At 46.8% G+C, this 69,793-nt stretch overlaps 7 protein-coding genes across 15 annotated transcripts; 4 read left to right on the forward strand and 3 right to left on the reverse strand.

Annotated features, from left to right (window-relative positions):
• Positions 1–477: 477 nt before the first annotated feature.
• LOC120659435 (zinc finger A20 and AN1 domain-containing stress-associated protein 9-like) lies at positions 478–2,916 on the reverse strand. 2 transcript variants are annotated; one of them, XM_039937578.1, is made up of 2 exons: positions 2,761–2,916; positions 478–1,236 (listed from the first exon to the last, which is right to left on the reverse strand). In XM_039937578.1, exon 2 carries the CDS (start codon positions 1,221–1,223, stop codon positions 729–731), a length of 495 nt encoding a protein of 164 aa, XP_039793512.1. In that variant the 5' UTR covers positions 1,224–1,236; positions 2,761–2,916; the 3' UTR covers positions 478–728. The 2 variants fall into 2 exon arrangements, with proteins under 2 accessions (XP_039793512.1, XP_039793513.1); XM_039937579.1 differs by lacking the exon at positions 2,761–2,916 and adding an exon at positions 1,901–2,708.
• A 3,545-nt stretch (positions 2,917–6,461) lies between these two features.
• LOC120658689 (gibberellin 20 oxidase 3-like) lies at positions 6,462–7,989 on the forward strand. Its single transcript, XM_039936928.1, has 2 exons — positions 6,462–6,940; positions 7,194–7,989. Exons 1-2 carry the CDS (start codon positions 6,462–6,464, stop codon positions 7,825–7,827), a joined length of 1,113 nt encoding a protein of 370 aa, XP_039792862.1. The 3' UTR covers positions 7,828–7,989.
• Positions 7,990–12,653: 4,664 nt separating this feature from the next.
• On the forward strand, positions 12,654–14,281 carry LOC120659437. Its single transcript, XM_039937589.1, has one exon. It carries the CDS (start codon positions 12,995–12,997, stop codon positions 13,616–13,618), a length of 624 nt encoding a protein of 207 aa, XP_039793523.1. The 5' UTR covers positions 12,654–12,994; the 3' UTR covers positions 13,619–14,281.
• On the reverse strand, positions 12,792–18,976 carry LOC120659436 (2-oxoisovalerate dehydrogenase subunit beta 1, mitochondrial-like). 8 transcript variants are annotated; one of them, XM_039937580.1, is made up of 14 exons: positions 18,566–18,976; positions 18,231–18,342; positions 17,981–18,016; positions 17,383–17,448; positions 16,998–17,055; positions 16,791–16,888; positions 16,412–16,423; positions 16,043–16,132; positions 15,881–15,949; positions 15,712–15,798; positions 15,202–15,297; positions 15,040–15,117; positions 14,846–14,932; positions 12,792–14,041 (listed from the first exon to the last, which is right to left on the reverse strand). In XM_039937580.1, exons 1-14 carry the CDS (start codon positions 18,760–18,762, stop codon positions 13,835–13,837), a joined length of 1,293 nt encoding a protein of 430 aa, XP_039793514.1. In that variant the 5' UTR covers positions 18,763–18,976; the 3' UTR covers positions 12,792–13,834. The 8 variants fall into 8 exon arrangements, with proteins under 8 accessions (XP_039793514.1, XP_039793516.1, XP_039793519.1 ...); XM_039937582.1 differs by lacking the exon at positions 17,383–17,448 and adding an exon at positions 17,490–17,549 and having other exon boundaries at positions 18,566–18,967; XM_039937586.1 differs by lacking the exon at positions 12,792–14,041 and adding an exon at positions 14,503–14,770 and having other exon boundaries at positions 18,566–18,966.
• A 14,641-nt stretch (positions 18,977–33,617) lies between these two features.
• Positions 33,618–36,025, forward strand: LOC120659440. The gene is made up of 7 exons (XM_039937591.1): positions 33,618–34,108; positions 34,537–34,591; positions 34,737–34,811; positions 34,898–34,989; positions 35,285–35,366; positions 35,486–35,569; positions 35,690–36,025. Exons 1-7 carry the CDS (start codon positions 33,783–33,785, stop codon positions 35,807–35,809), a joined length of 834 nt encoding a protein of 277 aa, XP_039793525.1. The 5' UTR covers positions 33,618–33,782; the 3' UTR covers positions 35,810–36,025.
• A 248-nt stretch (positions 36,026–36,273) lies between these two features.
• Positions 36,274–40,419, reverse strand: LOC120659438 (YTH domain-containing protein ECT1-like). Its single transcript, XM_039937590.1, is given in 10 exon segments — positions 36,274–36,776; positions 36,778–36,902; positions 37,166–37,312; positions 37,571–37,783; positions 37,882–38,418; positions 38,740–39,204; positions 39,418–39,482; positions 39,582–39,705; positions 39,804–39,880; positions 40,328–40,419. Coding segments are annotated over 10 exon segments (1,872 nt in total). The 5' UTR covers positions 40,359–40,419; the 3' UTR covers positions 36,274–36,688.
• Positions 40,420–63,871: 23,452 nt separating this feature from the next.
• Positions 63,872–64,234, forward strand: LOC120662292 (maintenance of mitochondrial morphology protein 1-like). Its single transcript, XM_039941472.1, has one exon. The coding sequence runs from the start codon at positions 63,872–63,874 to the stop codon at positions 64,232–64,234; it is 363 nt and encodes a 120-aa protein (XP_039797406.1).
• Positions 64,235–69,793: the final 5,559 nt, after the last annotated feature.

The raw sequence follows: 69,793 nt of genomic DNA on the forward strand, positions 1-69,793 counted from the left end.
AAAATTTGGGGTTTAACTTGTCATTTCATATTAATTGCATGTTTAAAACAGTGCTAAACACCGGAGGTGTTACACAAATAAACAGACTTGACATATATATGCTTATCTATTACTTCATCTGATGATGTTAGTGGATCAGATAAGCTTCATACTTGCAGCGACTTCCAGCACAAGTGATAATCTGCAATGATACAAAAAAAACCACTGACATGTCGATACACCACCTGCCTCCAGATCCAGAATAAGTTGTTCCTGCTACGCAATCTTATCTTCTCAACTTAAACAACTTCCAGAGGAAGCGACAACGCAAAACCAATGCATCTTTCCAGCAGAACCTTTTGGATTAAAGTGATAGCACAATCTGCCATGCTTTCAATACTCCTAACAAAGCACATGCTGTTATTCAGGATCCTTAACTCCTCCAATTTAACTTCTTGATATGCCCAGAACTCAGATAACCACAAGACACGACACCACTTGAAAGCCATGATCAGCGATAAACCCAGCAATCGTCGTAGGAAGCAATATGATTAAATTACAGTTTGAATATATTTACATTATTACACAATCGAGAGAATGAAACCATGATAAAGGAGAAGGATAGACACAATTGAGACCCCCTACCACGCTAACCCAGACCACCACCTGAAGGAACCTATCGTTTGGAGTGAACTTGAGGACTCAGGAACTCAGGCATGAATTCAGCAATCCCTGCACACGACCATGCATCATATCTTGTTGATCTTCTCTGCCATCACAACTGGATTTTGCTTGGCAATCTGCTCCCGTGCCACCTTCTTGTAGTCAAAGGTGCACTGGTGGGAGTCGGTGTAGCGGTGCATGGAGCAGAAGGTGCCCCCACAGCGGCAGAGAAAGCCGGTCAGCCCAACCTTCTTGCGGCAGGTCAGGCACCGGTTGCTGGGCGGCTTTGGCGGCTCCTGCTCTGCTTGCTTCTCCGCAACAGCTTCAGCGGCAGCAGCTGCAGGCACATCATCTTGATTTGCTGTCTCCATTGGTGCCGCAGAAGAAGATGCCACCGTGATCACCTTCTTCTCAACCACAGGGGCTTCCATCAACTTGATGAAGTCCCTGTAGCACTTCGAGCACATATTGTTCGTCATGCTGCTGCCGAAGAAACCACAGTTGTTTATGCACAGAATTGGGGCCTCAGGCGCATGGACTCCAGTCTCCTCGGACTCCTGTTTCCAGCTCTCCTGTGCCATTGCTACAGATGGGCTGCAAGGACATAGGTTCTAGCTCATTAGCAAGAAATGGGCACGCAGTAAGCGTGAGAACTGGCCAAAAAAATACATGATTCAGATTCAGAGAGACCTAATGCTCAACAATGGAACTTATAAGGTTGTACAGGAAGATACTAAGAGGAAACTAGGAATTCTGGATTGAATCATGAAAAGAAATGTAGCATTTTTCAACCCTTGTTTTCTCTTTACAGGACAAGACCAGTTCTGACCACCAGCTGAAAAACAAATCTGACTTGCAACAATCACAAATGAATAATCCCAAGCTAACGAACTTGTGCCAATTATCCAAGGGTGCCATGATGCAAGGTCTTTGAAACACAAACACGGCACATATTTATTCAAATAAGCAGTAGGCGCAGGCAAAGATTCACATAAGCTGTATAGCTTCTAGTTGATTCAAATATCAGAAGTATTATCAATGATTCTATCCTCAGTCCCTTGTAAGTTGATGCAAACATCAAAAGTTTCTCTTTTATCCATAATCTAAAAACATCAAAAAATTCTATCGATGATTCTTTCTTCCTGACCTGAGACTACTTTCTACTAGCATATTAAGCTGTAATACAGAAAACAGACAGAGACATCAACTTGTCTGTCAGCTTCTCAAGCAGAACAAAGTAAGGGCAAACGCATCAAACCTGCAGCGCAGCAATGGGATTGTTAGCCAACAACCTGAGCCCCAGGTCTTCTGTTTGAGCAGATTTAACTCTATATCATCCTTATTGGCTACTCTACAAACAACTGAAGCTCTGCACCCCTTGGTCACTCAACTGCTTCACGCAATCATAGCATGAAGCCACGGATTTTTTGGTTGCTCCACAAGTAAAGATTGCTCAACTAGCACCAGCACAAGGCAGGCAACCAAGCAGCATACGGGCGAAGCAATCACCCAGGCGCACACCCAATTCACGTAGCCAAACCTCATCAGCACGTCCAAGCAATTGAACTCGCCAAGGTCACCGTGAAACTTCTGGACATAATCAATGGCCCATCACCAAGGCTATCCACGCCAAGCAAGGCAAGGAGGCTCGCTGCTTCATCCACGAGCAAGCAGCCACTCGCGCCACGATGGGGCCAGGATGAACTCAGACCCCCATCCGCCGCCAACCACCAAAGCTCGTTCACCGAACACCCAAAGGCGAACCCAAATCCTCCTCACAAACTGCCCAACGGAGGAGCAGAGAGACGCGCGGGCGCAGACCCCACGCCGGCATGCCGCCAACCACAGCGGTCAACCCAATTCAAGCTCGCGCAGATCCGATCCGAACCCAACCGCCACGCCTCGACCCAGCCACAAGACCACCAGCCTAGAACGAAACAGCACGCGCGAAATTCCCAAAAAGAATTCGACGGACCCGCGGACCCCGTCAACGGCGGGCCTCGGGCGGAGCGGAGGCGGAGCCCGCCCCAGATCGGCCGGCGCGCGCGCTGGCGATCGGATCTGGGGCCGGGGAAGAAGAGGATGAGGGGTAGGAGGAGGGGGAGCGGCGGCACCAACCTGTGGGCGAGACACCACGCGACCTTTCCCCTTCCCCCCGCGGAGAATTTTTTTTTTCCCGGGTCGACCGTCGAGAGGAAGGCGAAGGGAGGAGGCGTCGGCTTATTTGAGGGGGGCCGTTGGCCAACCCTTTCCCGATCCGCCGGTGCACTTACCGTCGGATTAGATTAGATTAATTAACTAATCGGGCGGTTAATTAGCGCCGACGGAGGGAAAGGCAGCCCAGGAAGGGTTTTGGGCCGCACGGCCCATCAATGGAGAGGCAGCCAAGGGTCCGCATATGTTAGGCCGCGTTTAGTTCCAAAAATTCCCAAACTTTTCCGTCACATCGAATTTTTCAACACATGCATGAAGTATTAAATATAATTAAAAAAATAACTAATTACACAGTCTGACTGATTACCACGAAATGAATCTAACGACATTAATTAATCTATGATTGGACATTAATTACCAAATAAAAACGAAACATGCTACGGTATCGTAACCCAAAGTTTTTCGCGATCTAAACGCGGCCTTAGGTTCGGCCTAACTGGGAATGCAGCGATCGCTCGCCAGAGCCGCTGCTGGCGCGCGATGTGCCTGATATGCGGCACTTTTTTAGGTCTAATCTTAATGTTCCACATATCCCTTTTCTTTTCCTTCATTTTCTATTTTATTTTTACTTCTCAACATGTGGTAGGTACGATCATTAGCATGGGTAAATAATTAGTACATAAAATATTTTCTTTCATTTCTTTTTCTTTCCTTTCATTTACCCGTATCTTCTTATTTAACATGTGTTTGAAAAGTTTATCTAGAAAGAGTTAAACGCAAAGTTGTGTATATAGATTTACGATGACGCTGATTACTTGTATAAGTTATTTATAAAAGTTAGGTTAGAAAGATTTTCCCAGAGAAGTTTTCATTATAATTTTATCTGTAAACGTTGTTTGGCACTAGTCTCATATGAACTTGTGATGAAAGATCATGGTTATTAAGGTGTCGCCTAGTCATCGAGGCGCTAAAAAAACCTAGGTGTCGGGGACAGCACGACCAAAAATAAGCCAAATGAGAGAGGAGAGTAGACAGAAGAGAGGGGAAGAACTGGCGGGGACTGGGAGAGTTTTTTGGATTCTGGCCATCGTCGGAAGTGGGCTTCGGAGATATGCCATCCCTCAAAGCGGTTTCGGAGATTTGCCATTATTAAACGAGACGCGCCCGCTGGAATGCCATCTGAGAGTTTTTACCATTTTTTCTTTCTCTATTGCCCCTGCCCCTCTCCTTTTCTATTTGCTGCGGATGGAATGGGGCGGCCGAAACGGATCGAGCACCACCGCTCGTCACTCGTCCACTCCCCAAGGCGACCGCCGGCGCCGAGCGTGTCTCCGACGCCGAGGCCGCCGCTCGCGCGAAGCCCACCTCCCGTCGAGCGCGCGTCTGTCTCCGAGCTTGCTCGCCGGCGAGCCCAACCCCCGCGCCGCCCAACTGATAGCCTCCATGGCCGAACTTGCTGTCCTCCATGTCCGGCCTTGGGGGCGTCGCTGCCGTGCTGGACTCCATGGCCGCCATGGGTGAGAACGGCGGGGAGGTGCCATAGTCGTGTGGCCAAGCCGACCTGGGGCCAGCCATGGCGAGCGGGCCACAGGTAGCCAGCGCAGGCCGTCGGGGCGCAGGCCGCGAGGGTCTGCAGCTTAAGCGCCGTGGGGGGTGAGGGCCGTGTGGGGAGGGGGGCTCACTGTGGGGGGCTCGCCGGTGCGCGCCGCCTGGGATCGAGATGAGCAGGGAAGCGCTCCGAGTAGGGAGGCGGAGCAGAGCATGAGCAGGGAGGCGGAGCCGAGCAGGGAAGCGTGGGGGGCACGGGGGGACTCGCCGTGGGGGGCTCGCCGGAGATGTGTGTGCCGCCGGGAGTGCTCCGTTCCGTCCCAGTGAAGGAGAAAGAAAGGGACAGGGGTAGATGAGGAAGAAAAAAGGGTTAAGACCCTCAGATGACATTCCAGCGGGTGTGACATGTTTCATAATGGCAAATCTCCGAAGTCCATTTGAGGGATGACATTTCTCCGAAGCCCACTTCTGACGATGACGAGAATCCAAAAAGCTCGGACTGGGAAGGCCGAGCACTTGTCTCTGCTCCATCCCAATCGGCTCCAGATGCTATGGCGATCACAAACTTCTGCAGAATCAGACATCTAGGAAGGGCAGTAGAAGTCAGCAGCCCTCGATCTGCGATCTATAGGCGACTGGAGGGGATCTGGAAGGGGCAACATCAGCAGTGAGGATGGGGAGAGGAAGGGAGCAATGGTTGTGTGCGGTAGCAGCACAAATGGAGAACGTGATAGGGGAGGAACGTAAGTGGTGGCGGAGACCTGGAATACTTGTCGATGGGGAGGGCTGAGGGAACTGATAGATCACACACAATATGCCAGGAAGGGATATATGGGCTGGCTAGTGGGCTGGGCCTTTCTTAGTATCTTGTTCTTCTTTTTTTCTTCTTTTCTTTTTCTTTTTTTCTTTCCTCTATGCTGTTGCTTTGAAGTTTCTTACAATCATATAGCGTCGCCTTGCTCGCCTAGGCAATTGGAAGAGGGTGGCTCACCACATCTCGCCTTAGCGTCTTAATAACCATGTGAAAGGTTATCATTAAAAAATTATTCTAAAAAATTGTAAGGAGAAGTTATGCCTAAAAGTTTGTTCAAAACTTCTCTAACAACAATTTCACTGAAAAGATAATCTAAAAAAGTTTGGATATAAAAGTTATACATGAAATTTATATACATAATTTTATAACTTCCCAAAATAGAAAATTACAGAAATTAAAATTTTCCAAAAAAATGGAAAGTTCTACCTAGTCGAAGATAGCTTGTGGGGGGAGCGGCCGCCAGCGAACTTTAGGGTTTCGGATTTCCAGGATTGGGGTCGGCTTCCATAGCTGGCGACTTGGGAGCGCCAACGGCTGGCCGAGGCTTGGCGGTGGCCGGCCGTGAAGGCGAAGAGAAGGCGGCGGCGGCGAGACTAGTTGGCGTTGGCGGGCCGCAGTGAGACTAGTTGGCGTCGGTGGCGGTGGTCGGTGTGGGGTGGCGAGGAGCGGTGCCGGAGGCGAGGGCATGCAAAGCTCTCCTATGCTTACACGACGTTGTTGATTAGCATTCTAAAAAGAAAATACAAAAATTGGAACCCAAGCATGAACACAACGCCTTTTTTTTTCACATCCTGGTCCAATCAGTTCGATCTTGTTTGGGAAATAAGGGAATATACAGCCAACTCTATCCATCTGCGTTGATCTGTTCAATCTAATCCATACCATATACTCTCGATTACTCCCTGCACTGTAATTACATGCTTATCTTCAAGCAACAAGATAGACACGTCCTGCGTCAGGCCTCACACTTCCCTTGCTGTTCCAGCTCCAGCCATGCTTCACAGAATCACAATAGCCGGCATGCGTTACTGGCGTTACCTTGCCACTCACCCAACTCCATCAGTTTCATGGTCTCCCCGGGAGCAAAGCGTTATCGATGAATCCAGACGAGATGCCTTCCAGGAGGAGATCACGGCGATCCGGCGCCCGTTTTAGCTGACGAGGCCCTTTAAACCCTCCCCAAAACGAGCCGTCTCGCTATATATGGCCGGACCGGCCGGCGCCGGCGAGCCGTGCAGCTAGCGCAGGCTTGCAGCGTGCAGGGCCTCCGCCTCCTCCAGCTTACAGCCAAGCCGGTTCCGGCATGGCGGTGGTGTTCGACGCCGAGGTGCTGAGCCGGGCGGAGCGCATCCCGGCGCAGTTCGTGTGGCCGGCCGAGGAGCGGCCGGCGGGCGGCGGCGTGGAGGAGATGGACATCCCCGTGGTCGACCTCGCTGGATTCCTCCGCGGCGGCGGGGAGCTCCCGCGCGGCGTGGCGGAGGCGTGCGAGCGGCACGGGTTCTTCCAGGTGGTGGGCCACGGCGTGGGCGCCGCCCTGATCACCGAGGCGTACCGCTGCTGCGACGCCTTCTACGCGCGCCCGCTCGCCGAGAAGCAGCGCGCGCGCCGCCGCCCCGGGGAGAGCCACGGCTACGCCAGCAGCTTCACGGACCGTTTCGACGCTAGCCTGCCGTGGAAGGAGACGCTGTCGTTCCACTGCCCCGCGCCGCCGGCGCCGGGGAGCGGCCGCCCCGTCGCCGACTACTTCGTCGGCATCCTCGGCGAGGAGTACCGCCACATGGGGTACGTTACGTCCGTGAGTTCCGTTCCGGCGTCAAAACCCCTGCACAGCGTGTTAGGTCCAATCATCAAAATTCTCCTTAAATTTTTGCAAGCAAAACGCAATCAAAATGCAGACGCAAAACTTGTTAATTCTTGCAAAATTCTGTTTTTGATTAGCTTATCCTTGCAAACTGAACGCTGAATCTCCGTAATCTCAGTTGCAAAACGGAGTTTAACACTAACCTTATGCGCATGATGCACGGATGGAATGCAGGGAGGTGTACCAGGAATACTGCGACACGATGACGCGGCTGGCGCTGGACGTCACGGAGGTGCTCGCGGCGGCGCTGGGGCTGCCGGACCGCGGCGCGCTGCGGGGCTTCTTCGCCGGCGGCGACTCCGTCATGCGGCTCAACCACTACCCGCCGTGCCGGCAGCCGCACCTGACGCTGGGGACGGGCCCGCACCGGGACCCGACGTCGCTGACGCTGCTGCACCAGGACGGCCTCGGCGGGCTGCAGGTGCGCGCCGGCGGCGAGTGGCGCGCCGTGCGGCCCAGCGCGGACGCGCTCGTCGTCAACATCGGCGACACCTTCGCCGCGCTCACCGACGGTCGCCACGCCAGCTGCCTCCACCGCGCCGTCGTGAGCAGCGGCGCCGCCCGCAGGTCGCTCACCTTCTTCCTCAACCCGCCGCTGGACCGCGTCGTCCGCCCGCCGGACGCGCTCCTGGACGCCGCCGCCGGCCGCCCGCGCGCGTACCCGGACTTCACCTGGCGCGAGTTCCTCGAGTTCACGCAGAAGCACTACCGGTCGGACGCCAGCACCATGGACGCCTTCGTGGCGTCGATCGCGCGAGGCCGCGGAGACGATGGCGACCATGGCCATGGTGGACAGGAGGAGGAGTGATCGATCTCTCTCTACCTCATAGGCAGCAGTGGCCGGCGACGACGCATCCATGGACGCATGCTAGTTGTGTAGTACTAAATAAGATGCTAGATCTCCATGGATGTAGATGGTGGAATAAGGACTCCCATGGCGACAATTGAGAGTAACCTCGCGGTTTTAGCACATCTTCAATGCTTGATTTTGCTTGCGCTGTGGTGATGAACAATGTTGGTGTAGAATGCATGCATTCATGCAAAATGTTTGGTCATGTGATGGCACAGCGCGACTGTAGGTCATCATGTGCTAATTTCGTGTGGCTTGAGATGAAAAGGTCGTCTAATGACCTTTGATGTCTGCCTAACATAGGTACAATCACAAACTGGATTTGAAAGCTTTTGCTAAGAAGGGGAAGAAAAGCTTTGGTTCAACACAAATTGGTACCAGGTCACACACGAGCTTTTTTGCAGACGGTACCACAATTATTTTCTAGACGTGCTATATTATTTATACCCTTGGTCTATTTTTTTTCTCCTCCACAAATTGGCTCGTATGTTCCATACACCATGTCAACATGCCCATGCCTCATTTTAGCTCATGTTTAAAGGTGGTTCGTTTAAATTTCAAAAAAGGTGGCTCATTTAAATTCTTTTGGGACATGTCATTGTAGATTTATTCTAGGAACATGTTGTGTTCAAATATAATTTGATCTAAATTAGCAAGACTGGATAAAAAAGATGTTAGTTCAAATTCCTGGTGCAATGAGAAGATTTTACCTCCTTCAAAGAGCTGATGGGTTATGTCTCTTGGTGCTCTGTTGACAAGCTGTTACAACCCACAATGTTTAGGCAATGAGGATTTTACCTCCTTCAAAGAGCTGATGGATTATGTCTCTTGGTGCTCTGTTGACAAGCTGTCACAACCCACAATGTTTAGGTTTACAAATTAAAGCCAATTTGCCTTCTACATACCTCTCGAGGTCTCTTGGAGTTGGAAAGTTCAAAATTCCTTTGTAGAGAATCTTTATATCTCTTTACTTCACCGTTGTTCTTTTTACTACCTCCATCCCAATTTATAATTTATTTTATTTTTTCTAGATACATATATTTTGCTATGCACCTATGTCTAGATACATATAAATAACTATTGTAATTTAGAAATGAGGGAGTAGTAAATTGTATATATATACATGGCCTTGTGGAGCGAGGCACATTGCATATTTGCATGCCGTCTTAGAATGAAAGAAAGCCAAGAAAAGCTTCCGATTCTGCACAAAGATTCAATGAAAATGTTTTACAGACCATCCTAAACCCTAACCAAGTTCTACAGGCGGCAGCAGTTAGCACGCCGTGACATCGGTGAGGAAACCGGCGACCCTCGCGAGCTTGTCGTCGTCGTCGAAGTAGCTTTCTCGCAATTTCAGGAAGGTGTGGCAGGTCAGCAGGCTGTCGGAGCCGGCCTGGTGCGCCTCGCCGACGGCCCGCCCCACGTTGAGCTTCACGGCGACGCTCTCCAGCCCGCCGCGGAGGTCCCGCGGGTAGAGCCGCGCCATCTCCTTGACGTCGAACAGCCGCCGCCGGAGCAGCGCCGCCTTGGCGACGCCCTCGAACTCCCCTGCCGACGTGGGCATCCTGTACCCGCCCCCGAACATCACCTTCACCAGGTACGCGAGGTCGTAGCCGCCGCTGAACGTGACGACGCCGGCGCGGCCGAGGCCGGCGCGCACCCACTTGCGCAGCCGCGGGCCGAACTCCGCCGCGCCGACGCCGTGCCGGCGCGTGAGGTCGAAGTCGACGCCCTTGGCCCGCAGCATCGCGATGGACTCGGGCGCGTGGCGGTGGCGCCTCACGTCGAACTCACGGAAGTTGAACTCCCACACGTACCGCGCGCCGCCGCCGAGGCCCGGGAGCCCGCCGCCGGCGTCGAACAGCGTGAGGCCGAGCTGGATCAGTTCCAGCGCGTCCACGTTCCGCCGCAGCAGCTCGTACCGCCGCTCCGGCGTGAGAGTGTACGCCGCCCCCGCGGGGCGGTACACCGTCCCCGGGAACTCCGTGTCCACCGCCGCGTACCGGAACCCGGGCAGGAGCGACTCGATCAGCCTGGCCTCCGCGTCGAAGTTGTGCGCCCACACCCGGCGCACCTCCACGCGCGGCGGCGCCGTCGGGGACGGCAGCGGCATCTGCCGCGCCGCCGAGGCCGGCAGCGGCCCGCGCGGCGAGGGTGTCGTCTCCATCGAGGAGCAGTCGGACGGCGTCGAGGGGGCCGAGGAGCCCGCGTCCATGACGTCCGGCTCCGGCGGCCGCTCGGATACGCAGCGCAGCTTGATCCGAGCAGGGACAGCCGTCGCGGGACGCAGCGGCTGCAGTTTCGCCGGCGGCGGCGCAAACTGCAGCCGCTGCGTCTTCATCTGCCGCCCCCGCGCGGCCTCCGCCATCGTCAACAGCTGCTGCTGCTGCTTCGGCGGCGCCGCCGGGTACGGCGCGGCCGAAATCATCGAGAAGGCGTGCAGCGCGTCGTACTCGTACGGCGGCGGCGGCGGCGGCGGCTCGGAGGCGTAGCGCGTCGCGATCGGAGAGAAGGCAGGAGCGCCGCACATCGCCGGGGAGCCCTGCTGGTCTCTCCTCCGCGCGCGCGCCAAAAGGATCTAATCTGATTTGACCTGCTGGATCGGTCGGGTTGCTACGGGGAGACGAGCGCGATTTATAGCGCGGGCGTACGGGGCGTCTGGCCGCACCCGTGTCGTGTTCGGGTGACGTATCCGACATTCCGACTCGGTGCTGTACGTCACGACCTATACAGGGAAACTTCTGCCGACGCGGCAGGGATACGCGGCACGTATTTATACCCGTCTTCAGGTTCCCCAGGCAAAAAGTACGTTTTTTTTGTAGGAATGTGTACGCGGCCTGTATCTATACGCCCGGAGTCTCACCACCATAAGCCTGCCGTTACCGTATACCTCTGTGAGCACTTAGTAGTCAGGACTAATATTGTGTTAGATTATAGTTCCCTTTTGAAATAATACTCCTTCCGTCCCAAATTATATGTTATTTTGATAAATCTAGATATTTTTTTCTTTGCGAGGAGATAAATCTAGACACATAGTATGTATCTAGACATACCATGTATCTAGATGCGTAAAAATGAAATTATATATCTAAAAGCCCAACACAAACTATAATTTGCAACAAAAGGAGTAACATGTACATTATGAGTCCTTAGGAGGGTTGCATTGAAGTCATTCTCAAAGCAATCAGGACAAGTACTAGGGCAAGTCGTCTTACGGGCTATGATACTCTTCCCATCTTAAACAAAGTTGTTTTAATTTGTTCTAAGTTAAATTTTGTTAGAGTACCTAACATGCGGCGTGGCAAAGCCTAGATGACAAGCTCAACTTCCACTAGTGATTGATTAACACCATCATCTGTTTTTTGTTTTTTTATTTAAAGAAAATCATATTTTTGGGCCCTGAATATCACATATTAAAGAACAGGGAGTATATGCTTGGTCTGCTTGACCCTACAAACAACGTATGCTAGTAATCTGGATCAACCCAAACACGTGTTTGCCTCATGTTCTCTGTCTTTGGTAAAAAAAAAAGGAATATGAGACAAGCACATCACATGGTCAATGAGACATACAAATAAGTAAATAACCAATCGCAATCACCAAAATGTGTGGCTATGTGGGACGTATAAAACTTCGAAAGTTGAGTAGAGCCCCAAATCGTTGGATATCACTATAGTCAATTTGGCTTAATTTTGAGCATAGACCGCTAAGCTTGCAAATTCAACCCAAATCATTCGCGGAAGTTATAATGAACTATTTTCTCCAATTCATTTTTTTATTTTTGCTATATAAAGATGGCATGCACGTGGTACAAGTACAACCGCTCACGCACTCACGCTACGGCTCGCACGACACCTTGCCGACAACTGGGAGTAACGGGTGGCCCACAAGGCAGTGACTTCATCGAAGACACGTACCCGCCGTTGGCCCCGATGACCTGGCTGTTGACCAACTCCACTCGGCGGCGCGGTGCACAGGAACTCGACGACGCCGGCCATGTCCGTGCGGGCTGCGGGCTCCCCGAACCGGCCGGCAGCATCGGCTCCCGTGCGGCGCTGGCGCCGAGCGAGGACAGGTGAGACGCGATGCCGCGCGCCGCGCCGGTCACTACGGTCACCTGGCCGGTCAGCGGCAGGGCGGCCGGGGTGCCGGCGGCGAGGCGGTGGCCGGCCGGCCGCCATTCGGAGCCCATGAGAGTTTTTTTTTTTTGAACTTACTGATGAGGGCTTTTGAGGCTCGCATGTTCGCGAGGCGAGGCGAGGCCTGAAATCTGAATTCTTTTCAGATTGCCCACAACGGGTGCGCGATCACCAAGGTTCATCGATGTGATCTGCAGACCTGCATCTTCCGAACACGATAGCAATGACCATGCATGTATCAGCTCCTGTTCCTTTGGCCCTCGCGACGCGATTCGGTATCTTTGGATTGGGAACAATTTTGTTGGTTAACTTTGTTGTGGACAGGTGTCAGCGGCTACGGGATTCTAAGCTGTACAAAGTCAAATTTATCAAATTTATACCCAACTATTTTGCTCAAAAAAAAATATACCCAACTATAATAGGGGTGTTTGAATCGAGTGCTGGTATCCAAAAATGCTAAACTTTAGCAGTTCACAATAGCCCATCCAAACAGAAGTTAACGGTGTAGAGTAAACTTTAGTCACGAATAAAAATTTTTAGTAAAAATATGAGTGCTAATATGTGCTAAAATTTAGCATTCAACTTTAATTCATCCAAACAGGCTCGATTGATCAAATTTGTATAGAAGAACATTAATATATGTAACATAAAAAACAAATTATATTTCATAACAGATCAGATTTCGTGAAATTGATGTTGTGATGTTGTGACTGCAGGATGCTATGTTTATAAGAGAACAAGAGGCCAAAGACTTAGCGGCGGAGCTATGACAAAGACCTGAAGTCTCACTCAATACATAGTGAAATTCACAATTGCTAAAGAAAATGCTAGGTTTGAAGACAACAAGATGGCAACACAGTGCGGGACAAAGAAGGCATCAAGAACAAGAAAATGGAAATGCAAAGAAGGTTAACAAAGACGCTACTACACAATACGGAAATAATGGAGTATAATCACACATTCACACGTAGCCGCCGTTGGCCCGGATGACCTGGCCGTTGACCCACTCGGCGGCGTCGGTGCAGAGGAACCCGACCACCGGCGCGATGTCGCCGGGCTCCCCGAGCCTCTCCATCGGGTTGTTCTCCACGCTGCGCCGCACCATCTCCTCGCTCTTGCCGGCGAAGAACATGTCCGTGGCCGTGGGCCCCGGGGCCACGCAGTTGGCCGTGATGCGCGTGCCCTTGAGCTCCTTGGCCATCGTCCGCACCAGCGCCTCCACGGCCGCCTTGGACGCCGTGTACGCCCCGTACCCCGGCGGGAGGCTCCCCACCACGGACGACGTCACGGCCACGATCCGCCCGCCGCCGCCGCCGCCGCCGCGGGGGAGGCGGTTCGCCGCCTCCCGGAGACACAGGAACGCGCCGCGCAGGTTCACTGCGAGCACGCGGTCGAAGGACTCGGTGGCGGTGCCCGCAACGGTGGGGTACGCGTCGTCGAGCACGCCGGCGTTGGCCACGAGGATGTGCGCCCCGGCGCCGCCGAACGCGGACCGGGCGGCGTCGAAGAGCGACCGCGCGCCGGCCTCGTCGGAGACGTCCGCCCGCACGGCCACGGCGCGGGGCAGCGACGCGGCGAGCGCGTCGGCCTCGTCGGCGCGCGACGCGTAGCCCAGCACGAGGCTCGCGCCCAGGGAGGAGAGGTGCGCCGCGATGGCGCGCCCGATGCCCCGCGACGCGCCGGTCACGATGGCCACGCGCCCCGCCAGCGGCTGGGCTGGGGCCTCGGTGCCGCCGGCGGCGGCGGCCACGGCGGCGATGTCAGCGTCGGCCATCCTATCTGCTGGCTCTGTGGGTTGCTCGCGACTCGTGCCCGTCCAGCGATATCTAGCGGCGATCGATGTCTGGCGTTCTATGGTGCTGCGCGGCGCGTGCTCGGCGGTTGCGTCCAGAACTCGAGTGCGCGACGTGGTGGCGCTGGGGACCGAGCGCTGGGAACCAAGTCCCTCTCGTGAACTGTGGTCCGTCGCATCGGATGCTGCCCTGTCCGGTGCTCCGGGCCTGTGCCTGACGCCTCTTGCACTGGTGCATTTCCTGCCACTTGCCATTATTTGACAATTAATATTCAACCAAGAACTAGTTAGGTTTAAAAGATTGATCCAGTATGAAACAGCTAAACTGTGTAATTAATTATTTTTTCAACTACATTTAATACTCTATGCATATGTCCGAAGATTCGATGTGACGGGTACCGTATGAATTTTTTGGGAACTAAACATGACCTCCTTTTGTTTTTTCTCATAAGCTCTGGAAAGGACTCTGTAAATTCTGTAAGTCTGTGTTTAGTTAGCGAAAAAGTTTGAGTTTTGATACTGTAGCATATTTCGTTGTTATTTGATAATTAATATCCAATCGTATGAAACAGTTAAATTGTATAATTAATTATTTTTTCAACTATATTTAATGCTCCATGCATATATCCAAAGACTCTAGATGTGATGGGTACTGCCGAAATTTTTTTGGGAACTAATACTACGCGGTGACTGAAGGTCAGCTCTAGAAAGGACTATTCGATGTTATTTCAACTGTATTGCTTAATAAGGAGCCAGGCTTATGGTTGCAGAACAATTATTACATTTGCATCCTGCAACTTTATTGCTAATGTTGCTGAATAAGCTGTTTGAGGTCAAGCATATGGTGACCAGCAATGTAATAAGAGTGCATATGCACATATGAAGAAGAACAGAAGCTTTAAGTCTGCTAATTGCTATCATGGTGACCTGCACTTCAGTAATTTACAGTTGCTTTTATGGCGTCCAGGACCTGCAATACACTTTTGTTAGACCTACAGCTACATACCGAAGGATGGTAAGCTATACTTACTGATCAGGGTCCTACCTTGTTCTTTGTGGGCATGTAAAACGGTTCGTACACGAGAGGAAAAGGAGTGTCGAGGCCGCAGACTCTCGCCACAGGCGCTTCGAGCTGCAACAGAGCAATTCGAAGAATGTGATGGCATGAGCTTCAAGGTGATGCAACCAACCATTTCTTTTATGTGTTCCATTGAATCATGATATTTGAAGATATATTACCCTTTGGAAGCAGCGCTCAGCGATAGATGCAGCAATTTCCGCACCGAATCCCCCGGTGATTGGAGCCTCATGGCTGGCCTGTTACAGTGTTTTTCGAGGGAATATTACTAATTATTTCCCAAATGATAAAAGGTGAATATAAACATGAGCAAAGAGATTTACGAGGAGCTTTCCAGTCTTTTTTACTGAGGCCTCTACCGTTTCCTTGTCCCACGGTATCAGAGTTTTCAGATCAATGAGCTCACAAGATACCCCATCCTGCCACATACTAGTGTTAGCTGTAGTCCAAGGAAAGCTGATGAACATCATGGAGAAGTGGACATCAAAATTTACAGAAACAATAAAGAAACTACAAGGAAAACACAAGTATCATGTGCAGTTTATCGTCACTAAATGCTCTTTTTAAAAAAAACAAACCACGTCACTGCCAGAACTGATGCAGGCAACATCAGTACATCAGAAGTGCCAAGTCACAATTTCAGATTCCATTCTGATCTGAATTAGCACCTATAAGTAAAATATGTCTTTCTAGATGAGCAATGTGCATTTCAACTAAATGTTTCATCCAGTGCTGCTCATTAGCCTTTCTGTCCTTGTTGAGTAAAAACAAAGCAAAGCAGAATATTTGGTTTTGTTGGACTTTACCCAAATTAACAGGTGGAAATAACTGACCTTTGCTGCATCTTCACAAGCTTCTTTAAGCACTGCAAGTTGAGCCCCCCAGCCAATAAGTGTTATATCGCTGCCTTTCCTAATCACCTTAAGTATATAACTTGCATAAGTGCTTTGACTTAATGATGCCCGATAGTCCAGTGCAATAATGAGATAGAAATATACTCACTTCTGCCTGAGATAAGGGCAGCATATAATCCTCCTCTGGTACTTCTTCAACAGCCAAACGATACAGCCACTAGAGAAAGACAGGAAAGGTAGTTTTAGTCTCTGCAAAGCACAGCAGATATTCAGATGCAGCTGTTATAGAACTTGAGTATTTAAACTCTACCTTTGGCTCAAAAAATACAACTGGATTTGGATCTCTAATGCTAGCCAACAGTAACCCCTTAGCCTCGCGTGGACTTCGTGGTATGACAACCTGAAAACTTCATGTTCTTAGTAGGATGGAACATGGTAAAATGTATTCTTGGACATACCCATAGATAGACTATTCTGAGGCTTCGATTTTAAGTTTTTTCAAAAATAAAAACAGTCACTTTTTTTTTGAAAAGAAACAGCAGGGGAAACCCCCCACTGTGGTGGTGGTGGTGGTGGCGCGCGTGTGCGTGCGCGCGTGTGTGTTAAAAGGATAAAACAAAATAAAATAGAAAAAGTACAGAGCCCCAGCAGGGCAACAACAGCACAAGAGTGCCCCCACCGAAGAGAAAACCTGAAAAGGAAAAACTATACATCAACTCTGAAGCAAGTATTTCTGCCATAGTTGAAGACATGTTCAGAAGAAGGTCAAGGAAAATGTTGGTTTTGCATTTTCCTGGAAAGGGATAATAAGCCGATTTACAAGCAAAATGAAAAAAGTACCAAATTTCCCCATGCTGGCTATCAAATTTTCAAAAATGGAGCAGATTTTGGAGCCAAGGGAGAAGCAATTTTCTTGACTTTTGCACATGGTTGGGACAAATGTTTTTAAAAAATGACCCTTGAAAATGCCACTTTCCCTAAGGAATGCAAAATAGTAACTTTTCCTACTAGGTCGGAAATAGTTCATGAAGGGAGTATGCTAGAGTCGCAAACTTAACCTTGAGTCCAGGAACATGACAGAAGAAAGACTCTGGTGACTGTGAATGGTAGTGACCACCATGCCCAACAGCACCATAAGGAGTTCGAATTGTTAAGCCTAGAAAAGACAGATATTCTGATTAAGAATCCAGGTTGAAATTTACAATAGTCCATCTGATTCCTCAAAAGGTGATAGGTCATTCAAAACGTTGAGAGAAAAGAAATACCTCCACAGTTAAATTCATTTCCACTTCGATATCTGAATTTGGCTGCTTCATTGACAATCTGCAACAAAAGTCATATGAATTAGGTTGGCACAAAATATAGATTAAACAAGCATATGCATTGAATTTGACAATAATTTATATTGGAAATAAACAGAGTCAAATAAACAACAGAGTTGAAATGAAGCCTTGCAAAAACTTGCGCAGAAGAATGATCTGATTGTGGGAAAAAAAACGGTTCCACAATTGATTGGAACAAAAAAAAAAAGATACTTCCTGAGATAAAAATACTATCAAACGTGGTCAAAATAAACAACAGAGTTGAAATGAAGCTTTGCAACAGCTGCTTGGAACAAGAAATAAGACACTTCCTGAGATAGAGATATACTATCATGAGGTCCAGCAGAGCGAGTATTTGAAAGTAGCAGTAGCAATCCAGAATGACGAAAAGAACCTTCAGTGGTAAGACAATAATGAATGAAATCAGAGACATGCCTGATCAAAGGCTGGAAAGATATAGTCCGCAAACTGGATTTCTGCAATAGCCCGATTACCCTGCATTAAAGAGTTAAGAGATCTTAAGCATGTCTAGGATGATTTCGTTTTTATTCATTCCTATATGGCTATATTAATGCAAAGATGTCAGAAGACAATAAGTGAAATGTAATTAGAAAGATAGCTCGAGTCTGACTGAGTGCCATGGCAAACTAAAATAATCTCATATTAGAAAGCAATCAGGCTGCAGCACGTTATATGCTATAATCGCTGCAAGGTGTTCGTACTGAAACTTTGCAACAGGCACCAAACCCATCATGGATTATCTAGTATCTAGTATTGAATAAATTAATTTCTTTTGTATTTTTTCGTGTTAAAGGTCCTCTCTTTCTTCTGTGTTATAAGTTGTGGTCTAAATTTACAAATACGGTTTCCCAGACGGTTCTCATGTTAACATTAAATAGAAGAGTTAAAACATTGTAAGAACATACCATTGCTGCTAGGCCAATTGCAAATCCAGCAATACCCTGTTGAGCAGAACTGATCAGGAAAAATGAAGGGCCAGTAACAAAAGCAATCACTAGGCTAGAGGGCCAGTAGAATCAAGAAATAACATTCTTTTTTTTTTAATTTGAGAAACAGGTTGCTTCTCACTTCTCATCCTGATTTCGCTACTGAATTTTCTGATACTACAGAAAAATTGGCATAAGCGTCATCAAATGCGCCAAGCAAAAGGTTCACCTGTTCACATAGCGGCGTATTGAACACTCTGTTCTTGCCAAAGCGATCGGCGAGCTCCGTTGTGCAGCGAAACACGCCGCCGAAACCCACATCCTCTCCGAAGACATAAGCACTGTCAGAAATGAAAATCATCTTCAGCTGACTGAAACTGCGCGCATAGCACCTCTGGTTACGGTGGATTGCAGGTTTGGAAGGAAGGGGATTTCAGTCGAAAAGTGAATCGGAATGTTCCATGTTCAGGTGTGTTAATCGAGATGATATCTAATCGGCAGCTCAGCTGAAACCTGACGAACAGAGGAGCGGATCGAGAAGCCGCCGCCGGCGGGCTCACTCACCGCGGATCGGTGTCGAGGGCGATGTGGAGCGCCTGGTTGACGGCCGTGAACAGGTTCACCGCCTTCCCTCCTCCCGCTCCCCCCTCCTTCGGCTCCGCCACCGCCGCCCCCGCGCTCCCGCCGGAGAAGCACCGCCGCCCGACCTCCGCCGCCCAGCCCCTCCTCCTCCCCACCTCCCTCAACGCCCTCGCGGCCATCGACCTCCAAGAACCGAAATTTCCGAGCTGCCTGAACTACGCTCCGCGGACAGCCGTGAGTGGCAGCAATTCTTGGGAACTAGCCTACTGCTACTGCGTCTTGGACCCGCACCTGCGAGTGGCGTGGAGAGATAAAGCCCTCGCCCATGCCTGCTCGCTTTCATACGTGTCTCGCCTTGATCTCCAACGGCAACCTACCTTGGCAGTTGATTTCTTTAGTCGGTAAAATCGTTCGCGATTGTCTTCCATGTTCCTTTTTCTCGACTAGTCACGTTCTTCGGGTCATGTGGATCATGCTCAGCTGATCCAATTGTTGACCTTCTTTTTTTTAAAAGTGCGTATTTAAATTTGAAGTGTTGAAAGCATCGCATGCTATGCGTGTTTCGAGATTCCATAAAAAATACGAGCACATGATATGTTCTCGGACCACGAGGATCATAGTCAACTGTCAATTTGCACAAATGTTGTAATAGAGCTGAAAATTTTGAGTTATAGATTTTGAGAAAGAAATCTAACACATACGCAGGGGGGTGCGGTTATCCATCACTTCAGGTGATGGTTTTACAAACTATCACCTGAAAGGATGTGAATTTCCACGGTAGAAGGAATATTATTTTGGGCTGGCCCATTAATGTTTCACTATTGGGCTTATTGCCTGCCGTAAATAGAAGGAATCTGTGCATGCATGCAGAAGAAGACAAAAGTGCTGATGTCACCCACATGCATACAAATCCAAAACTAAAAAAGATATAACCAATAAACTAAGCATCCATATTAAACTTGGATTGCATCACTATCTTCCTGATGACAAGATCTCCAAAATAAAACCACACTTGCCTATATTTTACATGAAGTACAATCAAATATATATATAATATATAATTTATATGAAGCATTTCACACGTAAAAATAGCATAGACACAAGTGCTAATTAAGTTAGCATATAAAAATATAAATTTAAAAATCAATCGTATGAACTCACGAATTAGGATACAAAAATACTTAAAAAATATAAAAAATGTAATTCAGAAAAAGTTATCATAAAATACAAGGAAGAAAAATAAAAATAAAAAGGTGAAACAAATATAGAAGAAAAAACATGTTAAAAGTGAGAAAAACAAATAACATAAGGAAAATTAAAGGAAAAATATGGAAGGAACAAACATTGAAAAAGAAAACATGAAAGAGAAAAACATTAACGAACATTTGAGGCATCGTCCTTTTCTAAAAAATCAATTATAAATTTATGTAGATATAGGAAATAAAGAAGAGTGATATGGGTTATAAAATAAAGAAACCATCCGCTTAGGAATAGTAGAAAAAATAAGTAAGTAAAAATAGAAAAATAAATAAGAATAAAAAGATATGTAGAATGGATAAAATAGAAAGTTTAACGGAAGGGGAAAATAGATGGGATAAAACGAAACTATTAATGGAAGAAAAAGAGTAGAAAAGAAAAACAAAATGAGAAAGAGCTAGGCGCAGAAAAGAAAACCATGGAACACGAGCACACGAAGAAAGAGCAAGGTGCAGAAAAGAAAATGTTGAAAGATTAGCACAGGAGGACATACCGGAAATATGTGCGTAGCTATAGGAGTAGTTGCACATGCACATGGCCTCTCACATGGCGGGTCAGCTCCAGCCTGACCGCAGCACATCGAGTAGCAGCAGGCTTACAAACTACTACTTCGTAGCAGAGAGAGATGGGGCTTTAGACCGTGAGAAATAAAAGAAAAAATAGTTGAATAATCCCTCAAGTTGTTGAGATTCAATTGTAAAGATATAAGATGAGTGACACAAATTATGGAAGAAGAAGAAGAAATCCGTTAAAAAAGAACAAAAATAAAAGGAAAAACTATATATGGAGATAGAAGTAAAAAAATCATGTAAATAGTATTAGGAGAAATGAAGAAAAATGAAATAGGTAAAGGAATAAAGAAAATACGAAGGGAATGGATAAAAACTAAAGAATAAAAAAAATGACAACGACTAGACATGTGTTGCATGCTGCATGCACACATGCACAGGTAGTGCATAAGCAACGTGAGGAGCTGTACGCGTTTCTACAAGAGATTTTGGGCCGAAATCAGTTACTAGCCCAATTAAAATTAACCTTCCCTTCAGGCGATGGTTCGCTGATTCGTAACGCGAGCGATATATATCCTCGCCGTACGCAGGGGGCGCTTGAATGGACGTCCGAGATCCATACGTAGGGGCGGGCCGCCACACGATTTTTTTTTCATTTTGATAGACTTTAAATCTTATTTTCTGTAGTTGTATAAGCCCAACAGTTAGCAGGCTGTCACTTAATATGTTCTTTTACTCCCATTTAGGATGCACCAAGTGTGGGCCATTAAACCGAATACTGATCAACTCTCGTATGGAACTAGAAAATGCACGCGGCCTTGCCGCGCAAGACCAATATGGGACCATTTTATTTAATAGATTTACCTAATTGACAATTATTTTGAGTAGAATTTTGATATAAGTACTGTTTACTTGTCTGAAAAAGCCAACATTAGATAAAGTGGTCATTCCAGTATCGTGCAACTGATTATATATTGTATGCAATAGCTCCTAGTATTCAACTTTGGGTGACCAAATTATTCCCCAGTGGGAGCATGTAACAAAGATGTGGTAGAGCAAGTATATTATTTTAATTTATAAACTGAGTTATGTGCAAAATGTTAGGTTCGGTAAACTTGTTGCAGCATGGGTTCGTTAATTGTGCTTGTGTTTTACACTACATTACTATATTTGATGGACTATTATTTCATATGCGGGTACTATTTTTGTGTAGGCGAATGGATTTTTTAAAGGATCGTAAGGTGGGTAAATCGCTTTTATTTCATGCATGGAATAAGAGCGTACTTAGCTTGATACACCATTTTGTTAACGATTTCAATATAGTTGGCAAGAATATGTCAATTCGTTATCTCCGTATAGTTTGTTTTATTCCCAAGTTATTGTTGCCTTTGCTATTTTCCTGCTAGAATAACATGTTGTAGTTTTATATATATCTGAAAGCTGTCTCCACTAAAAAGTTTTAGATTTAGAAATCCGTATAGTTTGTTTTATAGTTATTGTTGCCTTTGCTATTTCCCCGCTAGAATAACATGTTGTAGTTTTATATATATCTAAAAGCTTTGTCCACTAAAAAGTTTTAGATTTAGAAATATTCCGCAGCTTTCGTTTGCAATGTTTTTTTAAATATGTTGATATTTTGGTGTTCTAATTATAAGTGTATATTCTGTTCTAATGTAAAATTTTATGCAAGTGAATTATAAAAGAGATTTGAATTTCAAATTTTGTTATGTAGTGAAATTATAATTTTAGATATTTTAATCAACTTTTATATTCGGTACATTTTAATTTGAAGTTGTTTCGGTGTTCGAGTTCTAGGTTCAATAGATCCTATATGATATAATTGATCCAACATATTGGGCCTATAAACTAAGAAGGAATAGAAAGTGGGTTAATTTTGGTAAATATGGGGGGAATTTTGGAAAATTTTCGGAGAGGAGGCTTGGATGCTGGATTCATTTTGGTAAAGATTGAGTTTTTTTAAATGTTAATATGAAATAGTCTTCGAAGTGCAAGCTGATTTGACTAAAGTTCGAGTCCTTTCTTTTTTTAAAATACAGGGGCTTGCACGATCTAAGTCATCATCCCGCCAATGGCCAGGGGTTGTCCGCTACGTGGCTTGTTTTGCTGGCTTTAGATCTCGCCTAGAATCATAAGAAGGAATTATATAGATTGAAAACAAAATTAGAGTAGTCAAATTCACGGATAAAACATTATTATAAATATGATTAAAATAATTTATATTCTAATTAAAGATATTTTGGTGTTCTAGTTGTAAGTGTATATTCTGTTTTAATGTAAAATTTTATGCAAGTGAATATAAAAGAGTTTTGAATTTCAAATTTTGTTATGTAGTGAGGTTATAGTTTTAGAAATTTTAATCATCTTTATATTCGATACATTTTAATTTGAAGTTGTTTCGGTGTTCAAGTTCTAGATTCAACAGATCCTATATGATATAATTGATCCAACATATTGAGCTTATATTCTATAAAACTATGAGGTTATTATAGAAAAAAAAGGACCGAGAGAGAATGGAGTGTGGGTTAATTTTGATAAATGTAGGGGAAATTTCGGAAAATTTTCTAAGAGGAGGCTTGGATGCCGGATTCATTTTGGTACAGATTGAGGTTCTTTTTTAAAAATGTTAATATGAAATAGTCTTCGGAGTGCGAGTTGATTTGATTAAAGTTCGAGTGCTTTCTTTTTTCAAAAAACAAGGGTTTGCACTGTCTAAGCCGTCATCCCGTCCAATGGACAGGGGTTGCCTGCTAAGTGGCCTGCTTTGCTGGCCTTAGATCTCGTCTAGAATCGTAAGAAGGAATTATATAGATTGAAAACAAAATTAGAGTAGTCACATTCATAGATAAAATATTGTAAAAAATATGATCAGAATAATTTATGTAAAATATGATTAGTTTAAATTATATATTGTAGACGATATCAATATCATAATAATGAACCTATATTTTTTTATTACCTGTACATATTTATTCAGCCCCTACATAACATTTCACTCAGCGGAAAGAAATAAGCTAAATACTGTGCTGCACATCTGTCCACTCTTTTTTTTTTCACCACGATGGTGAGCTGCAGCTGCAGCTGGTCAGATCCTTTTTACTGCAATGCTTAAAAAAATCGGAAAGGTCACAGCCAGTTGTATCCTCTCCTCATCTCCTTTCCCTATCCCATCGCAGCACTCTCTCTCTCACTCACTCACTCTCGAGAGCCCTCTCTCCCCACACGGGTGATGCCTGACGCGGTGGCAAGGCCTAGAGGGCGCGGGTGGCCCCGGATGCTGCGCTTGATGGATTGGTCCCGGCTTGCGGCGGCGCATCCGGCTCCGGTGGCAGCGCAGGGTGGCCAGGCGGGTGCGTCTGGCCCCGGCGGCCAGCCGCGCGGGGGTGGGCTGACACCCCGTCAGCGGTGCGGCATCCGGCGGAGGACTCCGCCTCCGCGGCAACGCGATGTGGCAGCTCCTCCTCCCCTGCGGTGGCCGGTCAGCCAGATCGGCGCGACGCGACGGCAAGGCGTAGCGGGCTCGGGCGGACCGGCTCGCGACGGCACAGGCCGTGTGCGGCACCTCTTCCGTGGCATCGCGGCGGCTCCTCTTCCACGGCGTCGCTGCAGCTCCTCTTCCTCTCTGCGGTGGTGGGCATCTCGGTGGCACGGGCCGGTACTTCTCGAACCTTCCTGCCATATGGCGCCTGGGTGGGACGCCCGATCCAGCCAGCCCGTTAAGCCAGACCCGATCCGCTCGGCCCGTTAAGTTGTACCCAATCCGACGCCCGATATTGCTCCATGGCCAGATCAAACGGCTGGCGGGTTAACAGGCGACGTGAATCGGGTCCCCGCCCGTGGAATCGCACAGCTTTCGTAGGTAGAAGATGAACATAATGGTAAAAAATTTACTTCAAAAATAAAGATAATGGTAAAAATGTGTTCATTTGGTTAATGAGAGCCAACTTGTATGGAAAAAAAGTATTTGATGGTCTGGGTATCCCCAGTCTCCGTGATCTGAATTTGTCCCTGCTAGATTTATGGTTGAAACATATTCGCTCTGTTTGTTTGGCTTGTCAGCCAATCAGCCAGCACTACTATTTTCTTATATTAAATTAGCACTAGCCACTAGTTAGCGGTCACTATTTTCTCATAACAAATCAGCATCAGTCATCAGTATTGTAGCTGATGGCATTTCTAGAAAAGCATAGGTACGACTACGTCATCGTGGAGGATGATGGAGACAAGATACTAAAGACCATCAGGCTGTTCGGCTTGCTGGCTGGCTCCAGCCAGCGCTAGCTGCTTGCTCAGTACTTCACCAGCCGTTCGGTCGTTGCAGGGTGGGAACCCCTTGCAGCTAGCCAAACCGGAATCCCAGCGAACCGAACATGACGCATGGAGGCCCAGGGGAGACTTTGGCAGAAGATCGTGGAGGCCCAGGGTAGACCTTGGCAGCTGTAGCCTTTTTTCCATTTTTATATTTAAAAAAAATAAAATTTCAAAAATATATGGCCGTTCCAAGAAATTTCAAAAATAGACCCCTGTCGCCCAGACAAGGGGCGACATGCCTTTTTTGTAAAAAAAAATTTTACAAACCGGTCCTCGGTCAGCACGGCGCGGGGGCTCGGCGGCGGGGGGAGGGGGGGTCACCCCCCCAACGGGCGATAGGGGTCTGTCGCCCCCCACCCTCGGGCGACGGGGTCCCCTTCTCTATATAAGCCCCCCACCCACATTCCCTCCTCATTTGAGCCCAAAAATTCCACCAAAAATCTAGAAAAAAAGGAGAGGAACTTACACAAAAAATACTGAAAAAAGAGGGGTGAGCAGAAGGGAAGCGACGAAGCCCTGTCGGATTACGCACTTGTGATCTGCAGGTAATTATATTTGAATCCATTGATATTGTATAACAATTTAATATAATTAGTGCTATAGTAGAACAATTTAAGTACGAGTTCGATGATAGAATTAATTTTTGGATAGTGAAATATAGAATTGTAAATTTATAATGACAGTACTTTATTGATATTACAGCATAAGGCAATGGCTGCCTCCAATTCTGAAGGATTTTCATGGACCGAAGAAAAATCTAGTATAATACTTGATATCATGACACATCTTTTAATCAGTAAGAAGTTGGATCCATTAGCGGATGGTACGATAGAGATGATGTTGTCCAAAATAGTGGAATTTAAAGATTTCACAATGTTTCGAGGTATTACAACGCAAGATGTAAAGGGACACCTGCTAGAACGTCGGAATATATATATGAGAGTATGTGAACTAGCGAATCATCTTAATGTCATTGGATTCTTACAAAGTTCTTGTAAGATATGGATGCGACCAGAGGTGTATGAGATGCACATTAAGGTAACTCTCATTCAGTTCTAATTCCGTCCGTCATTTGGAATCTATATTTATAAAATAGTAAAATTGTTGTTTAATTATATGCTAGGATTATCCCGAGGACACGGAGTTGATTAACAAATCGATACCAAATTTTCATAAATTGGTATGTATCTTCGTTGGACTTATGCCGCAAACTAGGCGAAGGAGGTGGAGAAGATCTTCAGGTAATATTACTTGGCCTCCACAAGAACAGATGACCGGAGGTTCGTCAAATCATGCTGCAGCACCTCAAGCACCAAGTTGTGTTAACTGGGATGACGACATGGATGACTTCATGCCCCCGAAACCATGGCCTCCAACACATGATGTTCCTCCCCCGGTACATGAACCTAGATCTAGAAAAGAGAGAAAGGGAAAGGGAAGAGGTTCGTCAAGTCATGCTGCAGCAACTCAAGCACCAACTTGTGTTAACTGGGATGATGACATAAATGACTTTATGTCCCCCCAAACCATGGCCTCCAACACATGATGTTCCTCCCCCTGTACATAAACTTAGATCCAGAAAAGAGAGAAAGAGAAAGGCAAGAGGTTCGTCGAGCCATACTACACCACCTGCCGCACCACCATCTGTCAACTGGGATGACGACCTAGATGATTTCATGGCATGATCTATAACATATGATGTTCATCGGTTTAAGATGTATTCGCATTTAGTATTGTTAATATTGTATTATGTTTGTATGTATGTCTCGTACCTAACTTGCATTCACTGGACATATACATAATGTCGAGTTTGAATTGTAGTTAGTCCTAATGAAGCATCGAAGCATAAACATACCATCTATCATATGTAATGGAAAATACGAGAGTGATCAGAGGCGAACGTTGAAGTGTACAAATAAGCGATCCACAGCTATCTCATTACAAATAAACATTAGAGATACAAACATCGGATAGATCTAACCACCCCTAGGGCGTCGGACCCTCTTAGCCCTCTGCTGGGCACGGACATGGCCCTCGGAGTAGGTGCGACGATCCGGAGACCTCACCTGTCGCTCAGGACGCAAAAGAGGCTGCGGTGTTTGCTGCTAAGAGATCCCAAGTGGTGCTCCTCCTAGCTGTGAATACCCGAAGACATCGGGGTCACCGTGTGCGCCAGGTGAGTCTGGAGTCAAACTGTCGAGTTCGTCTAAGGTGACGCCCTCGTTATCTGGAACGAACGTACTCGAAACAAACCCTGCGTAACATATAAACATAAACCAACATATGTTGCGTGGTAAATTAGTGAGTGTATTGAGAGAGTGTTTTGTACCAGGTCGAAAGGAGGAAGAAGGTCCGACGCCCGCATCGGGGTAGAATCCTACGCATAAAATGCGGATGTTAGTGTACGCTCGTGTCTTTCGTCATGACATGTAGAAACCGAAATACGAAACATAAACTAACCTGTGTAGGCCGGTATCTGTGGCCCCGGTACCATCCTTGGATACGGTCCGCCAACTGGTGGTGCCCCTCTAAACATTCCAGTATGGCCGAACGCAGTAGCTAAATCGTATCATGTTTGTGATATTAGTAAATATGTAGAAACACTTGATATAATTTTAAAGAGATATATACGTTACCTGCAGTTGTGTAGTACTGAGACGTCGGCTGGTGCGCGGTCGCCGGACACGGGAACGACGACGAGGCCTGGGACGACCCCTGGCTGTCTTCATACTGCACACGACTTCCCAAATTGTGCAGTACTGAACGCAACTGGTCACGCTACCTTGACCATGCCTATGTCTGATCAAACTGGGTTATTGGGGATCCGGCACGTACCCTTGTCAGGTAAGTCGAGCAGTCCATCTCCATCATGTTGCAAAGGCGAAACTGCATCTATTGAGTAAAGGAACAGTTAGTAACACATGAATTATCTTACAAATATTAATATATATATATATATATATATATATATATATATATATATATATATATATATATATATATATATATATATATATGCAAATATGATCAAGAGACTCACCGCGCCAGCTAGTGCCTCCACGTGGTGCCGGGCATAGCCATCCTGAGGCCTCGCCTGGTGTGCCTGCGGGTGAGTGTCAACATAAACCAGACGAGTCCGAGTCCGGGGTAAGTACCACGTGAGGTAAGCCTTAAAGGAGATGTCTGTGTGTGGTCCTGTTGGATGGACCAAGTGCTCGCCTGCCTGTTCCCATTTGTCCACCCACGGCTGAATCTTAGTGAGCCAATCAGCTGAGCACGGCAAGCCACTACTTGACAACCTACAAAAGTGGACGATGAAGAATCGTTAGATTCGACACGAATGTATGAGCCAAGTTCATTCATAATTACTTGTGGTCCTGGCGACTGACACGCTCCAACGCGGTGGGCACCGGAAACTCCTGGTGCTTCCCAAACTGTCTCATGACTCTCCAGGGACAATATGCCTCAACCGCGATGTCGTAAACCAGTACGGCTGTAGTAAGCCACAGGCTTGCATTCGCGGAGCAGTGCGAAGACAGGCCTACTGGTGCATGGGTAGCCATAGCCTCTGGGTTGTAAGGCTCCCAGACAACATTCTCCGGCGTCAGCATGTCGAGCTCCGAAACAAACTCAGGATATGCGCGTCTAACCTGTGCATGCGCCCAGAACCTCTGCAGTCCGAATAAGTAAATTTAAAAGTGCGCTAATGTATTGTGTAACAATGAATAACAAAATTAGATTTGTTGCGATCGTACCTGATGTCAGTTCCAGAGAGTTCCCATAGTGGGCCTGTCGTCCTCCTCATCGCCGTACATGGCCTCGTGGTAAGGCTCGTGGCTGACGATGGGCCGACCAACGGCTAGCCTCCCGTACGACCAAAGTTGCAGCAGTAGTGGGTACCCCGCCAGGATAGCGTTCCCATGTGTCTTCGTGCAGCCGTCGCAGAGTCCACGGTAAGTGATTGCAAGTACCGCCTCACCCCAGCTGTAGGGCGGTACGTCCTCGTCCCCATCCGCAATCTCTCGTGCATACGAAAGGAGAATCCTATCGACCGAGTTGCTATGAGTGTTGTTGAACATGATGTAACCAAACAACCAAAGCAGGTACGCCTCCAGCGATCTGGTCACACTGTACTCGTCGGCATCCGCAGGCAACAAGGTAGGCTGCATAAGTAATTAAGATTAATGGTTTCAACTGACAATGCAACATGTGAATTATAACAATTAAACTTAAATATGCAATGAATACATACTGTAAACTGTAGGAACCAGGTCTTCGAAGGATCTGCTGCTCGCGGGTGCGGGTTGATCGGACCTGCTTCTTCCACGCGGTGAACTAGTGCAAAACGGGCCTCCAGGTCATCCTTCCACGAGGCCGCCACCACACGCGGACCTACAGCATCCCCGACAATAGGGAGGCCGAGGAGGTAGGCCACGTCCTGCAGCGTAGGAGTCATCTCCCCACACGGGAGGTGGAACATGTGTGTCTCCTGCCTCCATCTGTCAACGAGCGCCGTCAGGAGGGATCGGCCGAGCTGAACAAGCCCACCCTCGACAAGATGGCACAGAGTTAGTAGACCGGACTCACGTAACCCGCAATAAACAAAATTGTCGAAACAAAGGAATACCAACGAATAAATAAGTGATAAACAATAATATTTCATTACATACCTGTCAACCCAATCGTGGTGTATAGAGATCTACTCACTAGGTGGACGAGGACGTAGCACCTCTAGGGCTCGGTGCTCAACTGCTGCAAAGAAAGACCTGTGGCTCGAGTCGATAACTGGGTCTAGCAAGGAGTCCATCTCCATACCTACATTCAAAAATATATGAGAACACATAGGTACATATATGTTCCATACAAACTGGACGCATGATATTTATACATTATAGATAGCTTCGATACAAACTGGAAGCATGATTGATACATAGGTACATATATATTCCATACAAACTGGGCGCATGATTGATACATATGTACATATATGTTCCATACAAATTGAACGCACGATTACTACATATTACAGATAGATTCGATACAAACTCCACGCACGATTAGTATATAGGTACAAACTGCACACTGGTGGATCATGACACCGAGTGCCTTACACGAGCAATTCTCGCCGATGGTCGTCTAAACGTAGGAGGTGCTCCATCTCTGGGATTTCCCAAAGGACCGGCGTCAGCAGCATCATGAAGTGCATTCTAAGGACACTTCTTGTAGTTGTGACCTAATGCTCCACATTGGCTGCAACGCTTTTGTGCCTTGCTTGCCTCGGACTCGTCCATACCATTCCGAATATGACGTGTCTGACGGCGGCCTTTGCCTTTCTTAGTGGCTGGATCAGGAATAAACATTTTATCCTCATTATCCTGAATGAAAGGTCCCACTATTCCAATCCCATATACCTCATGTCCCTGGGTGTATACAGCTGCTTCCTTGCAGAAGTAATGTGAAACAAATACTCCTGGCTGCAACCCAAACTCTGCACATGCCGCAATGAGATGCGAGCATGGCAAATGCAATAACTTAGGCTTCATGCAGGAGCATAAGGTTTTGCCATATACTGTAATCACACTCTCATGTACCACCCTATCTCTACGGATACCACGACCAGTTCTATCCTTACATAGAACCTCAAATCTATGCTCCATTGTACCTGTCGATATGACGCGGTGTAGTTTGGCTTTTTCTATCTTCTATTGCATATATTGTGTCACTCTTGTGCAAAACTGTATTTGGGGGATGCTGATGTTTATGCTTGCAGCCATGTAACGCTCTCTGAAATACTTCATGCACCCATACATAATGAACTTAACAATTCCTACAAGTGGAAAGGCACGACAACGCCGCATAACCATATTGAAACACTCTGCATGGTTCGTTATCTGAATACCATACCATATTCCGTTAGTATCATAAAGGAATGACTATTTCTCCTTAGGTGCACCTCGAATCCAGTGTGAAAATGGCTTCTCAATTGAATTCCTAGCCTCTGCAGCCTGACTCGTGCTGGTTCCTGATGCCCTTACCTTCACTTGCTCTGCAGCCAACTGATCAATCATCTGCCATAAAGCATTAAATTTTCTCTATTGATTTTGGATGCACAACCTCTTAAATATGTTCTTAAGATCCTTGTTCTTGTAGTGGTCATAGAAGTTTGCACCCATATGCCTAATGCACCACCTGTTGTGGACATCGGGCCATAATGGAGGCGTTGTAGCAGACCTGCATGCCTATCACTAATAAGGCACACATCTAGATGTGTACGAACAACATGAATCTTCACTCGTTCAAGGAACCAATACTGAAATACAGATCAATGCAGATCACCGAAAGACAACACCGAAATGCCCTAACACAGGCACCTAGGCAAAAGAAAGTTCATTGCAGAATGCTTTGCCCCCTAGTCACGGCTGGTATGAGGTATGTGTCATAAAAGCTTCCAGAATTTCTAGCAGCATTCTGAGATAACATACGAGGTAGGTTATCATATGATGCCTCATATGTGCCGAACTGCATCTCGAACACCATTTGTTTAGCCCGCCATGCCTTCAGATAACTAATGGTATACTGGTAAGTCTGCTCAATGTGTCGAACAATCATTTTTGGCTCATAATTTAGGTTGTCCATAATCAACCCATATATTTGCTTTGCAATAAAGTCGCATGATATATTGCGATGCGAGGGCTGAACTTCTGACAGCAAACAAGTGTGCTCTGTCACAATGGAACATTTCCAGTTCGACTTCCATTTTCCCTTGAATGCATGTACTCGCCATGGACATCCATCATTCACACACTTCACCTCATATTCTTTACTGCCAGACTTCACGACTCTAAATTCTCGCTTCAATGATATTGCACATACTCTCACATCATCTTTTACGGCTTCAATATTTGGATATGTGGCACCTTGCACTACCTCATTCCCTCTGTACTCCCACTCCTGATTTCGTACATCTTCTACGACATGATTGCCAAAACCATGCTCCTTCCACTCTTTTGGCAATGAGTACTGCTCGTCATCAGATGAGACCTCATATTCTTCCATCTCCATTGCGGCTTGGTCTTCTGCCTCCATCTCGTCCACGATGCTATGTTTGCTCTCTCCCTCATCAGCAAGGCCCTGTGTTCCGATGTTTTGGTTCTCTATCTTTTCTGACTCATCTTGCTCAACATAGTTGGTCTCTCTTTGAATACTCGGAGTTGCTTGATCTGCACCATGTTGGATTTCATTTTGTGTTTTCTCCCGAGTTTGAACAAGAATGGCCAGAGGCCACCCACGCTCTAGAGCTGCTTGCATGTACTTCTTCCAGTCATCAGTGCTGTGTATCATCATCAATTCCCATAAATCACTTTCTACTTCCCAATTAATAAGAGAATGGATGGTCATCACATGTGTCTCCGTATCAATACGGAACCCACGCTGCAGCCACTTATATATGGAACCAAAATTCCTCTCCAGAGGTTTATCTATGGCGCTAGATGTGCACTTAAAGGCAGAAAGGTCTACTCCATTTGGCCCATACAAAACATTGTAGTCACCAAAAAATACTTGAAACTGCATCTTACTCGACATATCTGTATATCACAGAATACTTATCGAGTTATACTCTTTACTTCACTACCTTATTCAATAATCCGTAAAAATTAAGTATGGATTTCAACTACAACATTTAAGTATTCATAACTACGTGATGACACTCAAATTCTATACTGCATATGCGAAATTCTATTCTAAATTGTAATTAATTTATAAACACGTCTATAATAGTATTGCAATTGTAATAATAAACACGTAGTCTTAATTTTCTAAACTAATAATAAACGCGTATTTTTAAACTCCTACTTAAATTGGTTCTACTATAGCACTAATTAAATTTAATTACTCTACAATATCAATGGAAAAATACATAAGTTAAATATAAATACCTGCAGATCACAAGTGCGGAATCCGGCAGGGCTTCGCCGCTTCCCTTGTCCTCACCCCTCTCTTTTTTTCTGGATTTTTGGTGGAATTTTTGGGCTCAAATGAGGAGGGAATGAGAGGTGGAGGGCTTATATAGAGGGGGGACACTGTCGCCCGAGGGGGGGACCCCCCGAGCCCCGCGCCGTGCTGACCGAGGACCGGTTTGTAATTTTTTTTATAAAAAAGGCATGTCAGCCCCCACCTGGGCGACAGGGACCTGTCGCCCTCCCCATGAGCGACAAGGGCCTATTTTTGAAATTTCTTGGAACCACTATATATTTTTGAAATTTTAATTTTGTTTTAATATAAAAATGAAAAAAAGGCGGCAGCTGTGGATCTGATCGTGGACCGTTCTATCCGCCCGAAAAACTGACTTGCCCGAACCTGACTCGACCAATGTATCGGGCTGTATAGGCTTGGGCTAAAATTTGTGATCCAAAATCTAAAAAAATCTAGCACAATCCAAAAACTATATATAAAAATTGGGTTTTACCTACCTAAACCAACCACATTCCCGGCCGGGCTCAGCCGAAGGGAAAAAAAAAACCACAGGTTCCTTTTGACCTGATCCAACGGATGATAGGTCTAGGCAGTGGCTACGCTTGAGTGTGATAGTCTTTCCCTTCTGTTGGCTGCAGTACTGGAAAGTAAATTTTGCTTCAGAAAATCTTTGCTGTAATAGGTAGTTGAGTGAGCCTGGTTTGCTATCTAATGTGCTGTGTAATCAGCATCTGAGGTGTAAGAAATATTTAACTGTTTTTTAGCTTCTGGCTTTGATAAATAGGTCGTCCACATATTTCTAAAAAAAGACTGATACAGTCTACATTTTCATATATCTACATCTCCGGTTTGTGGAGTGAAGAAAAATCGCCTTTTTGCCTCCAGAGAAAATTCCACAAAACAGGTCAAAAAAAAAAGAAGAGAGAAAGATATTTCTTGCATGCGCTCGAAAGAACCAGTGGCTCTGGGCATTCTACCTCCCCTACACTCCATTCCAAAGCGCTCTCTCTCTCTCTCCCACCTTCTACCCAACAAACAAACAAAGCAGCAACAAAAAGATCAAACGAGCTCAACGACTCGCTCACCTCCGGCCGGTCCCGCGATCACACGCTAGCGCGCCGGATCAAGCAATGGCGGCCAAGGTGGCGGCGCCGCTCGCGTTCCGCCGCGAAGTGCGCGGCCCGCTCCGCCGGCCCTGCCTGGGCTCCCGGAGCGGGCTACAGGGCGCGCTGTGGTGCAGCAGTGCTGGCGCCGGGGGAAGCAGGCCAGCGCCGCCGGTGTGGCTGGTGCGCGCGCGGGGGAGGAACAGGTCCGCCGGCGGGCGGAGCTCGACCAAGGACGATGCGGAGGAGGACGAGGAGGCGGCGGAGGTGGTGTTCGTGGACGGCGGGGATGAGGAGTTCGCCGCCGACGAGCTGTCCGGGTTCAGGGGCCTGGTTCTTGATATCTCCTACAGGTAGCCTTAGTGGAACTTTTTTATTTTTGTTGTCAGTTGTCACACAATTTTGTAATAAATCATATAGCTTGTTGTATCATTTAAATTCTGGGTCCACATATCAGACATTAGTATAGAGTCCACAATTTTCAACCATTTTTCATCAAACAATATAGGTAAAAAATATCATGTTGAGATTATTATATCCTTGTAGGTACGTAGCAAATCAAAATCGTGAAATCTTTCGTTATCAGCTTCTATGGGCTATGGTTTAAAGTTGTTCACAATACTAGTGTTTTCTTCCATACTTTTTGGGCCTTACTTGCTCCAATAATGTCCTTATTAGTAGTTAGCATAGTTACTGATCTACTGCGTTTTTTATTTTACGAATAACTTCAGATTTATTTCTGCACAATGATCCCGAGGAGTTCTGAATCTATGCTCTGCAGGCCTGTCAATGTTGTTTGCTGGAAGCGTGCGATCTGCCTGGAATTCATGGAGAAGGTTAGCTTCCCTGATACCACCAGATGCTTCGTCTTCGTTCCATGTTCCTCATTCAGATCTATGCTGATCGAATTGTATGCATTGTCTTCTTTTTTTTCCTTTTACATTTTTGACACATAATGCGATGCTCGTTTTAGCTATGCAGGCCGATGTACTGGAGTACTACGATCAGACAGTCTCTTCACCTAGCGGATCCTTCTACATCCCTGCAGTTCTGAGGGTATGAATGTGATATGTATTATGGCTTCTGTTTCTTGAGTTGTTGGCGTTCTCTCCTCATTGCAGTGTTCCTTGTCTGTTCTTCAGGTTCCACAGCTCCTGCAGGTAGTGAAGAGAAGAAGAGTCAAGCAGAGCCTTAGCCGTAAAAACATTCTTTTCAGGGATGAATTCACCTGTCAGTAAGTTTCTTGGCTCACTGCTCAAGTTTTCACTTGTATTTCTCTTAGCATATTTGCAAATGTTTACAGCTTTGTTTTTCACTGAATAAGACCTTTTCTTTTTGTTCAATCTTCAAGTATTCTGTTGTTTTTCTCTAATTTTGTGTCATATATTCTTGTACTTTTGCTGGACAAAGAGGGACCCGATTTTTCAGTGGGAGAAGAGAGATTAGAATTTATGTCGCATTGCGTAAAGAAAGTCCTCTGTTTTTTCTTCTTCTAATGGTTAGATACTGATGCAACACAATCGCTGCAGATATTGCTCTTCTCGGGAAAACTTGACTATTGACCATGTTATTCCTATTTCACGAGGCGGTAAATGGGAATGGGAAAATTTGGTACGCAAATCCAGTGCTTCAACTAAACTCATTTGACTGGGGTTTCTGAATTCTAAATCAAGGAAAATAATTTTGCAGTCTTATAAGTTTTATGTTCATGCTTCTTTTGAATTGTTCAGGTGACTGCCTGTTCAAGATGCAATTCCAGGAAGGGTCAGAAGACACTGGAGCAGGCAAACATGAAGCTGCGCAAGATACCCAGGGTATGAGACATTGAGACGTTCTCCCTTGCTGAATCCTGATTGCTTCAAAGTTATGTATGATTAGCAGTTCTGTAAATATGGATGAACAATAATTATAATTCTTGGTGAATTGCACTGCAGGCGCCCCAGGAGTACGACATTATGGCTGTGCCCTTGACGAGATCCGCATTCAGGACGCTCAAGAGGAGCCAGGGGTTGCCTGAAGTGTGGCTGCAATACCTCACCAGGCCATCTCCATAATCAGGAGCTTCAGACCTGATCAATCAGCCATCTCGTTGTATATTACTAGGCATGCGCAGCAAAGACTCAATTATCTGCTCTATCATAACTTCTGTACATGTCAATAATTCACAGTAGTAAAACATCATATTGACTTATTATCATGCTCCCATTCCATGGCAAGTTCTGTACATGACGATGGCCAGCAATAAAGGCTCACAGAACTGTTTGAAAGAATGTACAAAGTGAAGCTGGTGCAGAAACCAGCCTAACAACTTGAGAAAGCTCCAATACTTATCAAAAAAATGCTGCATCTACTCATAAGCAAACATCATAAATCACATCGTAAATGCAAAGCATTCAGTTAACATTCGCATTGCTAGTAAAGTTCCAAGTACATCACATGACAAAGAAGCAAAATTACAACCAAATCAGCTCAACAGCGCGACAGATTGCAGAAATTTTGCATGCAGAGTCGTAGACAATTTTCACACTAACAAATGATATGTAAATTGCTAGATCAAATTCCCAGGTTCATTTCAGGTTCTTACACCAGCTAACATAAAAGGAGCTAAACTTGTCCAGAATTCAGTGAGGTAGAGAATTAAATTCAGAAACAGGCAGAAAGTAAATGAAAATACTTCCTCAAACCCAAGATCCATCATTGGAAAACCCAGTCAATCATCCTTCTACTCCTAAATATCTGATATGCCAGAACACAGACCACAACTATCACCAAACACAAGCAACTAACTAAACCTCTAGCAAGCTATGGGGAAGTAGGAAACAGGAACAAGAAATAAGCTTAATGGGATCTCGAATTGCCTCAAACTCAAACCCCACAACATATATAGGTTTTGCCCCATACCACCAGCAGTGGCTGAGCTGATGACTAAAATATTAGCAGCCATTTGCACTTGCCAACTTCTCAGTTGGAGATTTCAGATCTTCTGGGGCAACACCATTTCCTTTTGCATCATTTCTCTCCTTTGTCAAGTGAAGGCTCTTTGTTCAAAACTTCAACCTCAACCTTTGTGAGTTCAGTTGATACAGTCTCCCCTTCGAGACTTTTCTTCTCTGCATCGGCCGAATTAGGCAGCTTCACATCGATGACCTAGAACCACACTGTAGTGTCAGCAACATAAATAATAATGGTGGGGTTATAAATGATCAAGACTTGTATTTTTAACCAGGAAACATGATATACATTGAATATCTTTCATATTTAAGGCAAGAAAGAAAAATAGTATTTTGATTATATGCTCATCAATAACAGCATTCAAATAGTTTGTCGAAAGCACATCTGAGCATCTTGTATAAGAATCTACAGAGTTTAGTATAAAGCAGTCAGTTAAAGCAAGCTAAGTTACTCCATACCTTCTTCAGTGACTGCTGCTGCTTTGCTTTCCTCTCTTGCATCATCTTCTCACGGTTATCATAAAAGCCAAAGTCATCCAGTATGGATGTCTTGCAGACATGATCCTTGAAAATCTTAAGCACTTGAAGGCCTTGCTCAAGCTTCACCTGTGATCACCACAAAACCCAATGAGGCAAGATACTAGTAGTCAATTTAAAAGTATCAAGCATTTGATTCTAGGGTTGTGCTAGTGATTGAGTGGTGCAAATAGTTCAACACGCAAATAAACAAGCATTAGAATGAAAAATATAGATTGGCCTACACCATTTCTATGATGAAGTTCTAATGGCAATGTCCACTACTGCAGCAGCCCCCAGATTGGGGTAAATAAAATCAAACAAAAATTAGCCAGCGATTCTTCTAACCTCATGTGTATCTCTGCTGTTTGTCACCGGCTTGTTCTCATTGTTCTCGAGAATGATGTGCTTTAGCAAGCTGTTTGGAACATCCTTCACAATGTGCCACTTGACAGGGAAACAACCAGTCCACTTGTCCTGTTGCCAATGCTCCACTGTCTTGTTAAAATCAACACGACCCACCATCTCAGCGAGGCCAACAAACTGACCACTGGCATTCACCTGGAAAATGATAACATGTTGCAAGCATTAGCAAAGTGAATAATTTCGAATTTAAGAGCATAGTTATGAGTTACTTAAAAAAGAAAAATATTACTTACGGAGAAAAGAAGGAAGACAGGAGTTTCACTTGATTTTTCTTTAGCCTCTTGATAGGCGGCATCAAGCTTCTTATTACCATTGGGAGTGCTAGCCCACACATTGTACTTAATGCTTTTGTGAACGTCATCCTCACTGTATGATTTAATAATAAAGAATTTGGCCTCTGAGTATGTTTCCGCAAAGTCAGCCAGGTTATACTGATTCTTCACGGCAGCATGTGAGCCATTAGTAGCTGACAGATCCTGCTCTTTTGCAGGTACTTCAGTAGTAGCTCCAAGCCCTTGCTGACTTTTGTACAGACCACTTCTTGGTCCTCTTTTCAGCTCATTGAAACCATCTAGGCTTCCATTGCCATAAGCATAATACCCATTATCTCTGCCTCTGGGCCTGTACTTTCCATCATACAGCCCATTCCATCCACCATACCCAGAACTATACATGTGCGATCCATACCAAAGGCCAGGTCCATATGAGTCATACCCATAGATTCCATTAGCTGAGTAAATCGACGGGGATCCCATTGGTGAAGTTGGTGTCTGCAGGCCCAACAAGAAATAATCCTATGGTTAGAAAGGTATAAACTACAATACAGTAAATCCCAGCAGTTGCTTGGGATCAGGAAACAGAACCACTACAGAACCTAGTCGGCCATCCAACTCAATGCAATGCTGAGCCCACAGCGATAACTAACAAACAGATTCATGGAAAAGCAGTAAAGATCATGAGTAGGATCAACAAAAAAACTAATAAAACAGTTGAACCAAAATAAAGTCAGCATATGGCACCACACAACAACTCTGTCCTGAATGAACTGAACTAAAACAATTTTAGTAAACATCAAGAGCAACAAAGCTTACCATGAGATGAGGATACTGTCTCGTGTTTTGATTCCTAGACTGACCCTTGGTTTTAGTATTAAAAGCGGTTGAATTGCAATTGCTGGGAAGTTTTTGCTGCTTGTCAGAGAACATCTCGCTACTGTAATATGGATAGGCTGACCAGTTAGTCAGGTTCTGGTAGCTACCAGAACGCCCACTAGATCGTCCATACGAACCATTGGAAACTGGCCGGTCTGACTTCAGGGACGAGTTTGAATTTTTCAGACTCTTCACCCCATCGATGCCAATAGAGGAGACATCCCCTTGTGGCGATGGAGTGACCTTTTCACTTTTAACATTGGATGACAGCTTGGCAGTGGAATTCTGCTGCTTGTTGTATGTCGATGGGTACTGGTAATTCTGAGACCCATAAATCTGACCATCATGCCCCAACGCTGCAACACCATATGGAGCATAGCCATAGTACATGTCAGCATAGGCACCCTACACATTCCAATGAACATAGCATTATTATCAATCAAATACACCCAAACACATGAAAATCAGGAGGATTATTCAATCTGAGTTGAGTCCAAAGTTGAAAAATATGAAAATTTGGAGGATTATTCAATCTGAATGCATTCCAAAGACCAAGCATATGACAATTAGATCCTTAGGTCCCACAAACAATATATCAAACAAAGAAGATTCACTCACAGAAGTTGGTGTCTGTGCTCCCTCATGGCTCAAGTATGTGGAGTAATCCCCCCATCCACCATAGGCTGCATATTATCGAAAAACAAGGAGAATGAACAAAATGCTTGCACAACGTTTGACTATGATTTCAAGCACCGAACATTGAGAGCTCAAAAGATCATTACCTCCATAGGCGTAAGCCGGGTAAGCACCATAGTACATGCTCGCATCCTTGTAGTCCTGCACCTGTAAAGTCTCCACCCCCTGCTGCAGACTCCCTACGGCCGCCACCGCGCCCTTTGCCGGAACCTGAAACAGTACCACATCAAATCAACCAGCCTAAATTCCAATCCACGCACAAAAAAAAAGGATCACTTGATGATAGGAGAAACTCGCGCGGGCCTTACCTTCTCCTTGGTCGCCAAGACGTCGCCGGCGTCGCCAGTCGTGTCCAGAGCCAGTTTCTGCAGCAAATCCGTAGCCTCTGGAGAAACAAAGGTCAAGGGAAACCAACAGCCAACACACCGGGAAATGGATTTCACCACTCAACTCATGCTCCAACCAACGAAACACGCATGAATCATATCGCCGAAAGAGCAAGAGCCTCAAACATCCAAAAAAGAATCCATTTTTTTCCACCAAACATTAGAGCATCGACCCCGAATTCAATCGCCACGGCAAGGAACGCAGAGAAACACACGAACGGGAGGGGATCAAACGCACCAACAACTCCGCCTCATCCGAATACAAACCACGCACAGAGCCCAAAAGATTCGAACCTTCCACGAGCAAAACCCCTCAAAAACACTGAGAGGAAAGGAGGCGCGAAAGCCAGATACCCCGAGATCCGTGCGACCATCAAGAACTCCGAACCGAGAAGAACGAGAGAGCGGCGGAGGAAGAGCGGAATCACAGTAGGGTTTAAGGATACGGTCGGCGGCGGCGGTGGCGGCGGCGGCCATGTTGGGAGGTCTTGCTAGGGTTTGGGTGGGGGCAAGACGGGGAGGGGGGAAGAGAGAGAGAGAGAGAGAGAGAGAGAGAGAGGGAGCTGAGAGGGCTGCTCTTAAATAATTAGCGGCCCAGATCTGATCGCCCCTATCATTATTAGCCTTCTATTATCCTTTTTCTGTTCTCTACTACTGTGTTCTTTTTTCTTCTTCTATACAATAATATATGATGATGTTTTAGCCAAATTTTTTATTTTCAGAAGATTGGAACTAAAGAAATTATAATAGTTCAGTTAAAGTAACAACTATGTTATAATAACGTGCCATGACCACAATACGTGTTTATATTCTAGAAATGATATTTTACTTAATTAATATGATTTGTAGAATATCTTAGCAACATGTCACAAGGAAAAGATGACTCTGATAGGAAAATAAGATGTCTATGGGTTCATAGGCACTCAACCACAAGGTTTAAAGTTCTAGAAATTTGCCAAATGTATTTTCCAAGTACATTTGGGCAACAATTCAGATGAACAACAAAAATGGATTCTCTTTGTTATTCGCTCACACCCAAAGGATGATTAATAAGGTCTAGTAGAGTACAAGTACTAGTGTCCTCCTCCTCAAACCCTCGGTCAAACGTGATGGTCACCTCTATTCTTCACTAGCAGTTGGCCTCGTGTTGACTAGTCAACTCACTTAGCCTCGAAGCATCTGTTTTGGCCATTTCGTTTGCAGAAAAATAGGAGCCCAACAAATGTGACTTCCACAGGATCACTTAGCACCTCAAAAAACAAGATACTTTCTTTCAAAAAAAAGATTGTTTACTCTACCTCGAATTGGAATATAACCGGGGTGAAAATGGTTAATAAAAAACATCAAGAAATTCGAGTTCATTCACCGACCTTCTGTCGTCATATTAAACCCTGCAGCAATTAATTTGTTTGCCTCCCACATGGTTGTGGCAGTATGCACACTGCTATCATTTTGCGTGATGGTGGGTGCTATGTATTTTCTTCATGATGTGGAAGGTGTGCAAATAAAGTTGGGAGTTGAGGTGGCTAGCATCTCAAGTGAAAAATCGGCTCCTTTAGGGACAGTTTAGTTCCTAAAATTTTTTGGGTGAAAATTTTTGGATAACGTTTGATCACTAATTAGAAGTATTAAATATAGATTAATTATAAAACTAATTACATGGATGGACGGAAAATCACGAGACGAATCTATTAAGACTAATTAATCCATCATTAGAGGTTGGTTACTGTAGCACGACATTGTCCAATCAGGTTTAAAAGATTCGTCTCGTAATTTCACCCGGGGGTTGTAGAATGGGTTTTTGTCAGTTATTCATATTTAATACTCCTAATTAGTGGTCAATCATTGTCAGTTACGTAGCACCCAAATTTTTTTTGAAACTAAACGGCTCTTATTGTAAGAAAACACACTACTACAAAATTAACCAAGGCCGCCGGCGCCTCCCTCTCCATCCGCGCGACGACCGCCAGCGGCGGTCTCCCCCAGCCCCTGCGTCCCGGCGCTCAGTGGCGGAACCAGGATTGAGTTGAACCCCGGGCCGAGTTTTAAATATAGTTGTGACAAAAACCAGACGTCAACAAACTCATAGTTCAAAAGATACACGAGAACATAATGAAAGTTCAAAAGATACACGAGAACATAATGAAAAGATAGAAAACATACAACAAGTGTCATCGCGAAGTAGTATATTTATTCTTCTTCACAATTTTTTGGGCTTCTTCAGCAATTTTTTGGGCCGAACCCCGGGCCATGGCACGGGTGGCCCGGGGTGTACATCCGCCACTGCCGGCGCTCCCTCCCCTCACTTCGTCTCGCGCAGAGGTCGGCTGGCGGCCGGCACCGGCCGGATTCGGCTGCGGCGGGCCCGGATCCGGCGGTGGCTGGGCTTGGGCGGCGGCGCGGCCCCGAGGGCGGAACCCATGCTCTGTGCGCACGCGGCGGCGCAGAGCATCCCGCGGCGGCGTGGCCCCGAGGATGCGGCAGGCGGCGGCGCGGAGGTCGGCCGGATCCGACAGCGGCAGGCCCAGATCCGGCGGGGGCCGGGCTCGGGCGGCGGCGGCGCGGCCCCGAGGGCGGAGCCCCGGCACCGAGCGCGCGCGGCGGCGCAGAGCCTCGTCCGCGAGCACTCGTGGCGGCGTGGCCCCGAGGATGCGGCAGCGCGGCTCCGAGGATGCGGCCGACGGCGGCGCGGCCCCGAGGGCGGAGCCCCGGCACCGAGCGCGCGCGGCGGCGCAGAGCCTCGTCCGCGAGCACGCGTGGCGGTGTGGCCCCGAGGATGGGCAGCGCGGCTCCGAGGATGCGGCCGGCGGCGGCGCGGCCCCGAGGGCGGAGCCCCGGCACCGAGCGCGCGCGGCGGCGCAGAGCCTCGTCCGCGAGCACGCGTGGCGGCGTGGCCCCGAGGATGCGGCAGCGCGGCTCCGAGGATGCGGCCGGCGGCGGCGCGGCGGCAGCCGGCATTTGCACGTCAGATGGGCTCGCCGGGCCTAGATGGGCTCGGCGGGCTCGCCTGTTTTTATTTATTTATTTATTTTTATTAACAGAGGTGTGTACAAGAACGCATCTGAAAATGTTCGATTTACACTGACTGTAGCTCTGAGGCGTTTCCGAAAAACGCCTCTGAAAATAAAAAATACACACCTCTGAAAATAAAAAATATAGTAGTGACAGAACCTCCAAAAAAGGATTAAAGATAATTCTGCTTATTGCCCATTCACAAAACCTGGGATGATGAGCGACATCCCCATGATCAATGGCGAAGTTCCCGTCAGCAATTGCCTATCATATATAGAGTTCCTAAAAATTGTGAATATTATCAAGATTTTTTTATAGTTTCTATGCTCTGATGTATTGCAAAAGCACATTCTTAGTGGCAAAGTTTGAATTATGAAAAATTATGATTTTTGTACCTAGTCAGTCAGTCAAATGAAGGTATAACTGAATATAATATAATCATAGAATATATGACCGCTGAAATTCAAGGGGAAAATCTTGCTCGGGTATCAGCTCCAATTTTTTCAAAAATCCACACATCACTTCAGAACAAAAATATATGATCATGTCCTCCTCTTCCTGTTGATGCTGACACGCATGATGCGTATTTCTGGCTTTTCAGGAAGTAACTTGGTATTCAAACGCGAATCTGAATTCAAGCTATCTGCTATGTGCGGGCAGACTGGGCCCGCGTTAACACCAAATGCGGCATGCTTAGTATTTGCTCATCACAAACGGGACACACACCCCCTACTCACTTTCTGCTTGAGGGCGCGTTTAGTTCCGTTTGCAAAAAATTTTGGGTGTCAAATCGATTCTTTGACCAGATGTCAGGAAGACTTTTCGGACACTAATTAAAAAACTAATTTCAGAACTCACTTGGAAACCGCGAGACGAATCTTTTGAGGCCTTTGACCGCATCATTAGCACATGTGGGTTACTGTAGCACTTATGACTAATCATGCACTAATTAGGCTCAAAAGATTTGTCTCGACGTGTACATCCAAACTGTGTAATTAGTTTTGTTATTCAATTACATTTAGTGCTTCGTACGTGTGTTTAAAGGGGAGGTGAAAATTTTTGGGTGAAAATTTTTGGGAACTAAACGCGCCCTGAATGTGTCTCCCATATACATGTATATATACATGTCATGGTGTTTATGTTCCTGTCCTCTTGGCCTCTCCTGTGGTCATATATATATGTTGACACACTGAACTCGCAGCTGGCTGAACAGAAGAGAGCCATACTCCCATGGCCTTGATGAGGGTACTAGATTAATTAATTGCTTTCTCGGTCACTACCTATAGGATAGCTAGTGTATGGTCAAGGCCACAGGCACGCAGAAAACAACAATGGGACTGGAAACACGAGGGGTTATGATTTCAACTTCAGGCTCAGCTATCGTTAGCCATCTATGGCAACATGTGTATATACACTCAAATAGCGAGGACAAACAGTCTCATCCTGGAGAGGCACCGGACCAGAAGGGGCTCCTGGGACTCTACAAAGTGAGGCCGCCATGCCCATGCAAAATGGCAGAAAACGAGTCCACTGCACAGCTGATCGAGGTAGAAACATACGACAGATGCCATGGCCATGCAAAATGTGGCAATGTAGTAATCGGATGATGAGTGCGGTGCTCAAGTCCCTAGAGGATTTGTTCTGGTTGGCCTCGTCGCATTGATTTCGCTTCGGGTGAAAATGTCGCAATGATTTCGCAAATTTGCTAGTTCAATTCCCTTCTTCCACAAAATTCATGGGCTCTGTTTTTATGTATAGTACATAGACATAGACACTTATACACACACGCATGGTACTCTTGAATAGAAGGGTGCTCTTGATAGATTTTTTTCAAGAGAAGTTGTATGATAAAATTCGAGTATATTTAGTCTATTTGTTGTATTTTCTAAATATAGGCCACATTTTTGTTTCGCTCCAGGACTAGAAAAGGTATGGCCATGCACATGCACATTCTATCGATCAGTGGCAGAACTACGATCTATCGGCATGGGGGAGTGGGGCAAATGATCCATATCTCCAACTTTTGTTTTGAACAATCTTTTTAGGCTATCCACACTTGTGGTACTCTAAATTCATCCTCTAAAAGCAATATTCCATCCTGGTCATCAAGATTCTCTCCTCTATCTCCATTTCTCCCGCACTCGTCATACTCTATATTCCATCCTCTATATCCTAGTCATCTACATTTTATACTTAAATCAACTTTACTCATCCCTTCTATAGTCACTTACAAGTGGAGCCATCCTAACCTTATCTCACACCACCCTCTCCCCACATCCCTCTATGCTCCCCTGTTTCTCTCCCGCCAGCAAGCTCTGTCGCGACCCGCTCGCCCCGGCCTGCTCCGCCGTGGGCGCTCGCCAGGACCAGCTCCGCTGCACGTGCTCGCCGCAACCTGCTCCGCCGTGACTCGCTCGCCCTGGCCTGCTCCGCCGTGGGCGCTCGCCCTGACCGGCTCCGCCGCGCGTGCTCGCCACGGCCAACGGAGGGTTCGGGCGGAGGGTGGCCGGACGATGGGGTGCGTCGTGCAGGGCTAGGCGGCGGCCATGGTGGCCGGTGGTGGCAGCTCTGCTCGTGGCCGCGCGGCTCGGACTCGGTGGAGGCGAGACGGGACCTGCAGCGGCGATGGCGGGGGCTCTGCTCGTTCGGCGGTGGCGCGGACCCGATGGAGGTGGGGCGAGGCAGCGTCGGGAGGCGAGCCCATGCCACGTCAGTCGATAGCACACTCTCGCTATCTCCGCTTGATTTGGAAAACCGGGGGGGGGGGGGGTGCTCCGCGTTGATAGCGTAGCTCGTACCGGACGCCGCTGCAGCTCTTTTTTCGCTACCCGCGTCCTGGAGGACCGGGTAGCGGATGCCGGTGCGGGTAGCCTTACAAGTTGAGAACTAATAAACTTTGTTACCTTCTATCATATATGCGGCGTGAAAGCGAGGAGACCACAGCAATACATCATTATTTCAACTTTATTTTGATCGAGTGAACAAGGCAGCAGAATGGTAATTTTAGGAGAACATAAGGATATATATTTCTTCAAATCCTCACTGTTTTTTAAAGCAAAGGACTATAATTCACTTTTGTATTCCCATCTTCTATTGTTAGGATGGGAGTAGTTGGTAAAGTTACCATGTTATAAAATACCCATGAAAAGCTAACATAACTAGCTTAATCAGAGGCCCAACCAGGTTTATAATGGGTTGATACTTAAGAGGTCCAACTCAGACTGACCTTCCCTGATAAATCAATAAAGAAACTAAACTGTACTAGACTGAAGCGAAAGATAAATGCGTCATCCATCGTGATCGTGTATATAAATAGGAACCGGATCCTCTGCCGTTATTGCAAAGGGACTCGGTTGCTGACAGGTGGGTCCGATAGCACACTGACCTACCTATCCCTCTACCATAACTGCAGAGGATACTGATCGTCCTATATAAGCAGGCACCTGAACTTGGAGCTGGCTGGTTGGGTAGAAGAGAGCCATGCACACTCCCGTGACCTTGACGAGGGCATTAGTTCTAGCTAGATAGGTTTAATTTCTCCAATCTTGGTCACATTTCACAACTAGTCATATATGCATAGTCATGACCACAGACCTACAACATCGATGGGATTGAGAGACATGAGGAAATGAGATTTGAAGGGGAAGTGCAGCAGCCGTGAGCCGTGTGTATACACGCAAACAACAACTAACTTTTCTTGCCCTGGAGCGGCACCAAATCCAGAACCGGTTCCTGCTGCTTTTTCTACAGGTGGGGCTGCCAGCCTGCCACACATATGAGCTTGTGGAGCGTACGAGCGATGCGGTCATCACATGGGCCAGGACAGTCTGAATATGACTGCAGTGCTTGAATGGGCATCTGCTGGCTGCAAGTCCAGCTGCAGCTGAAGCTGCACATCCTGCACTATGGCCGGGGACCTGTAGCTACCATAGCCCATCTCGTTCGATATGCTAACAACATGATTGGTTCTCATTTGCGTGGAGCCTGGCCTGTTCCTTGGGAGCGAGGCCCCCGCTGCTCAGGCACAATGCATGCAAGCTATGCTGAGAAGATGGCTGCATTTAGTCTAGTTGCTGTGAGAGGTTGTTTGGTTACCTGTGTTTTGCATGCGCTCAGGTTTTTGCATCACTCGAACCAGGCTCCGGAGAAACGCAGATTTTATCCGCATCCCATGAGCCAGGCTCAGCTGAGCATTTTGCATCCCGTGAGCGAGGCCAAACTACTGATCAAGACAACCAATCAAAACAAACTTGCATTTGGTGAGCCTGGCCCAACCATAGTCCAGCAAACCAATCACTCCCTAAAGGTCTCATTCCATTCGCTGGCATGGCAGCCAATCTTCTCCTCTAACGTTGTCAAGTGCACCGTCCTCACCACCCCGTGAACGCCGCAGTCATCCGCTCGGCTGTCGATCGACCGAGCCAACGACGCCGTCCGTGGCACCGGCGCCCTGGCGATCGACATCTCTACCATCCCCTAGAGTGGAACTACGAGAAGCTCGTGAACGCCGCTGACCAAAGGAGCTACAACGAGGTCTTCAACAGCTTCGCCGAGCTGGATCCAGACTATACGTCGAGCGCCACCACACGACGCTCGGGCTCGGCCACCGCGTGTGGCTCGTCGGTCCGGTCGCGCACGCCAGAGATGCAGCGAGGACATAGCGGCGAGGGGCGGCACCAAAGGGCTCACGCCCGAGGCGGAAAGGTGCCTGCGATGGCTCGACGAGGAGCTGAACGACTCAGTTGTGGGCTTGTGGCTATTTGCTGCAGTTGCAGTTGCTGCAGGCATAGCCAGCACAGCCGAACGTGTTACATTCAAAAATTTGTGCAAATAATGTCTCCACATGTGTAGTCTCCATGACGTAAATGTATGGCTTTTTCCAAGATTTTCATAGACCACACCACATGACCAGATGCCCATTCGGTCCATATGGTGCCCCTTATATATGCACCTCGAGGGAGATAGGTTGCTCCATACCATTGCCAAACACTCATGACAAGCCCACTGACCACAACAAAAAAAATAGGATGGGGACGCATCAGGGAACAATTTCAGGTTGTGTATCACTGTGGGCTTAATGCCTCGCATCAGATGAGTTGCAACTATTCTAGATAGTGCTCGAGAACCACGAGTGGCATTATGTTGGTCTCATTTCAAACTTTTGCTTCTCAGTTCTTGTTGATCTTTCAGTTCTGTTTGACATCTGAGCCAAGTATCAAATTAATAACACACGCTAGATCAGTGGATCGTTTATGAAATCTTTTCCGGCAAATGTTTGAACGAGGATTAGATGCGGCCATCCGCGTCCACCTTACTGTCTGAAGCCTGAATGCCTGATGAGCAACCATGAATGAATGAAAGAAACTGAAGATCAGGGTGAAACATAAAACTGGACGCCACTATCACTGCAGTGACAAGCTGGATTGATTGATGCAGCTTGGTTGCCTGCTTTCTTTGGTCCCTGTCTTTCTTTAGCTATTTGTTTGTAAACTTTTTCTACTTCCTTTTGTACCTCTTCTTGTTTGTCGAACTTTTCTTTACTCATATTTTAATATAGCACAGTAGTGGTGCACCCCTACTGTTTTTTTAAAAGAAAAGTTTAACCCATGTCCTAATCACTGCCCCTATCCACCGTCATCAACCTGATGTATAGCAGAACTTCAGCCGGGTGGGTACAAGTCAGCCATGGTCCCTTCTTTGGCCTCGAGGTTGATCACGTTGTTGCCTTACAGGAAATGGGATTGGGAAGCACCCGGGATTGCATGAAGCTTTCCTCTGCGATTATTGAGAGGGACTCGGTGGCTGCTTTTTTTTTTTGAGTTAAACTTGGTGCCTGCAGACAGGTGAGCCCGCACGGACCCACCTGTTGTCCTTTGCAATAACTGTAGAGGAGACTCTCGTCCATATAATTAAGTATGAAGTATCAAATAGCGACCAGAGGGGGTGAATGGGAACCTCAAATTCGATTTGAAAAACCGAAGAGAAAAATCCAGATTACACCCAACGCACCTCGGACGAAGAGTATCAGTACCGCATAGCTCAGAACGATTATCGACACAAGGAATACTCTTGACACACAATCGGAAGCTCGATCGAGAAAAGTTAGAACAAAATCTCACAAGTTCAACCACGCAAACGAAGATCAGAGCAAAGCGTTCAGAAAGCCAAAATATCTTAGAAACTCGAACAAAGGGGTTAGAGCATAGATAAAACAAAAACTAGAAATACTGGAATGAAATCTAGCTAACACAAGAACAACTAAACTAATTTTTGTTTTACTTTTTCAGGTTTTAATTAAGCAAAAAATTAATTAAACCTAGAGCAGGAAAATAAATCTAGAGAAGGAGCTAAGCGACTAAAACTAGAAAGCAGCCCTAAAACATGATTTGCTACTCAAAAGGGACCTAAGGAAAAAACTAGCAAAATCAACAGAAAAAGAAAAGACTGGTGAAGCAATTCATCGAACACCTTACGGGCAGAGTTGTGCTAATGAAGAACGAACACGATCAGAGCCGGGATTTCCCACACACGCACTCGATTCGTCTCCCTGCACAAGAATCACACAAACACGAAACCACAAAGTTGCTGAATTTTGCCGTAACCTCCACTAGGTGCCCTGCATCGGCGCCCCTGCAGCGCGCGCAGCACGCTCCGCCTGCTGCTGACCGGCCTTCAACACCGCTCGCCGCTAGCGCCGTCGCTCCGTGGGGCCGTGCGCACGTGAGCCACCCTCGCCCCGCAGCTGCTGCGCCCTGCTGGCCTTCCCTTGTGCTGCTGCCAGGCGCCACAAGCCCAACCTGCCTGCGCTAGCACCTCCTGTTGCTTGCGCTGCTAGCTCTGGCTCTGCCTTGTGTCCAGCACTGCACTGCTGAGGCTGCTGCACCAAAACAGAGGGGGAAGGAAGAACACCCCACCAGGACTACCTCAACCTGCGCAAGAACAAAAAAAATCGACCAAGGAAAAGAAAAACAGCGCCACACAAAACACAGCACGAGGAGATCACAGAAATTACAAGAATCGAAATTGAATCAACCGCCTAGAGGGCAAGAGGAGGAGAAGGCCTCCTTTCCCATCGATTTGCAGTATCAGGTCTCAAAGATCCATAAGAAAAATCCTAACTCTAGGTGAAGGAGGATGAAGGGAAAAAAAACAAGAACCCCCGGTGGGGAGAAGGGGCGACGGGGACTAGTTGTTTTGGCTCCCGCAGCACGAGTTGGCTGCCCTTCTTTTTTTTAACCCCATTAACTCTCTAGACTAAAGACTAAAATACCCCTAAACTTAACTTGACACTAGAAATCCCGTAGGGGCAAAACCGGAAAAGATACATTGGACTCATCCGACGGCCAAGGTTCTTTCTTCGACTCGAAGCCTTCTCCGCGATTGCCGCCAAGTCGATGAAGATCCGGTTCACGGTTTTGGAGGGTCCGCGAAACCCGGGTAGGTGGCTGGTTTTGAGAAATCGCCAAAACTCCACGCGCGGGAAGATTCCCGCCTCCACGCCATGGCCCTAGACGTCGTTCCTGCCTCGGCCTTCTGACGGCCCTAGACGCCGCCCGACGCCCGTCACCTCCTCGCCCGCAGCGAGGCCCTGGACGCCGTCGACGCCCATCGCCTTCGTCAGTCCCGAGACCGACGCCCGTGCCTCCACGACTTGCCGTCTTCAACCGCCATCCGCCTCCTTGGTTTTGTGGCGCAAACCAAGAAACCCGCCTTCTGTCGCCGCTTGCGCCCCTCGATCCAGGAGTGGACACCACAGCTGCCGCCCGGCCTGAACTCCTCTACGGTAGCTCACCATCGACACTCGACGCCCGTGTACCTGCAATCCAAAGACCAAGCGCACGATCACACTGCACGGTTGATAATTCAGTCATCACAGGCAGGATAGAGTACTCAACATTCCTCAATCTTCCCCTTGATGAGTGCATTGTCAACACACCACCTGAAACCAGAGAAGTGATAAAATAGAAGCAAGAATGTGAAGAACTCAAGCAAGTGACAAAAAGCTCAGAAAGTCAAGAATAGTCACTTAATCAAGCACAGATCGATTCCCTAAGACAAGAGCAACGACTCGACGCAATCGATCAAAAGCCAAACCATGACTCCTCAAAGACAGAGGTAACGCTCGACGCAGTCATGCTGGAAGTGGAGGGAAAACGAGGAAAACCAGGAGCCAGAAACAAAGCAGACACTCCCCAAGCAAAGTTTTTCCTTCTCACAAGTGCAACTCTCCCAAAATGATGCACTCTCAAAGACCCTGTGCACAACAAGTTTTTCAAATATCGAACAAGTCTCCCAAAATTTCTCCCCCTTGTTGGCACATGCACACATCAAGCCTAAATAGACCTAAAGCTCCCCCTGAAGCTGAGACTCCCCCTGAACAGATGCTATGCAATGAATGCAATGCAGGAGGTGTAAGTGAAAGCATTTAGGGATACAAGGATATGAGCAACATCTAGTCACAAGCACGTGTGCATCCATAAACAAGACCTGCATCTAGCTCAACAGGGTATATCAAATCAGTCTAGAGCTAGGCAAGTTCAGTTTAGGAGAAATAAAAGCATCACCCATGATCTAGCACTAACAAGTAGGGAAAGGAAACCGGTGATAATCGTACTCATACAGGTGAGCCAAACCAGCCAAAGCATGTTGCAAACATTCATTTTTCAATCAAATTATATCAAGCAATTCTTAATGCCAGGGGTTGAAAGCTTGTCATGCTTTACTTAGCAACGAGGCCAAGCCTATGCCAAAGACAATCAGAAGCTTAAGACACTCGTTTCAGTCATGCACAACCTTGCCCGGGTTCTCACAAGTGCAAAGTGAGCCGTCCCGAAAACTCGATCAGTGCGACAAGCAATCCCACCTGAATCTTTTCAATCCATTTCAAGAACAGTTCAAGCAATTTTATCAAATTTAGATCATTTCAAGTTTGAATTGCTGAACGAAAGGCTACACTAGCATGAATAAGATAGCAAAGCATATCAACATGCCCTAACATGCTAGTAGCCAAGACAGGGTGATCATGTTTTCAGATTTTCAAATCAAAATAGCTCAACTCAGATGATGTCATATACACAGTGGAGCAAGCTATACATGATCAAATTTATCAAATCACACTAGCAGTCACTAGAAGATCATAACAATGTATACAAGAATGCTAGTGCAAGTGAGGCAATGCAAAATGCAAACATGTACAATGCATATGCATAATGCAACTACCAAACCTAGAAATCGAAGAGAAGCAAATAAAACCTACAAAGCTAACAAAAAAAGTCAGCGATCAAAAGGGGTAACAAACCATAAGCTCCCCTCGCAGGCGAGCAAAGGTGTCCTGCTCTAGCGGTTTGGTGAGAATATCTGCGGTTTGCCTCTCTGAAGGGACATGGATCAAGTCTATGTGTCCTCTCTCATGGTTATCTCGCAGGAAATGGAATCTGATATCTATGTGTTTGGTTCTGGAGTGTAGGACAGGGTTCTTTGCAATGCTAATGGCTGACATATTGTCTACAAAGATGGGAACCCTACCAAAACTCAATCCATAATCCTGTAAGGTTTGTTTCATCCATAGGATCTGGGAGCAGCAGCTAGCAGCGGCAACATACTCAGCTTCTATGGAGGAATGCGCTACGCTAGCCTGCTTGCTAGAGGACCAAGACACCAAAGATGTACCGAGAAATTGACAAGTGCCGGATGTCGACTTGCGATCCAACCGACACCCACCAAAATCGGCATCAGAAAAACCCACCAAAACCAGAGAAGAATCCGCAGAGTACCAAAGACCAAATTCAGGGGTGAATTTCAGATACCTGAAGATGCGTTTCACCGCCTGCCTGTGGGAGGTGCGCGGAGAAGCCTAGTACCGCACACAGAGGCCGACGCCGAACTGAATGTCCGGCCATGTCGCCGTCAGGTAGAGGAGAGAGCTGATCATGCTCCTGTACTCCTTCTGGTCCACCGCCTCACCGTCCAAGTCCTCATCAAGCGCCGTCGAAGTGCTGATCGGAGTCAGCTGAGGTGACAAGTCACTCATGTCGAACTTCCGCAGCAAGTCCCTGGTGTACTTGGCTTGATGGACGAACGTGCCCTGAGGAGTTTGCTTGATCTGCAGCCCGAGGAAGAACTGCAGCTCACCCATCATGCTCATCTCGAACTCCCTGGACATCTGCTCAGAAAACTTGGAGACAAGAGCGTGAGAAGAGCCACCAAAGATAATATCATCCACGCATATCTGAACTAATAGAAAGTCAGTGCCAGACCGCATGAGAAACAAAGTTTTATCCACACATCCCATTTTAAAGCCATGAGCTAGCAAAAAGGTTTTCAGTCTATCATACCAAGCTCTAGGTGCCTGTTTCAAACCGTAAAGAGCTTTCTGAAGTTTATTAACACGGTTTGGAAACTTGGGATTTTCGAAACCAGGGGGTTGTTTCACATAAACCTCTTCTTCGATAAAACTATTTAAGAAGGCAGATTTCACATCCATTTGGAAAACTTTAAAACCCTTGTAAGCAGCAAATGCAAGAAAGATTCGAATAGCTTCCAAACGAGCAACTGGGGCAAAAGTCTCCTCAAAATCAATACCCTCTTTTTGGCAAACCCCCTGGGCAACAAGACGAGCCTTGTTTCGAACAACCAACCCATCCTCACCCTGCTTGTTTTTGAAAACCCACTTCGTTCCGATGGGATTACAAGCAGGTGGAGGCTCGACTAAAACCCAAACTTGTTTCTTTCAAAATTTTCAAGTTCCTTATGCATGGCATTGACTCAATTAGAATCAGAAAGAGCGTGTCCAATATTCTTGGGCTCAAAAGAGGCAACAAATACTGAATGAGCAAAGCCAGCGATACTTGTTACCTTGGACCTGGTAACTCGCTCGTTGAGATCACATAGCATCTGTTGAGGTGGATGACGACGCTGAATGTGTCGAGGTGCTTCCCGCGTCGAAGTCGCCTCCTCCTCAACCAAATCTGGTGTCTCCTCAGGTGCAACTGGTGAAGCCCGAGTCACCTACTGGATCGGCCCCCGGGAAGTAGACGTAGTCGGGTCGGGGCCGTCGTCATCGTCCGAGCTCGTGGCAGAGACGGTTGGGTCCATAGCACGCGTGGTAGCCTCAGCGTCGCCCTCCGCAGCTTCTTCCTCCTCATCTTCAAAGATGGAGGTGCCGAGCTCATCATCTCCTGCAACTTCAAAGACGGAAGAATTACACGGTGCAGTCTCGTCGAAAGTGACTTCACAAGTCTCTCTGACAATGTTAGTATCTATAATTAGCACACGGTAAGCTCTGGAGTGAGAAGCATAACCGAGAAAAATGTCGTCAGACGAGCGAGACTCAAACTTATCAAGATTTCTATCTTTTAGCACAAAACACTGGCAACCGAAAACTCTGAGATGGTCAACACGGGGCTGGCGTCCAAATCGTAACTCATAAGAAGTCTTGTGCATGAAGGCACACAAGAAAATGAGGTTGGACACATAACAAGCGGTATTGACCGCCTCAGCCTAGTATTTGCGAGGAGTCCTATGCTCATCGAGCATCGTCCTCGCTATCTCAACCAGCGTCCGATTCTTCCGCTCTACAACTCCATTCTGCTGTGGAGTGTAGGGAGAAGAATACTGGTGTTCAAGCCCTTGATCACTGCAAAAGGTGTCAAAACGAGCATTTTTGAATTCTGTGCCATTATCACTGCGAATCGCTCGCATGGCCTGGGGTAGCTCATTTTTCAACCTCAAGATCAAGTCTCGAATAAACTCGAAAGCCTCATCCTTGGTTCTCATGAAAAAGACCCAAGAATAGCGAGAGAAGTCGTCCACGATCACAAGAACGTACCACTTCCCACAAACAAACATCACCCCAGAAGGACCAACTGTGTCCATGTGTAGCAACTCTCCAAGGTGAGCGGTCATTACCTGATTAACAGGCGGATGAGAAGCGGCAATCATCTTCTCGTGGCGACACGGATGGCAAACAAGGTCCTTTTCAAACTTCAATTTGGGCAATCCTCGGATTAGGCCAAGTGAGCTAAGTCTCGACAATAAATCGAAGCTCAAATGTCCAAGTCTCCTATGCCACTTCCACAAATCGAAAGAAGGACCAGCCAACAAGCAACGAGAAGGGCCAAGAGGAGTTCCAGAAAAGTCAACCAAGAAAACCCGATTGCGAGGTGTAATCCGGCAAACCAAATTTCCTCTGGAATCCAAAACACGCGAACAGCCCTCCTTGAAGCGAACCTCAAACCCTTCATCAAGAAGTTGCGAAACAGAAAGCAGATTGAACCCAAGGTTCGAAACCAAAGCAACCTCTCTCAGGGTAAACCGATCAGAAACTCGAACATCACCAAGTTCACGTACCTTTCCTCTTCCATTATCCTCGAACACAATGTACTCCTTTGAGCGCATCGGGGTGAGGCTGGAGAACCATTTGTCATTCCCGTCATATGGCGCGAACAACCGGAGTCCATGATCCACCTGTTCTCCAAGTCTCCAACCTGTACATCAGTAGTGAGACAAAGGGTGAGCAAATGTCTCAACACTGGGGTTAGCAAAGTGAGAAGCAAACCAGTGTCGAGCCATTTGCTCTACAGAAGGGTTAGCAAAACAAGGCAAAGTGTATCCCCCGTCCCGTCTACCGCGTGACTGACGAACACCACCACGAGGAAAGCGTGGTGCCTCAAAACCTCCTCTAAAGCCTCGGTCTCGTGGTCCATAGCCGTACTGAAAACGACCAGGAGCACGACCGGCAAAGCGACCACCCGCTGGAGCACGGTAAGCACCACCGTCTCCCTGACCTCCACCTACACGGCGCGCCCTAGCATCTTGCCTACCACCACGCCGAGGAGGACCATGCACCCTAGCAGAGTACATGTCCGCGTTCCGTCTCTCCTGCTCACGCCTCACAGCTCTCTTCCTTCTGAAGCAAAACTCCTCCAGGTGACCTTCTCTGTCACAGAACTTGCAGTGGTACCTCACCTCTCTCTTGGGAGGTGGAGACCAAACCTGCGGACAGGGAGGAGCAACCCTCTTCTTCTGGGCAACCTGAGCTGCGACAGCAAGGAGCGTGTCGAGGGGATTCCTCAGCTCATTGGGCTTTGTAACCCAAACCTGCTTCTGTGGAGGTGCTTTTGATGGTTCTTTCAGCACACCATCCACGGGGTCAACAAGCGAAGGCTGCGTGCTCGAACTAGCAGTGTTTAGAGCACTCTGAACTCCAGCAGCCTTGCCGATCTTACCATACAACCTGTCAAAGTCTGACTTCGTGTAGGTGTAACCGACCCCAAAACCATCACCACGCTTGAACTGCTTAATCATCATTCCCAACTACGGCTCACTAGCAGAAACCCAACTAAGAATCACCCTAAGATAGGTATTCTCATTCTCCAAGTTGGCTTTCTCTACCGCAAGATTATCCAAATCAGAGATCAAACCAGGGCAAACAGAGCAGTCAATAGGTGGGCTAGACTCCACGACCTTAGTCTTCCCTAAAGACTTAACCAAGGCGTTCTTCTCATCTAGCTCTGACCTTAGCGCAGGACAAAGCTTACAAGCACCAAGCAGAACAGGCCTAGACCTAAGCTCCTCTAGTTCACACACAACAATAGCAAACTTTGACTGTAAAGAAGCTAGATCAGCCTTAAAGATATGACACTCATCACATTCAAGCACATCACTAACAATGGGAGCGTCCTTAACCAATCCAAGTTCATGCTTGGCCTTAGCGAGCTCATGAGACACGTCAGCCAGCGAAGTCTTAGCAACATCTAAGTTCGCAACTTTCTCATCATGCTTGGCATGGAGAGCAACAATATCGTTCATGTGAGATATGCAGCCAGCGCACTCATCCTCACCAGATTTCTCCCTAGCACAAGCCAACTCAGCCCTAAGCTTTCTACGCTCTCTAGCCGCTTCCTTAAGCAGCCTCTTCTGGTTGTCGAGAGCGGCGTACAACTCCCTAACCTCCGTATCAAGCAGGTCGATTGTGGAGTTTACCTCTGAATCGCTCTCGGATCCAGGAGAAGAGTCGACGTGCGTCGGTGTAGCATGTCCACCCGAAGACGCACGAGCACCATCGGCTTCGCCCGCCATGGTGCAGAAACCCTTGCGCCGACCGGCCGCCAAGCACCGGCCGATGAAGCCGGTGGCTTCCTTGTCCCGCTTGTTCTTCTTCTTCTCGTCGTCGTCGGAGGTCGGTGAAGAAGAGCGGTCGGTGTCTGAGCTCTTGTCGAGGTCACTGAGTTGCGCCAGGAAGGCCTTCTCCCGCTTCTTGGCCTTGTACTGGAAGCACTTCTTGAGCGACTCCTTGTCGAAGCATCCTCCCTGGTCACGACTGCGGTGCTTGTGGCGCCGACGCTCCTTGTTGGAGCCTCCCTCGTCGCGGTTGCGGTGGCGGTAGTAGTCGAAGTGGTTGTTCTGGCCACCGCCAGACTTCTTGGGGCAATCGGCGATGAAGTGGTTCAAATCGCCGCAGTTGTAGCATCCGGGGTTCTTCTTCCTCTGCCTGTTGTGGTAGACGCGCTGGAACTTACTGATGAGGAGGCACAAGTTATCGTCGCCCAGCGTCTCCAGCTGCTCATCTGTAATAGAAGGCAAAGAGGCAAGCGAAAAGCCAAGAGCAGAGTTAGCGTTAGAGCTCGATCCACCTGGGCCAGTCACAAGACCGATGCTCTTGGAAGGAGGGGCACCATTGAGCTTGGCTCGTGTCTGGTTATCCACCTCTGTGGCCTTGAGCTTGCCGAAAATCTCATTCACGGTCAGAGTCTCATAGCCAGCAGACTCAATGATCGTGTTCACCTTGAGATCCCACACAGAGCAGTCAAGTGCGTAGAGCAGCTTGAGGGCCTTCTCATGCTCTGTGTACTCAAGGGCATCAGCAGATCTGTTCGCATTGACTTTTTTCACAATCGATTGAAACCGACTGAACATATCGCCAATGCTCTCACCCGGCCCCTGTGTGAAGTTCTCGTATTCACGCCGGTGAGTCTCGAACAGTCTGGCCTTCACCTGAGGTGTACCCTCGTGGTAGTTCTCAAGACACGTCCAATCTTTCTGGGCTTCCTGAAAACCCTGGATGCGTGAGAACTCCGCACGAGAAACGCAAGCGAACAAGGCATTGACAGCCTTGGCGTTAGCCTCGTGCTCGGACACCTGAAGAGGTGTGGTCCGAACGGCAAGCACCTCGTAAGCCTGGTTCCTGGTAATATCCCAGACCTCGGCTCCCATGCTCTGCAAGAAGGCTCTCATGCGAACCTTCCAGTAGGCATAGTCCTCGCCGGAAAACACCGGGATCTTCCCAAGACTCACCATGGTCGCCAAATGATTTTCGAACCGGTTAAGGTACTGAAAACCTCAACCAAGCTCTGATACCAATTGAAGGACCAAATAGGCGACCAGAGGGAGGGTGAATGGGGGCCTCAAATTCGATTTGAAAAACCAAAGAGAAAAGTCCCGATTACACCCAACGCACCTCAGACGAAGAGTATCAGTACCGCATAGCTCAGAACGACTATCGGCACAAGGAATACTCTTGACACACAATCGGAAGCTCGATCGAGAAAAGTTCGAACAAAATCTCACAAGTTCAACCACGCAAACGAAGATCAGAGCAAAGAGTTCAGAAAGCCAAAATATCTCGGAAACTGGAACAAAAGGGTTAGAGCATAGATAAAACAAAAACTAGAAATACTGGAATGAAATCTAGCTAACACAAGAACAACTAAACTAATTTTTGTTTTACTTTTTCAGGTTTTAATTAAGCAAAAAATTAATTAAACCTAGAGCAGGAAAATAAATCTAGAGAAGGAGCTAAGCGACTAAAACTAGAAAGCAGCCCTAAAACATGATTTGCTACTCAAAAGGGACCTAAGGAAAAAACTAGCAAAATCAACAGAAAAAGAAAAGACTGGTGAAGCAATTCATCGAACACCTTACGGGCAGAGTTGTGCTGATGAAGAACGAACACAATCAGAGCCGGGATTTCCCACACACGCACTCGATTCGTCTCCCTGCACAAGAATCACACAAACACGAAACCACAAAGCTGCTGAATTTTGCCGTAACCTCCACAAGGTGCCCTGCATCGGCGCCCCTGCAGCGCGCAGCACGCTCCGCCTGCTGCTGACCGGCCTTCAGCACCGCTCGCCGCTAGCGCCGTCGCTCCGTGGGGCCGTGCGCATGCCGTGCGTGCGTGAGCCACCCTCGCCCCGCAGCTGCTGCGCCCTGCTGGCCTTCCCTTGTGCTGCTGCCAGGCGCCACAAGCCCAACCTGCCTGCGCTAGCACCTCCTGTTGCGTGCGCTGCTTGCTCTGGCTCTGCCTTGTGTCCAGCGCTGCACTGCTGAGGCTGCTGCACCAAAACAGAGGGGGAAGGAAGAACACCCCACCAGGACTACCTCAACCTGCGCAAGAACAAAAAAATCGACCAAGGAAAAGAAAAACAGCGCCACGCAAAACACAACACGAGGAGATCACAGAAATTACAAGAATCGAAATTGAATCAACCGCCCAGAGGGCAAGAGGAGGAGAAGGCCTCCTTTCCCATCAATTTGCAGTACTAGGTCTCAAAGATCTATAGGAAAAATCCTAATCCTAGGTGAAGGAGGATGAATGGAAAAAAAAACAAGAACCCCCGGGGGGGAGAAGGGGCGACGGGGACTAGTTGTTTTGGCTCCCGCAGCGCGAGTTGGCTGCCCTTCTTTTTTTAACCCCATTAACTCTCTAGACTAACGACTAAAATACCCCTAAACTTAACTAGACACTAGAAAGCCCGTATGGGCAAAACCGGAAAAGATACATTAGACTCATCTGACGGCCGAGATTCTTTCTTCGACTCGAAGCCTTCTCCGCGATGCCGCCATGTCGATGAAGATCCAGTTCACAGTTTTGGAGTGTCCGCGAAACCCGGGTTGGTGGCCAGTTTTGAGAAAACCGCCAAAACTCCACGCGCAGGAAGATTCCCGCCTCCACGCCGTGGCCCTAGACGCCGTTCCTGCCTCGGCCTTCTGACGGCCCTAGACGCCGCCCGACGCCCGTCACCTCCTCGCCCGCAGCGAGGCCCTGGACGCCGTCGATGCCCGTCGCCTCCGTCAGTCCCGAGACCGACGCCCGTGCCTCCACGACTTGGCGTTTTCAACCGCCGTCCGCCTCCTTGATTTTGTGGCGCAAACCAAGAAACCCGCCTTCCGTCGCCGCTTGCGCCCCTCGATCCAGGAGTGGACGCCATAGCTGCCGCCCGGCCTGAACTCCTCCACGGCAGCTCACCGTCGACACTCGACGCCCGTGTACCTGCAATCCAAAGACCAAGCGCACGATCACACTGCACGGTTAACAATTCACTCATCAAAGACAAGATAGAGTACTCAACATTCCTCAAAGTAGCAGGCAGCCGAACTTGCAGCTGGTCGGTTGGGTAGAAGAGAGCCATGCATACTCCCATCAGACCTTGACGAGGGCATAGTTCTACTAGCTAGATAGATAAGGTTTCTACAATCTCGATCACTATTCACAGTTAGTCATACTCATATATATATGCATAGTCATAGCCACAGACCTGTAGACAACAACGATGGGATTAAGAGACATGAGGAAATCGGATTTGAAGGTTAAGTGCAGCAGCCGCGAGCTGTGCGTATACACGCGAAGCGCAAGAAGCTTTTCTTGTGCTGCGGAGGCACCAAGTCCGGTTCTGCTGCTTTCTACAAGTTGAGCTGCTACACATCAGAGCTTGTGGAGTGTATGATCGACGCGGTTATGACATGAGCCAATTGTTCTGAATATGCTGAGTTGACTGCCTGAACAGCTGCAGGTGCACATCCTGATTCCAGCACTACGGGGACCTGGAGCTACTACATGTTGACTGCCTGCTGCTACTATAATGTCTCCACATGTGCAGTTTGCAAGAAGATCAAGAAAACTTGCTTTCTTTGCTTGAGAGAGCGATTTTTATTTCCACGATGTAAATGTATGACTTTTCCAAGATTTTCATAGACCACACCAGATGCTATATGGAGTTAATTACTTCTTACATTATATTGAATCCGCCTGGCAATGGGGGAATGTTCATCTCATATTTAGGGAGATACCATGGTAACTCCTAAACTTTGTTGATAAGTAAGTCGCTGGTTAGTTGTCTTCGTCGAAAATCTAATGGATCACAATATAGTTGGGATAGATAAATAGAAAATTAACTATTACTTTTATAATACATATTTAAAAAAGATCAATTTTTCTTTTAAGCAGGGATAATGATATTTTTTGAAAAGATATTTATCTAGAAGCTTCATTTAAAGAAAAAATCTTTATATTATTGTTATATCATCTTGAAAAAAGTATATCTCTAATTGATTTAAATAATATTCTAAAGTATTATTTACTAGATAAAAAGTTTTAAGGTGAAAATCGGCATATTATAGGTAATTTTCTAAAAAAATAAAAGACTAAATATTTTATCGGATTTGGGCGGTTGCGCTCGCCGCATACGACACCCTTGTTGCTGTCCATTGGCGCTACCTTCTTCATGCACCGCTCGTGCTTGTTGCGGTGCCCCGTGCACAATGTCCCGTCGTGGTTTCCCATGCTCGTTGCGATTGCTCATCCCACCACGTCAATCAATGTGGCCTGTTGATGTCGTCTATCTCCACCACTCTCTGCTATTGCTTGCCATGGCGGCCTTACATCTGCTGACTTCGGGGAAAAGGAAATAAATAAAAAAATTAGTATCTCAAAAGTGTTTATCTTTATTTTGAAAAATGTTCAATCTGTTATACCCATATGCAGCGTATAAAAATATTCATTATACTACTTTCTATAAAGTATTAGTATATATTTTTATAATATTGATTATGTTATTTTTGAATGTTAGTCTGATTTTCTAAGCTGTTGAATTTATTATATTAAAATACTAATTTATTTTAGATTACCGAGTCTCTCTATTTTGTATTGGTCTCCCACGATCCCATGAAATCGGTCGAATTGGCCTGTGCGACAGCGTCTGATGTTGTTTTCTTCTTTGCTACACGGATGTGGATATGTGTATTAGGATCCGACAGATATAGATACAAGGGTACATAAAATCTAAAAAAAATACCCGATACACCGATACATTTCAGTATTTTTTTAAAATATAAATAAACAATATTACACCAATGTAGATATCTAGATGAGATTCGATAGTTCTTACCTTATTATTACTTCTAAAACAATAAGCATAACAAAACTTATTAGCCCCTGTTTGCATAAAAAATTTCACACTGACAACTGTGCCCCTCTTACTGGGCACGCTTCTCAGTGTGAAATTTTTTCACACTTTTCACACAACTTACACGAACTAAACAAGCCCTCACTAGTAGAAATCTGTTTATCTATGACGATTACCTCGTGACGTTCACATATTTTGTCATGAAACATAGTCTATCAATGACAAAATTTTAGAGTTTGTCATAAATCATTTGTGACGGAGCTCAGGCACTAAAAAAATATGACGAAAGGCAATGCATCGTCACAAAACAACGAATTCATTCGTCATAGATCATACGAGCCATTTAGCTTGTGAACAAAAGCGTGAGTACGTGGACCCTAACATCACAGCAAATGATCTTTTTTTATTGCAGTACAGCTCCGTCAAAGTGACGCATATCAGTCAGACACGTCTCTGATGATGATTTAGAAAATCCCAAAAAAAGAGAAACATGTCATGTAACACCACTGCTCTACTCAAGATGACATGAATTTCTTCTTCTGATCAAATTACATAGTGACAAACACTTAATCTGGTAAACCAATCTGGAAAGACAAAAAAATAGAGAAATATAAAGAACACAGATATTCATTGCAGAGATCAATGAGGAAGCGGTTCAGTGACCACTACTCCAGGTAGCAGCAAGCGGCTGCTCACTCCTTTCGCCGTCAGGGAGATCAAAAGCAGCTTGCTTCATTTCATTTCCCCCTTCTTCTCTTCTTACATTTGTTCATGTCAATGTGTGTCTGCAAGCTGTAAAAGTTGATTTTGTAATTTATCTTTGTATCCAATCAAAGTCAGAGAAAAGATTACTTTGTCTTTGTTTTGCATCTTAATTTTTTTAATATTCTGCCGTCTTGAACATGCTACCTAGAGTAGCCTGAACAAGTAGCTCCTTGCTAGCTAGAAATATTCATAAACAAAATGGTTCTTCTGGCAAGGTAATATTCTTAAACAATTACTGTATTTCAGGATAATCCCGTGCCATTAATTACAAAAACCAAGCTGAACTTATGCTCTGCAATTCAGTTCTGTTTCAACTTAAACAAAATCTTACTGCAGCAAGATCTTTCTTAAATGGCAGAAGATAGTTAGAAGTACAGTTTGAGATCTCTCCTGCAGCGCAATCATTAACTGAGAAGAAAATGAGGAAACTATGTGTATTGTGCATACAACATATGGACAATGGGATGGAATTCATCAATATTAATCTAACAGCAAGAATGATTCTGAACAATTTAGAAGCCATTCGCCATTATACCTCAGGGCACCGGTTGCAGAGGTCCTTTTTTTGTTGTGAATGAGCGATCTGCCATGACCAACTTGACTGTCTCCCAATGAGCTGGACATCCAGCAACCGCAATCTGACGATAGCCAACAAAAAATGATCAACCTGCAATCTTTTTTCTTTCTAATACACGGACTGCAACAAATCAATTTGCAGCACCACACTCCAATCCACGGCAGCATGACCGGAGGGCTGGATGGCTGCGTGTCTGGAGTGCGGAGGCGGCGAACTTAAAGTCATCCTGGCCCGAGGGAGGTGGCGGCGAGTCACGACGTGGACGTGGACGTGCACTCTGAGATCGCCTATGCCCAGCCTAGACCGTCGCCCATGGACGGGGTGGCCCGTTGGACGGAGGTGGACAACCTGGCCGACACCGCAACATCGACGGTGCCATCTCCCTAGCGTTGAAGGAGGGCCGGTGCAGCGTGCGTCGTCGTGGGAGGGCCCGGCCAGGCCGGAGCTAGGCGATGGCGGGGGGCGAGGGCCGGGCCTGGCCAGATCGAGGCAGCGCCAGTGGGGAACACGCCGGATCTGGAGAGGCCGAGGTCGGCGCCTGCGGAGGAGTCCCCGGCTGTTGCGTGGCGTCCGTGGAGCTGTGTCCTGAAGCGACGGAGCGGGGAGGAGGCGGGGGTGGAGCCATCCACGGCGATCTCGACAGCGAGAACCGTAGTGGCGAGGGCCACGAGCACGACGCTGGAGGTGAAAAGGAAGACCACGAGGCGCACAGCGGCGGCGGGGACGGGGTGGGTTTGGTCTGGTGTGGCCTAGTGGCGCGGCGGCGGGGGAGGCACGGGTGCGGAGGAGGCAGGGGCCCGGGGGCCATGAGTTAAAATGAGAAAAAAAAATTAACGATGGAAGGAATCGAACCCGCCGGGGGTGATCCGCATGCGGCCGGTTAGACCAATCAGGTTATGCCACATGGCAGATCTAAGATGAAGAACACACAAATAGTTCGTATTTCTCATTTTAATCCGAAATTAAAATTTCTAACTAGTATTTCTCCCTCATAGTAACTCTAAATTTGATGGTTTTTGTTCCTACTTTCTTCTAAAATTATGATCCTTCATTTAAATCTATTTATTTGTATGCTAATTGCTATTTCATGATTCTTTTGCATATGGCTTGATTTCTTCCTCTAAAGTAGAAATAGAAAACCAACTTTTCTACATCACAACTGGCAAAGTAAAATCACACTTATGATTAGTAAGGTAAAGGTAAGGTTGTGTTCAAATTTCAAGTTCATACGAGTTTAAAAGTATTATGAAGTATTCAATTCTCAAAGTTTGACTTAAGTTATAAGAAACTATGTGAGAGATGTACCTATTTGTGAACAATCTATAATCTTACTTAGTCAAAACCATCTGTTTTTTTTATAGCAAGATTATAGACTTAAAATATGTTTCCATGTCAATTTGTAGAATATTTTGAACAAATTTAAATATTATTACAATTATCCTATGATAATTTGGAGATTGATGATTGAATTACCAATAACAAACAATTGAATTTTTCATCTATCTTTAGAACATGGGCTGCAGGGAAACATATGAGCCTAAATATAATTTTTTTCAAAATTTTTGAATATTATAAGGTGTACATTTAGATCATTTTAAACCTAGATTAGCATTAAAAATAATTAACGACTTAGTTTAACGGGTCAAAAAAACATTCCTGGGCCGTTTTCTGCTAAGGCCCAACTCATCTTGATCGTCCATCTCCGAACCAACGATTCATATTGATAGTTGGATGTATAAAAGACCTAGCCAGCCAGAAACCCTAGCTCCTTTATCCCATTCGTTCCCAGATCAGCCGGCGCCTCCCCTCTTTTCCTGCTCAGATCCAGCACCAGCACCTCCTCTCCGCCTTAGATCCATCACCGTCCTCGCCTCACCACGCTGCGCCCTTGCCCTTCCCAGACTCTCCATGCGGTGGCGCCTCCGTGCGGCGGCTCCATGTGGTGGCTCTCAATGCGACGTAGTCCGAGGCGCCCGTGCGAGCCTCCGCCGCGGCATAGTCCGCGTGCCGGCCGGCCGCCGTCCTCTCCACCTTGTCCACCTCGCGCCTCCTCCTCGGCCACCGGCCCTTCCTCGGGTCGCACTTTGCTGCCGACCGTGCTGCTATAGCTGGCCCCGCGGCCGGGCTCCGCTCGTGCCTGCGCAAGTCACGCCGGATTCGGCTCCTCGGGCCCTTCGTCGAGGAGCTCCAGGAGGCGCTCTCCTCCGGGATGGATCGCACTGCATCCCATCTTTCTAGATTTCTAGGTTACTTCCTCTCTCTAATCCCCTTCTCTCCCTCTCGGCTTTCTATTCTAATTTGTGCTCAACTGCTGCTGCTAGGTCAATGTCATGCTTGCTGTTGCTGAGCTGACCATTGTGCTGCTGCAGAGACAACACGAGCCATGGCAGAATCTCCAATTAGGTAAGCTCACTAATTAACTCATCAACCGCCCCCCTGATTCATGATACTAATTTCGGTATGTATGCACATAAGAACGTGACAGAGCATTAGGTTGCAGAACATTTGCAGAAATAGCTCGTGTGCAAAGTTGTTTTTATTACAAGTCTAAGAATTCAGTTAGGAGCTGTGGTTTTGTTGTGATTGCAGGCTAAGCTAAAGTGCTATGGTTTCATGGCAGAGCATTAGGTATGTGCTATTTTTGTGGAGGTTGGCATTCAGGATGCATGTAACATTCGCCTTCAAGCTTTCTGTGAGAGTGACCCTTCTATTTTGTGGATATTCTTCTTAACCATTTTGTTGTTCTTTTTCTATCTAGTTGACTGTATGCAAACATGAGTTCCACCTTCAATGCATTCTGGAATGGAATGGTATGGCCATTTTTTTATTTATTTCTGCTGTGCACATGAACCATGTTTTATCTATAGTTCATCTGTGCTCATGGGTTAGTAGTTATCACCACAGGTCAACATTTTAATCATTGAAATTTTTGGTGTTAAGAAGTTTCCTTCCACAACTTATATTGGGATTAGTTGGCCATATCTATTGCCTTTGTTTGGACCCTAACAACTGGTTCCAACAAGTAACATAGGACAATTTGTATGTTATGTTGTGTGCACATGAAAGTTTTGTTCCTTAAATCTAGTGTTCCCTGTCTTTCCTGTAGGCACTTTCCTAGGCTTGGGAAAACTTTTCTAGTATTAACTGTACTATCTTGCAACACTTTATACTGGACTTGTGGATAGTCGTAATCAAAATGCCTGAAATTGTAAATGTGAGCTGGGGTTGTGCCTTACTTTTCTGTCAAGCTGTGTCAACGTGCACCAGTTATTTGGTACTGGTATAAATTAGATCTTGCTCTAATCCATCTTGTAAAAATTTTTATCTATGCATTGGGCTCTGTAATTTAACTGCATGAGCATTAAATAGCAAATCTGTACTGTTTTTCCATTAGTTTCCTCTTCATATATCTGATCAAACTAATAGTTGTACTCGAGTGTTATATTGATAATCAGATGTGGTCATCAGAAATGTATGCATTATATTATTGTTGCACATCTCACAGCCTGTATAGCACATCCACTTGCTACTCTATATCACACCTAATATTCCTTGTATTTTTTCAGTCTAATATGGAGACTTTGAAAGCTGCAACTGTAGCTGATGGTGAGGCACCAAGATCTAGTGCACAAGCTGTTTCTAGTGAACTTGATTTATGATGAGTCAATTATGTATGATGAACATAGTTATGTGAAGTTGTACTTTTGTAGCTCATTGTGATGTACTGGAGGTGTTGAAATCTGAGATCTATGCTAATAAGTGATTTGACAAAATTTGTGATGAATTGGTTGTAGCTTCTGTAACGAATTTGCATTGCCTTCGGTGACGTTTTTGCAATGCCCTCTGTGATGAAGAAAAAGTGACATGTGGTATAATAATGAAAAGCAATACATTTCGCAATATAATAAAAAAAGAGACACGTGGCCCAATAAAAATGTGACATGTGGCTGAACAGTGTGGTGCCACGTCAGCATCCATGGTGGTGCCATGTCAGCATCCAAGGTGGCGCCATGTCACCCGCCAGCGTGTCACCAAATGCCACGTCAGCTGCAGGCGTGGGCATGCCACGTGGCATAGCCTTTAATGACGGATCTGGTCATCAACTATGACGTAAATATTTTGTCACTGAAGATCGTCTGTTCGATGACAAAGGCCGTTTCGTCATTAAAAAGTTCACTTCTATGACGAATTTGTCGATTTCGCCACGGTGGGATAAATGTGACGGCATATGCATGACAAATGAGTTTTCGTCACTAATTCATCACAAAACATCTTCAGTGATGTTTCGATAGCCTACTGTGACAAAAATGAATTGTCATATTTGTGAGATTCCCTACTAGTGTTAATTATAGAGAAGATAAACATCAACACACTTAAGTAGTCTTTTAGTACATAATGGAATAACAAACAATAAAAAAAATCGCTAAGCTGATTCATAGCACTTTTCGGATTTAATGCTGCCATCTATATCAAGAAGTGGACCGGGAAAATCAAACAAGAAGTTAAGAACGGAAGAGAGACTGACAGTAGATCGAGAAATGCAAGTACCACTGCTAATTGATTTAAGCCGTATCGTTAAACTTCTCAATATGTATTTGGATACGTAACCAAATGTGTATCCTTATTGGATACAGAAAAATTTCTAAGGTTCCTCTGCAGTAACCGACCTATGGACCCCATCGGCCCCAGGGCCCACGTGATGCAACATAGGTTTTTCTTCCTCCCCGAGATTCCATCTCCTCCCTTTGCTACCCCAGCCGCCGCTCTCGACGTTGTTGGCCCATGTGGCGCCCTCCAGTCCTCAACGCTCCCCTGCCCAGCTGCGGCTCGAGTCCAGCTGGTGCGGCAGCACCCTCCCTTCCCATGACTTCTCTGTTCTTTCTCTCGGCCTCGGTCTTCCTTTCCTAGCGGCGATGACAGGGCCAGTTGTGCTGCCCGATGTTAATCGAGCGATGGGTGCTTTGCCGGCGACGAACATCTGACAAGGGTATGCCTGCCTATTCCCTTCCCTTCCCATCCCGCTGCACGAAATCAAACACCCAAATCCCTAACGTAAGGTATTTATTTTCGGATCTGACCATGATTTTACATGCGAAACTCGATCTTTTTGCAATGTAACACCCTGGAGTTAAATTTTGGTGCTAATCTCGTGTTTAGTTGCTAATCAGGGTTAAATAAGGTCATTAGAGCTAAGCAAGTTGCATAGTAAATTTAAGTCAGCAGAGTTCGAGCATGTTTTTCTCCTTCATCCAAGCTCCAAATCAACTTTCGCCAAAAATCAAAGTTGTAGAGCATTTCTTCCTCTACAACTTTTATTTTAACCAAATTTCGAGTCCAATGTGAAATTTCGAGATTTGGACGGTGAAAATTGGCTAAAAAACTTGGAACACGGTCACTGTGCTTGCCCTGTCGCTTGAGTGACGGCGACAGTGCCGGCGCCGCCACGCATCGCCGTGCCGGCAAGGCCACCCGCCGCTTAAGCTCCTCATGGCCGCTTCGCTGGGCAAGTCTGATTTTGCTGCTTCCGTTCCCCTTCCTCACGCCCGCGCGGAGCACGCGAGCGGAGCAGAGCAACCGCGCGCCGCCGCTCGCCGCGCCGGCCGTCGTTTGCCGCCCCGCCGCCATTCCTCGTGCCCCGACCCGCCCGAACCCCGATCCACCTTGCCCTCCATCTCACCCGCCTTGCCCCGGCCTCGATTGGGCCGTTCCCCGACCGGAATCGGGCCGCCGCCGCCGTCCGCCATCGTCATCCACCCCAAGCCTCCGCCCCTCCCGTCGAGCTCCCCTCCCCGGCCTCCCTCCGTCCGATTCGGCCGGGTGGTGAGCTTCCCCGAGGCCCCCTCGTCCTCCCCGAACCCTTTCCCCTCCCCTTCTCGCGCCGTCGTCGGCGGAACGCCGCCGCGGGTGCCATGGCCACCGTTGCGCCCGCCGCGAGCCGCCTCTGCGCGGTCTTGCGCGACGCCGTTGCGCGCCCCACCGCTGTGCGCCCCGCCGCTGTGGAGCACAACCCTTACTTTTAATTTATGCAATGTTTTATTTAAAGTATTGCGCATTTATGTTTGAGGAGTTAATTGGAACCATAGCTGCATAATCTTTCAGTACCCAGTGTCTTACTAGATGCTAGATCGGTAGTGCTGCTATGCTTAATTAAGGTTCAGTAGAAGACTGGTGATTTCCTGTCACCTGCAAGATATAGGATTTTGTTACTTCAGAAGGTTATATGAGAAAGAGTACTGTAAGAATGAAAATGGAGACCGGGCGGAGGGAAGTTGGGAATAGATATGGAATAAAGGAAAAACGAGCCTCTGCCTGTGTCGATTGAGGATCGTACCGTTGTTGGCCCTTTGACTGAGGATTGAACAGTACTAACCACA

This window comes from Panicum virgatum, chromosome 2N (genome assembly GCF_016808335.1).
Source record: "Panicum virgatum strain AP13 chromosome 2N, P.virgatum_v5, whole genome shotgun sequence".
NCBI classification, from domain to species: Eukaryota; Viridiplantae; Streptophyta; class Magnoliopsida; order Poales; family Poaceae; genus Panicum; species Panicum virgatum.

Bases quoted from the DNA above. Each gene is read 5' to 3' on its own strand.
- LOC120659440 (XM_039937591.1), top strand. From the start codon at position 33,783: ATGGCGGCCAAGGTGGCGGCGCCGCTCGCGTTCCGCCGCGAAGTGCGC. The intron at 34,990-35,284 runs GTAAGTTTCTTG...CAATCGCTGCAG, and splicing joins AGGGATGAATTCACCTGTCA to ATATTGCTCTTCTCGGGAAA. The intron at 35,367-35,485 runs GTACGCAAATCC...TGAATTGTTCAG, and splicing joins AATGGGAATGGGAAAATTTG to GTGACTGCCTGTTCAAGATG.
- LOC120662292 (XM_039941472.1), top strand. From the start codon at position 63,872: ATGGCGGGGGGCGAGGGCCGGGCCTGGCCAGATCGAGGCAGCGCCAGT.
- LOC120658689 (XM_039936928.1), top strand. From the start codon at position 6,462: ATGGCGGTGGTGTTCGACGCCGAGGTGCTGAGCCGGGCGGAGCGCATC. The intron at 6,941-7,193 runs GTACGTTACGTC...GATGGAATGCAG, and splicing joins GAGGAGTACCGCCACATGGG to GGAGGTGTACCAGGAATACT.
- LOC120659437 (XM_039937589.1), top strand. From the start codon at position 12,995: ATGACCTGGCCGTTGACCCACTCGGCGGCGTCGGTGCAGAGGAACCCG.
- LOC120659436 (XM_039937580.1), bottom strand. From the start codon at position 18,762: ATGGCCGCGAGGGCGTTGAGGGAGGTGGGGAGGAGGAGGGGCTGGGCG. The intron at 18,343-18,565 runs GTGAGTGAGCCC...CATTTCTGACAG, and splicing joins GCCCTCGACACCGATCCGCG to TGCTTATGTCTTCGGAGAGG. The intron at 14,042-14,845 runs GTAGGACCCTGA...GGCAAGTGGCAG, and splicing joins ACATGCCCACAAAGAACAAG to GAAATGCACCAGTGCAAGAG.
- LOC120659435 (XM_039937578.1), bottom strand. From the start codon at position 1,223: ATGGCACAGGAGAGCTGGAAACAGGAGTCCGAGGAGACTGGAGTCCAT.